At 39.5% G+C, this 72,089-nt stretch overlaps 1 protein-coding gene across 4 annotated transcripts; it reads left to right on the top strand.

Annotated features, from left to right (window-relative positions):
• Window positions 1-18,144: 18,144 nt before the first annotated feature.
• Window positions 18,145-71,491, top strand: KDM5D (lysine demethylase 5D). Of its 4 annotated transcripts, none has more exons than XM_030926297.1 (27): window positions 18,148-19,096; window positions 19,214-19,382; window positions 20,524-20,601; window positions 21,872-21,994; window positions 22,243-22,413; window positions 24,045-24,176; window positions 28,000-28,129; window positions 28,253-28,398; window positions 37,231-37,389; window positions 37,809-37,928; window positions 38,042-38,200; window positions 54,732-54,913; window positions 55,009-55,171; window positions 61,301-61,420; window positions 61,540-61,734; window positions 62,010-62,191; window positions 62,275-62,399; window positions 62,515-62,662; window positions 66,382-66,478; window positions 67,045-67,403; window positions 67,829-67,967; window positions 68,420-68,599; window positions 68,835-68,972; window positions 69,157-69,756; window positions 70,041-70,110; window positions 70,264-70,463; window positions 70,559-70,909. In XM_030926297.1, exons 2-27 carry the CDS (start codon window positions 19,233-19,235, stop codon window positions 70,907-70,909), a joined length of 4,617 nt encoding a protein of 1,538 aa, XP_030782157.1. In that variant the 5' UTR covers window positions 18,148-19,096; window positions 19,214-19,232. The 4 variants fall into 4 exon arrangements, with proteins under 4 accessions (XP_030782158.1, XP_030782157.1, XP_030782155.1 ...); XM_030926295.1 differs by having other exon boundaries at window positions 18,149-19,096; window positions 22,243-22,431; window positions 24,042-24,176; window positions 70,559-71,491; XM_030926296.1 differs by having other exon boundaries at window positions 18,842-19,096; window positions 24,042-24,176; window positions 70,559-71,491.
• The last annotated feature ends 598 nt before the right edge of the window (window positions 71,492-72,089 follow it).

Below are 72,089 nucleotides of genomic sequence, written 5' to 3'. Positions count from 1 at the left end.
GCTACCAAGCTACTAATATTTTCACAGATTTAGAAACTAGTATTTTAAAGTTTGTAACAATAACAACAACAAAAACTTGACCTGCCAAAGCAATCCTAAGCAAAAGTGTGAGGCCAATGGTATCATACTATCTGACTTCAAACTCTACTACAAGGCTACAGCCACCAAAATAGCATAGTCTGTACAAAAAGATATACTTAAATAAACTGCACAGAGAACCCCAAAATAGAGCCACACACCTATTATCAGGGGAACACACCCCCAATATTTCAACATAGGTTCTTTCTATTTTCCGTAAGTGTCAGCCAGCTGAGAAATAGAGATAGTACAAAGAGAGGAATTTTACAGCTGGGCCGCTAGGGGTGACATCACATATAGGTAGGACCCTCATGCCCATCTTAGCCTCAAGCAAATTTTTATTAAGGGTTTCAAAAGGGGAGGGGGTGTAAGAACAGGGAGTAGATAAAAAGATCACAGGCTTCAAAGGGCAACAAGCAGAATACTGATAAGGATCTAACAAAGATCACAAGGCAAAGGGAAAAGGAGAACTACTGATAAGGGTCTATGTTCAGCAGTGTATGTATTGTTTTGATAAACATCTTAAACAACAGAAAACAGGGTTTGAGAGCAGAGAACTGGTCTGTCCACAAATTTACCAGGGCAGAGATTTTTCCCTACCCTACTAAGTCTGAGGGTACTGCAGGAGACCAGGGCATATCTCAGTCCTCATCTCAGAAACAGGACAGACATTCCCAGGGCAGCTGTCTATAGAACTTCCCCCAAGAATGCATTCCTTTCCCAGGGTATTAATATTCCTTGCTAGGAAAAGAATTTAGCAATATCTCTCCTATTTGCATGTCCATTTATAGGTTCTCTGCAAGAAGAAAAATTTGGCTGTTTTTGCATGATCCCACAGGCAGTCAGACCTTATTGTGGTCTTCCCTTGTTCCCTAAAAACTGCTGTTTTTCTGATCTTTTTCAAGGTGCACTGATTTCATATTGTTCAAACACAAGTTTTACAAACAATTTGTATAGTTAACACAATTATCACAGTGGTTCTGAGGTGACGTACAGCCTCAACTTATGAAGATAACAGGATTAAGAGATTAAAGACAGACATGAGAAATTATAAAAGCATTATTTGGGAACTGATAAATGTCCATGAAATCTTCACAATTTATGTTCCTCTGCTGCAGCTCCAGCTTGTCCCTCTGCTCAGGGTCCCTGATTTCCTGCAACACCTATAACCATCTGATCTTTGACAAAGTCAACACGAACAAGCAATAAGCAAAAATCTCCATACTCAAAAGATAGTGTTAGGATAACTGGCTACTTATAAGCAGAAGATTTAATTGAACCCTTTGTTTTTATCATATAAAAAAATCTAAATGTAGATTAAAATTTTCACTATAAGCCTAAAAATGTTAAAACCCTAGTAGAAAACCTAGGAAGTATCATTCTGTACATAGGCCCTGGCAAATATTTTATGACAACGTTTCAAAAAAAAAAAAAATTACAACAAACACATAAATTGATAAGTCAGACCTAATTTAACTGAAAAGCTTCTGCATAGAAAAAGAAACTGTAAACTGAGTAAAGAGACAACCTGCTCAAGGTGAGAACATATTTGCAAACAATGCATGTGACCAAGGTTTAATACCCAGTGTCTATATATAATATAGACAATATATATAACACCCAGGGGCAGTGGCTCATGCCTGTAATTCCAGCACTTTGGGAGGCTGAGGCAAGCAGATCACCTGAGGTCGGAAGTTCAAGACCAGCCTGACCAACATGAAGAAACCCCATCTCTACTACAAGTACAGAGAAGAAGAAGAGAAAAAAAAAATTAGACAGGTGTGGTGATACATCCCTGTAATCCCAGCTACTCGGGAGGCTGAGGCAGGAGCTACTCGGGAGGCTGAGCCAGGAAGTAGAGGTTGTGGTAAGCTGAGATTGCACCACTGCACTCCAATCTGGGCAACAAGAGTGAAATCCCATCTCAAAAAAAAAAAAAAAAGAAGAAGAGGAAGAAGAAGAAGAAGGAGTAGGGGGAGGAAGAGGAAGAAGAAGGAGAAGGAGAAGGAGAAGGAGAAGGAGAAGGAGGAGAAGAAGAAGAAGAAGAAGAAGAAGAAGAAGAGGAAGAAAGAGAGAGAGAAAGAAAGAAAGAAAGAAAGAAAGAAAGAAAGAAAGAAAGAAAGAAAGAAAGAAAGAAAGAGAAAGAAAGAAAGAAAGGAAGGAAGGAAGGAAGGAAGGAAGGAAGGAAGGAAGGAAGGAAGGAAGGAGAAATTAACTCACAGAAAACAATCTCATCAAAAATGGGCTAATGACATACACAGACACTTCTAAAAAGAATACATACATGCAGCCAACCAGCATATAAAAATGCTCAACATCATTAATTAGAGAATTACAAATCAAAACACAATGAGAGGCAATTTCACACAAGTCAGAATGGCTATTACTAACATGTCAAGAAATAACAGATGCTGGTGAGGTCTTGGATAAAAAGGAACACTTATACACTGCTACTGATTATGTAAATTATATCAGGCATTCTGGAAATTAGTTTGACGATTTCCCGAGTAACTTAAAACACAACTACCTTTGACTCAGCAAACCCATTGCTCAGGATATACTCAAAGAAATTGAAATTATTCTATCATAAAAACACACACATATGTTTATTACAGCACTATTTATACTAACAAAGACATCAAATTAGCTGAGGTGCCCATTAGCAGTAAATTGAATTTAAAAAGTACATATGTAAAAATAAATATATACACAATGCAATACCAGACAGCATAAAAAAAGAATAAAATTATATCCTTTCCAGCAACATGGATGCAGCTGGAAGGCATTATCCTGAGCAAATTAATGCAGGAAGTGAGAAACAAATACTGCATGTTCTCACTTATAAGTTTAAAACTGAGTACACTTGGAAACAAGACAATAATGTATACCAGGATCTACTTCAGGGTGGAGGGTCAGAAGAGGCTGAGCAAAAGGAAAGAAAACTACTTACAGCATACTGTGCTCATTATTTGGGTAACAAAATAACCTGTTCACCAAATCTACACAACTTGCAGTTTATCCATGTAACAAACCTGCATCTGCATCCCCTGAACCTAAACTAAATGCTTGAAATCTAAAAAGTCAAAAACAGAAATGAACAACAAGTCATCTGAAGTTATAAAACTCAATGTTAGTAGTAAACACACAAGTATAAAATAATGTTACAATTGTGTTGTCCAAACCACTCATATCTTTACTAGAAAGACTAAAGAAGCAGTATGTTAAAACTGATGATTACATTTAAGAGACAGGTAACATACAAACACAAGACAACAAAAAGATATAAAGCAGGGGAGAATATAAAGTGTAGAGATTTTTAGTTTTCTGTGTTTTAAAATTTTGATTACACTTTTTTTTTATTTAAAATAATTGGTTATAACATGTTATATGTAAGCAAACCAGTAAGCATATACCAAAAACCTATACTTGATAAACAATACATAAAAATAAAAAAATTAAACCCTAGAAGCAGAAAAAAAAATCACATATATAAAATGACAGGAAGACAAGAAAAAAAATGACTAATAAAAAACACAAATAAATGTCAGTAGTAAGTCCCTGCTCATCTACAATAATGAATGTAAATAAACTTAAAAGTTTTAACCAGGCCGGGCGCGGTGGCTCAAGCCTGTAATCCCAGCACTTTGGGAGGCCGAGGCAGGCGGATCAAAAGGTCAGGAGGTCGAGACCATCCTGGCTAACACAGTGAAACCCCGTCTCCACTTAAAAAATACAAAAAATTAGCCGGGCGAGATGGCGGCGCCTGTAGTCCCAGCTACTCGGGAGGCTGAGGCAGGAGAATGGCTTGGACCCGGGAGGCGGAGCTTGCAGTGAGCTGAGATCCGGCCACTGCACTCCAACCTGGGCGACAGAGCGAGACTCCGTCTCAAAAAAAAAAAGGTTTTAACCAAAAGATGTAGAGTAGGTGAATAAATGAAAAGGGAGGACAACTACATTCTGTCTACAAGATAATTTATGTCACCTTGTAAGGACACAAATATGTGGCAACGGAAACCAGAATAGTGGGGCAGTAGCTATACTTATATCAGATAAAATAGATTTTGAGACAAAAAATGATGATTTAATTAATGTTTTAAATCATCATTAAATGATAAGGGGATCAATTCAGCAAAAAGATATAACATTTTAAAATTTACATGCACTCAATGCTGGAGAATCAAGATTTAGAAAGCCAAGATTATTAAGCTAATGAGAGAGATAGACCCCAATACAATAATAATTGTTGACTTCAAAACCCCACTTTAGGCATTTAATGGATCATCTAAATAAATACTTAAACAACAATAACAGCATGAGTAACAAGCGGCTAAGTGAACCTCCCCTAACTAACATAGAGAAGTGTTGAGTGAATGTACATCCTGGGAAATAATGCTTGATGCCTCCCCTAAGGATCTCTGTAACACTCCAGTTAAGAGATCCTCTCCCGATTCCACTTCACCGAGGCCTTGAGTTTCACCTAAAAAGCTGTGTGAAGTCTTGGCAGAATAGCTGCTTAGGCACACACAAAGTATCAGGAGAGGTTTGCACGCTTTCAGTTCAGGATCACCAGCAAAGGTAGATGCAACTCACCTGAAGGTAAGAGGTGAAATTTTTGTACATAACCTTAAGAAGACAGCTGAATCAAGAAGTTAAGCAGCACCCTTCTATGCGCCCCACTTTCATGGCACCTCACAGGATGACTCACCAGCTTGGAATTCCAGCCAGCCCCTGGCAACAGTGTTGTGCCAAGCTTGAATGGGGTAGAGTTCTTAGGGGAAAGGGCAGGTTGTCATCCTTGCCGTTTGGATGGCTCAGCTGTTCCAGTCTGCAGGTATAGGAGAGTCCAAACAAAACTCACCAGGGGATGAAAGGGACTCCCTGGCACACCACAGCTGCTCTACCAAAATGTGGCTAGACTGCTTCTTTAAGTGGGGCATTGATCTGCTTCTTATCTCTGGGGAGGGGCCTCCCAACTGGGGCCTCTAGTCACCCCCACCTATATGCTCCAACAGAGTTTTGATTTCTCCCTAGGATGGAGGGCCCGGGGGGGGGTAGAAAATGATCTTTGTTGTTGGGAAAACTCAGCCCTTCCAGCCTGCTGTCTTAGCAGAGTACAAACCATGCAGGGGCAGACAGTCCCCCAGTACAGCACAGTATCTGTATAAAAGCATGGCCAAAATTCTTCTTCAAGCAAGTTCTTGGTATGTTCCTCCTTACTTGGCGGGACTTCCCATCCAGGGCCTCCAATCACTCCCACTGATGTTATCTGGCCAAAAGAGGTTTGAAAACTTCCTGGGACAGACTTCCCAGAGAAAGGAGAAATCGGCTCTCTTTGCTTTTTTGTCAACTTAGCAGTTCTGACCTGCAGGCTTCACAGAGCCCAGCCTGATGGATTCTGCAGAACTCTGCATCAAAGCAGAACATACATTCTTCTCATTGTCACATAGCACTTCATCTAAAATTGATAAGATAATTGGAAATAAAATACTCCTTAGCAAATTCAAAACAACTGAAAACATAAAAACAGTCTGTTAGATTACAGCACAAATTAGAACTCAAGACTAAAATACTCACTCAAAACCATACAATTGCATAGACATTGAATGGCCTGCTTCTGCATGACTTTTAGGTAAATAAAGAAATTAAGGCAGAAATAAAAACATTATTTTAAATTAATGACAACAAAGATACAATGCGACAGAATCTTTGGGATGCAGCAAAGGCAGTGTTAAGAGGGAAATTTATAGCACTAAATGCCCACTTCGAAAAAAAAAAAAAAAAAAGAAAAGGCCCTCAAGTTAACAACCTAACTTCATAATAAATGAACTAGATAACCAAGAGCCAACAAACCCCAAAATTCACAGAAGACAAGAACTAACCAAAATCAGAGCTGAACTAAAGCAGACACACACACACACACACACACACGCACGCACAACATGCAAAAGGTCAACAAATACAGAAATTGCTTTTTTGAAAAAAAATTAATAAAACAGACTGCTAGCTAGAATAATAAAGAAAAAAAGAGAAGAATCAAATAAACACAGTCAGAAATAATAATGAGGATATTATCATTGTTCCCACAGAAATACAAACAACCATGAAAGAATACTTTAAACACCTCTATGCACATGCATTACAAAACTTAAAAAAACTAGATACATTCCTGGTCACATAAACCCTCCCAAGACTGAATCAGAAGGAAGCTGAATCCTGGAACAGACCAAATAATGAGCTCTCAAACTGCAGCAGTAATAAATGGGTTACCAAGAAAAAAATTCTCAGGACCAGATGGATTAATAGCTAAATTCTATCAGAGGTACAAAGAAGAGCTGGTGCCATTTCTACTGAAGCTATTTTTAAAAATTGGAAAAAAGAATCCCCTCCCTACCCATTCCATGAGACCAGCATCATCACGATACCAAAATCAGGCAGAGACACAACCACCACCACCACCACCTCAGGCCAATATCTTTGTTGAACATCTACACAAAAATCCCAAACAAAATACTGACAAACCAAATCCAGCAATATGCCAAAAAACTTACCTACCACGATCAAGTAGGGTTCAGGGCCAGGATGCAAGGTTGGTTTAACATATAGAAATCAATAAATGTGTTTCATTGCATAAACAGAACTAAAGACTCAAACTACATCAATAGATGCTGAAAAGACTAAAGCAGATAGAGACACAAAAAAATTCAGTATCACTTCATGCTAAAAACTCTCAATAAACTAGTTATGGAAGGAATGTTGTAGGAGTTATTAAAAAATTACTTTAAGCAGATAGAGAGGGAAAGAAAGGGTCCTTGAGAAGTTTTGTTTCTATTAAGGCAGCTCCAGAAATGTTTCTTGTCTACCTGGATAGCCCCTGCTCAGAGAGGATGGCAGCAAGTTATGATATGCAAATGCTGGCCATCAGAAACTGGGTCCACCCAAACATAACGATTCCCACTCTTTTCTTCCTTGCCCCTATATGTGCCTGGCAAAATGGCCTCCCCTACATACCCCACATGGGTAGAACATCATGGCCCCCTACATTTGCATATTAAAAGGCTAGGGCAGAAGGACCAGGATTTTTCTGGGCTATATGAATGGCATGCCTGGTCAAACCAATCCCCTGAGTCCTATGCAAATCAGACACCACCTCCTCCAGCCTTCCCATATAAGCAGCCACTTTTCTCCACACACAGGATTTTCTTTGTTGGAATCCCCCCTCCCCAACCCCATCTCTGTAAGGGGACCTGTTTGATTCTTCCTTGCTTCTTTCTTGACTATTAAAGTATCCACTCCTTAAAACCACTCACATGTGTCCATGTCATTTTATCCAATTCAGTGCAAGACTAAGGATCCTTGTGCTACTCAACTCATTGGGGTCATATCAGGAACATATCTCAAAATAATGTAATAAAACTCATGCACAACAAACCCACTTCAAACATCATACTGACTAGGCAAAAGCTGGAATCCTTTTCCTTGAAAACTGGTACAAGACAAAGATATCCTCTGTCACCACTTGTATCCAATACAGTATTGAAACTTCTGGGCAATCAGGCCAGAGAAAGGAACAAAGGACATTGAAATAGGAAGAGGGGAAGTCAAATTATCCCTGTTTGCAAACAATATGATCCTATATGTACACAAATCCATCATTTCAGCCCCAAACCTTTTTAAGCTGATAAACAACTCGAGCAAAATCTCAAGATACAAAATCAATGTGCAAAAATCATTAGCATTCTTATACACCATCAACAGTAAAGCCAAGAGCCAAGTCATGAACAAAGTCTCATTCACAATAGCCACAAAAAGAATAAAATACCTACAAGTACAGCTAACTAGGGAAGTGAAAGACCTGTATAGGAAGAAGTATTAATACAAATCACTGCTCAAATAATTAAGAGATGACATAAACAAATGGAAAACATTCCATGCTCACAGATAGGTGGAATCAATATCACTAAATGGCCACTCTGCCCAAAGCAACTTATAGATCCAATGCTATACCCATTAAATTACCATTAACATTCTTCACAGAACAGAAAAATCTATTTTAAAATTCATGTGAAACCAAAAAAGAGCCTGTATATCCAAGGCAATTTTGAGCAACATAATCAATACTAAATGCATCGTGCTACCCAATTTCAAACTATACTACAGAAGTACAATAACCCAAACAGCATGGTACTGATAAAGGTACGGACATATAGACCAAAGGAATAGAATAGAAAACCCAGAAATAAGACTACACACTTACAACTATCTGATTTTGAAGAAAATTGGCAAAAGCAAGCAATGGCAAAAAGACACCATATTTAATAAATGGTGCTGATAACTAGCTAGCTATATACAGAAAATTGAAACTGGAAATTTTTATTATACCATATGCAAAAATTAACTCAAGATGGATTAAAGATTTAAATATAAAATCCAAAACTGTAAGAATCCTAGAAAGAAATCTGGGCAAAACCATTCAGAACATAGGCACAAGTAAAGATTTCTTGAAGAAGATGTCAAAAATAATTGTGACAAAAGAAAAAATTGACAAATGACATCTAATTAAACTAAAGAGCCTCTGCACTAGCAAATAAACCATCAACAAATTAAACAGAGAACATACACAATGGGAAAAAACTATAAACTATGCATCTGACAAAGGTCTAACATCTAGCAGCCACAAGGAACTTAAACAAATTTACAAGGAAAAAACAAAAGAACCTCATTAAAAAGTGGGCAAAGGATATGAACAGACAATTCTCAAAAGGAGACATACACATGTAGGCAACAAACATTCTAAAAACCTCAACATCAGTGATCCTTACAGAAATGTGCATCAAAACCAAAAATGAGATACTATCCCAAAGCTGTCAGAATACCTATTATTAAAAAGTCAAAAAGTAACAGATTCAGGTGAGGTTTTGGAAAAATAGGAATTCTTTTACACTGTTGGTGGGAGTGTAAATTAGTTCACTATTATGGAAGACAGTATGGCAATTCCTCAAAGACCTAAAGATAGAATTATCATTCAACCCCACCAATCCCATTACTGGGTATATAATTCCTTCTATTATAAAGAAATATACATATGTATGTTCACTGCAGGTATTCATAATAGCATATGTATGTTCACTGCAGCTATTCACAAAAGTAAAGACATGGAATCACCCCAAATGCTCATCAGTGATAGACTGGATAAAGAAAATGTAGTAAATATACACCATAGAATACTATGCAGCCATAAAAAAAGAACAGATCACGTCTCTGCAAGAACACAGCTGGGGACCATTACCCTTAGCAAACAAATGCCAGAACAGAAAACCAAATACTGCATGCTTTCATTTATAAGTGGGTGGGTGGTGTCATGTGCGTCCGTGTGAAGAGACCACCAAACAGGCTTTGTGTGAGCAACAAGGCTGTTTATTTCACCTGGGTGCAGGCGGGCTGAGTCCAAAAAGAGAGTCAGTGAAGGGAGATGGGGTGGGGCCATTTTAAAGGATTTGGGTAGGTAAAGGAAAATTACAGTCAAAGGCCATTGTTCTCTGGAGGGCAGGGGTTGGGGTCATGAGGGGCTCAGCGGGGAAGCTTTTGAATCAGGATGAGCCAGGAAAAGGAATTTCACAAGGTAATGTCATCACTTAAGGCAGGAACAGGCCACTTTCACTTCTTTTGTGGTGGAATGTCATCATTTAAGGCAGGAACCAGCTATCTGGAAGGTCACGGGATATGATGGCTTAGCTTTGGCTCAGAGGCCTGACATTTCTGTTTTCTTATATTAATAAGAAAAATAAAACAATATAGTGTTGAAGTGTTGGGCGGCAAAAATGGGGGGGGTGGTGTAGTATGGAGAAATAATAGGCGATGTTTCTCAGGGCTGCTTCGAGCAGGATTAGGGGTCGTATGGGAACCTAGAGTTGGAAAGATTAAGCTGAAGGAAGATTTAGTGGTAAGGGGTGATACTGTCGGGTTGTTAGATGAAATATTTATCATACAGAATTATTGGTGATGACCTGGATACAGTTTTGTATCAATTGAAAAACTAAATGGAATAAGAGGAGAAAAACAGGTATTAAAGGACTACGAATTGGGAGGACCCAGGACATCTAATTAGTGTCTAAGGAGGTACACCACAGCCCTGCCAGCAAAGATTATTTATTTACTTTAAGAGGGAGTTAAGAGTGGCAGTTTGGGATAGCACCAGGATATATTAGCTGTGATGTCTTGGAGAAACAGTGTAAACCGGCAATGTAAATAAGAGCAGGGCATTTATGAGTAGTTGAGAACAGTAAATAGGAGTATGACTAGAACAGAAGACAGTAGGGCTAAGTTTTTTGAGGCACAGTCCAAGTTGGTCTGGTGTCAGAATGAGACTGGGGCCTAATAAAAAGGAGTGTCTATACAGGAGCTTAAATGGGCTCTACCCTGTAGCATTCTGAGGACAGGTCTGAATTCTGAGAAGGCAAGTGGTAAAAGTCTTGTCTAGTTCTTTTTAAGTTGGTAGCTGGGCTTGGTGAGGTGTGTTTTTAAAAGACTATTAGTCTATTCTACTTTTCTTGAAGATTAAGAACTGTAAGGGGTATGAAAGTTTTACTGAATACTAAGAGCCTGAGAAACTTCTTGGGTGATTTAACTAGTAAAGGCTGGTCTGTTACCAGACTGTAGGGAGGTGGGAAGGCCAAACCAAGGAGTTATGTCCTATAAAGGAAGAAATGACCGCAGTGATCTTCTCAGACCCTGTGGAAAAGGCCTCTACCCATCCAGTGAAAGTGTCTACCTAGACTAAGAGGTATTTTAGTTTTCTGACTCAATTTGTCAGTCCTGGGCTTGAAATGTAGGAAAGGGAGGAGGCCTGAACAATCCCTGAGGGGAGGTAGAATAGCAGATGGAACACTGAAAAGTGATTTCCTTGAGGATAGATTTCCAGGATGTAAAGAAAATGAGATGGGCTAGTGGCTTGTAACCCACATGGAAGAGATGGGCTAGTGGCTTGTAACCCACATGGAAGAGGTTATGAAATGATGACAGAATAGAATGGGCCTGTGAGGCTGGAAGGAGATATTTTCTTTGGTCTAAGAACCATTTGCATTGTGTAGGAAGAGATTGATAGGTGGAAGTTTCAGTGGGGTAGTAGGTGGGAGTGACCAATGAGAAGGAGAAAAACTGGCCATGAAGGCACAGAAATTGGAATGCTAGCTCCTTGTCTAGACACTTTATCAGCATAAGCATTGCCTAGAGCAATGGGATCTCATGCCTTTTGATGACCCTTGCAGTGAATGACTCCAGCTTCCTTTGGAAGTAAAGCAGCCTTGAGAAGAGTTTTTATTAAAGAGGCATTAATGATGGAGGATCCTTGCATAGTGAGGAAATCTCTTTCAGCCTATGTAACAGCATGGTGGTGCAGAACATGGAAGGCATATTTAGAATCAAGGTAAACATTGATGTGTAGTCCTTTTGCAAGAGTGATGGCCTGAGTTAAGGCGATTAGTTCGGCTTGCTGAGAGGTAATGGAGGGTGGCAGAAGGGCAGCCTCAATAATAGGTGTGGAAGATACTATAGCATAGTCTGCCTTTGCTGGTGAGTGGGGATTAGGCCTGGTGGAACTGCCATCAATGAACTAAGTGTTCAGGGTGAGGAACACGAAAAAATATGGAGTGAATGTCAGGTGGATCATAGAGATATAGTCATGGGGGTCAGGTGTGGTATCAGGAATAATGTGGGAGGCTGGATTGAAGTCCGGGCCAGGAACAATGGTAATTGTATGAGACTTAACCAGTGAAGGAGCTGGTGAGCAGAAAGCATATGTGTCAGGTGGGAAGAAAATAGATTTTGGAAGTTATGAGAACTGTAGAGAGTGAGTTTAGCACTGCTTGTGATTTTTAGGGCTTCTAAAAGTATTAAGGCAGCAGCAGCTGCTGCACACAGACATGAGGGCTAGGCTAAAATAGTAAAGTCAAGCTGTTTGGACAGAAAGGCTACAGGACATGCTCTTTGCTCTTGTGTAAGATTTCTGACCTTACTAACCATGCCTAGGAAGGAAAGGAGTTGTTATTTTGTAGAAGGTATTGGGGTTTGGAAGATTCGCCAGACAAAATCAGCAGGCAGAGCACGTGTTTTCATAGAATTATACCAAGATAGGTAACAGATGAGGAAGAAATTTGGACTTGACTGAAGTAATGGGGGCTGTGAAGCCTTGTAGCACTACAGACCAGGTAATTTGCTGAGCCTGATGGGTGTCAGAGTCAGTCCAAGTGAAAATGAAAAGAGGCTGGGATGAAGCATGTAAAGGAATAGTAAAGAAAGTATGTTGAGATCCAGAACAGAATAATGGGTTGTGGAGGGAGGTACAGAGGATAGGAGAGTATATGGGTTTGGCATCACAGGGTAGATTGGCAAAACAATTTGGTTGACAAGGCACACATCCTGAACTAACCTGTAAGCCTTGTCTGGTTTTTGGACAGGTAAAATGGGGGAATTGTAAGGGGAATTTATAGGCTTTAAAAGGCCATGCTGTAGCAGGCTAGTGATAACAGGCTTTAATCATTTCAAAGTGTGCTGTGAGATGGGATATTGGCATTGAGTGGGGTAAGGGTGACTAGGTTTTAAGGGGATGGTAAGGGGTGCATGATTTGTCACTAAGGAGGGAGTAGAGGTATTCTACAGTTGTGGGTTAAGGTGGGGAGATACAAGGGAAGGATGTGAAGGAGGCTTTGACCTGGGGGAAGAGACAGCAATGAGGTGTGGCTGTAGCCCGGGAATAGTCAGGGAAGCATATAATTTAGTTAAAATGTCTCAGCCTAATAAGGGAACTGGGCAGCTGGGCATAACTAAAAAGGAGTGCTTAAAAGAGTATTGTGTAAGTTGGCACCAGAGTTGGGAAGTTTTAAGAGGTTTAGAAGCCTGGCTATCAATACTTACAACAGTTATGGAGGCAAGGGAAACAGGCCCTTGAAAAGAAGGTAATGTGGAATGGGTAGCCTCTGTATTAAGAAGGGGACGGACTTACCTTCCACTGTGAGAGTTACCCAAAGCGTCTGTGATGGTCCTGTAGGCTTCCAAGACGATTGGGCAGTGTCAGTCTTCAGCTGCTAAGCTGAGAAGATCTGGGAAGGAGTCAGTCAGACTTGGGTCAGAGTTCCAGGGGCTCTGGGAGTGGCTGCAGGGGCAGTTGAACAGTTTGCCTCTTCGTCAGGTCCCGCAGAGATGGGACAAGGCTTAGGAGGAATCCAGGGCTGCAGGCATTCCTTGGCCTAGTGGCCAGATTTCCAACACTTGAAGCAAGTTCCTGGAACACCTTGCTGCTGGGGTTCAGGCATTTGGAAGTTCTTGTGCACTGGAGATGTGACTGGGGTTTGTCTTTGAAATATGTTGCTACGGCCGGGCGCGGTGGCTCAAGCCTGTAATCCCAGCACTTTGGGAGGCCGAGACGGGCGGATCACGAGGTCAGGAGATCCAGACCATCCTGGCTAACACAGTGAAACCCCGTCTCTACTAAAAAATACAAAAAACTAGCCGGGTGTGGTGGCAGGCGCCTGTAGTCCCAGCTACTCCGGAGGATGAGGCAGGAGAATGGCGAGAATGGCGTAAACCCAGGAGGCGGAGCTTGCAGTGAGCTGAGATCCGGCCACTGCACTCCAGCCTGGGCGACAGAGTGAGACTCCCTCTCAAAAAAAAAAAAAAAAAAAAAAAAAAAAAAAAAAAAAAAAAAAAGAAATATGTTGCTACTTGGCTGCCTTTACTCTAGTATTACACACCTTGAAGACAAGGTTAATTAAGTCCTGTTATGGGGTTTGAGGGCCAGAATCTAATTTTTGGAGTTTTATTTAATGTTGAGAGTGGATTGGGTAATAAAATGTATATTGAGAATAAGACGACCTTTTGACCTTTTCCGGCCGAGAGCTGTAAAGCATTTCAGGGTTGCTGCCAAATGAGCCAGGAACTTAGCTTGGTTTTTCATATTTGATGAAAAAGAGCCTAAACTAAATGCTAACTAATTTGTGACAGGTCAGATAAAGAAAAAGGAGCATAAACCTTGACTATGTCTTTAGCTCTAGTCACCTTTTTAAGAGGAAATTGCTGGGCAGGTGGGGGAGGGCTCGTCACAGAAGGAAACTGCAAGCCAGACCAGGTGTGAGGAGGGGAGGTGATAAAAGGATTATAGGGTGAGGGAGCAGAGGCTGAGAAAAATTGGGACCTAGCTCGGCCTGGCAAGGAGCAGCCTGGAAGGAGGACAGAGGTAAGGTGGTTCTGTAGAAAAGGAAGATTAGAAAGACTCAGCAATGCTTGGGGTTGGGACTGAAGGGACAGGTGGGAGGGAAAGAAGGAATATTTGGGACAAGTCGCATTGAGAACAGAGACTAGAGAGAGACCCATGTGTTAAAGAATGCCTGGACATCAGGCACCTCAGACTAAGTTTGCCCATTTTACGACAAGAATTATTTAGATCTTACAGCATGGAAAAATTGAAAGTGATGTTTTCTGGCTATTTGGAACCTCTGTCGAGTTTGTACTGGGGTCAAGCAGCACTGTAGAAGAAAATAAGGCATTTAGGTTTTAGGTCAGGTGTGAGTTAAAGAGGTTTTAAGTTCTTGAGAACACAGGCTAAGGGAGAAGAGGGAGTAATGGAGGATGGAAGGTTGCCCATAGTGAAGGAGGCAAGCCTAAAGAAAAGACAGGGTAGCAACACGGAGAGAAAGGGTCAGTGAGTTCTTGCCCTTCAGAAAAGTGGAGAAGGGGTAGAGACATAGAGAGAAGGGGTCAGGTGTTCTTGCACCCCAGAGAAGCAGAGAAAGGGTAGAGACACAGAGAGAAGGGGTAGAGGGTTCCAGCACCCTAGAGAAGCAAAGAAGGGGTAGAGACACGGAGAGAACGGGTCGGGGGGTTCTTGCCCCCCAGAAAAGGGGAGAAGGGGTAGAGTCATGGAGAGAAGGGGTTGGGGGGTTCTTGCCCCCTAGAAAAGAGGAGAAAGGGTAGAGACACAGAGAGAAGGGAGTGGGGCGTTCGATGTATATGTGCAGGACACGGGGTAAGATGGCTTAGCTTTGGCTCAGAAGCCTGACAGGTGCAGCATAGGAAGAGGGAGAGAAGCAAGACATATAACTAATAGATATTAGGCTTAATACTTCGGTGATGAAATAATCTGTACAACCAACCCTATGACATAGGCTAACTTATAAAATAAACCATCATACCCTGTACATGTACCTCTGAACTGAAAAAGGTGGCAGAACACAAGATAAACATACAAAAATCAATCATATTTCTGTATATCACTAACAAACACTTAACAGGGGAAATATTTAAAACCTTTGATTCATAGTAGCAGAAATAGAATAAAATAATCTGAAGTACTCAAACAAATATACAAGAAAAAAACAAACAACCCCATCAAAAAGTGGGGAAAGGATATGAACAGACATTTCTCAAAAGAAGATATTCATACAGCCAACAGACACATGAAAAAATGCTCATCGTCACTCGCCATCAGAGAAATGCAAATCAAAACCACAATGAGATACCATCTCACACCAGTTAGAATGGCAATCATTAAGAAGTCAGGAAACAACAGGTGTTGAGAGGATGTGGAGAAATAGGAACACTTTTACACTGTTGGTGGGATTGTAAACTAGTTCAACCATTATGGAAAACAGTATGGCAATTCCTCAAGGATCTAGAACTAGATGTACCATATGACCCAGCCATCCCACTACTGGGTATATACCCAAAGGATTATAAATTATTCTACTACAAAGACACATGCACACGTATGTTTATTGTGGCACTATTCACAATAGCAAAGACTTGGAATCAACCCAAATGTCCATCTGTGACAGACTGGATTAAGAAAATGTGGCACATATACACCATGGAATACTATGCAGCCATAAAAAAGGATGAGTTTGCGTCCTTTGTAGGGACATGGATGCAGCTGGAAACCATCATTCTTAGCAAACTATCACAAGAACAGAAAACCAAACACCGCGTGTTCTCACTCATAGGTGGGAACTGAACAATGAGATCACTTGGACTCGGGAAGGGGAACATCACACACTGGGGCCTATCATGGGGAGGGGGGAGGGGGGAGGAGGGAGGGATTGCATTGGGGAGTTATACATGATATAAATGATGAATTGATGGGTGCTGACGAGTTGATGGGTGCAGCACACCAACATGGCATAAGTATACATATGTAACAAACCTGCACGTTATGCACATGTACCCTAGAACTTAAAGTATAATAAAAAAAAAAAAATAAAAAAAAAAATAAAAAAAAAAATAAAATAATCTGAAGTAAATTAATCTCAAATATATATATAATATATACATACTAAATACTAATATATATAATATACTAAAAACTATAAAACTTCATTGCAGGAAACCAAAGACCTAAATAAATTGAAATACATGCTTTGTCCATGTATAGGAAACTAGATGGAAATATTTCCTAAATTTGTCATGGATTCAACACTTCTGTCTCAATCCCAGCTTGCTACTCTGTAGAAACCCCAGCTTATTTCTCTGTAGAAATAGGCAAGCTAATAAAAACACAGGAAACAAATAATAGCCAGTCTCAAAAAAAAAAAAAAAAAAAGCAAGAACAAAGTTGGATTACTCACTTCTTCCAATTCAAATATTCTACAAACTACAGCCATAAAAACAATATGGCATTAGAATTTACACATACATAAAAATACAGAATGGAATTGAAAGCCCAAGAATAAACCCATACATTTATGGCCAATGGAAAGTTATCAGAAGTGCCAAGAATAATTAATGAAGCAATAATAATGTTTCCAACAAATTCTGGGACAACTAGACGGCAACAGGCAAAAATACTGAGTTGGCTCATTACTTCACAGTGTTTACAAAAGTTAACCCAAAATGTATCAAAGACGTTAATGTAAAAGCTAATACTATAAAGGTCCCAGAATAGAGTATAAGAGTACATCTTTGTGATTTTGGATTAGACAAAAATCCCCTCAGAGGCAACACTGAAAGTACAAGTGACAATACAAAAAAGTAAACTGGATAAACATCAAACTAAAAACCTTTCTGTTTAAAGTTTACTACTAGGAAAGAGAGAAGCCAGCTGACAGAATTAATTATTTTCAAATCAAACATCTGATAAGAGAATCAGGTAAGAATAATTATAACCAAACACAAAAAGACAAACCAATGTGAAAAGAGCCAAAAATCTTGAATAGACATTTCTCTAAAGAAGGTATATAAAGCACATGAACAAGCCAACAAGCTTACAAAAAGATGCTCAACACTATTGTGTCATTAGTAATTCAGGAAGTACAACTCAAACTTCAATGAGACCTCATACACATTGTGATGGTCAAATCAGTAAGTCATGTAACTACAGTATTAGTGAGGACATGGAGAAATTAGAACGGTCTTCCACTTTTGATGGAAATTAAATGATACAGATGCTTCGGAGAAAAAAGTTTAAACCCAAAGTTCCCATATAACCCAATTCTACTTGTAGGTGTATATACACAAGAAATGAAACTAAGCATGCACACAAAAATCAGTACGCAAATGTTAATACCAACATTATTTATAACAGCTAAAAGTAGAAATTGAAATATCTACTTACTGATGAATAAAATATAAATGTTTCATAATGAATTATTTTGAATTGTGAAAAAATAGATATAATCATTTGAAATAATAATACAGGACAAATTATAACTAATTTTATTAAATAGAAAAAAGTATATAGATAAAACTGGTAAAATGAGAGCAGAAAATTAAGTAATGTAACTTTCGAAACAGGAATATACATGTAATGTAGCATAATAAAGTAATGAAGCCGATAATCTACATGAAATGGATAGACTGTTAAAAAAGAAAAAAAAAGGAAATGCTAAGAATTATACAATACGAAACAATGATCAAACTGTCAAACGTTAAAGCATTTCCGGCAGTGCCCTTCAAAATGAGATCCACCAGATAATTTTTAAAAGTTACCTTTTGCATATTTTTAAAAAATACACAGAGAACAACAAGATACTACAATAGTGAATTGATTCTTAAAAAAATAGAATGGCAAATGTAGGGTGATTTTTGCTCAACAGGGGTGTAAAATATTGTAAATAAAATTAGAGGCAACGAAGTATAACATCTTGTTTTGAAATAAAACCTCGCAATAAATTGTAACTTCCCTAAAAACAGCATAGATAATTCCACATCAAAAAACAGACCATTAGCAGTGTATTTCTTTTAATTTACGGTACGCGTGTTTAGTGATGTTGAAGGTTTACTGTCATCTGTCCAGGTCTTTGCGATCATTTTAAAATTTAGGGAGCTCCTAGGTAATTTTTAAGGGATGTTTATCATATGCGGTAAAGGTTTTATTTAAAAACATTTAGCACTTCTTTACCCCGTCCTAAAATCCAAGCTCGAGTTCGTAAAAAAAATCCAACGACAAATGTGTCCACTTGAAGTGACTGTTAACGCCAAGTTTACAAGAACACAAATATATCGTACCGGGGTCCTGCCTCCTAAACGTCTTGCGATAGGAAAGTTCTCCAGCCGAGAACCCAGTGAGCCTTCAGAAAGTGTCAGTAAATTCTTTCACATTAACAGAGATCGCCGGCGGTTTGTATCGGCAGAGAAAAAAAGATGCGTTTCCACGGACATTTCCGCAAAGGAGGAATTTTCTCTGAGAAATCCTTCGTCGAACTTCACCAGACCCTTTTACAGTCCTTCCCTGTAATACGCAGGCGTAACTTGCGCAATGGTCCCATTTTAAAAAAAGATCCGGCTATACTATTTTTATCTTGCTCTTTCGTTCCGTCGGAGTAATGTTTAATATCAGTCCAGCTACTGGGCTGTGGCTGTTTTCCACTGGTAAAATCGCTGTTGCGTCCTCAGCTTTTATCTAAGGAACAGAAAGTATCACAGGTTTGGAAATAGCGCCGGAAAAATCGATCCGCGGAGTGAGACGGTTCGTACCACACACAGCAGGGCTCGGAGGTCAAGATGGTGGTTGTAAAACTAGGGGCCGTGGAGATTGGTAAGCGGCTACGGGATTAAAGTAACCCTGAAATTCTAAAGAAAATGAAATTTCCGTAGGCCTTTTAGGAGGAGGAACCAGTTCGTCATTACAGACAATGTGATTCTTATTTTACAGCTTAGCATTAAGGCCCGACATGGAACCGGGGTGTGACGAATTCCTGCCGCCGCCGGAGTGCCCGGTTTTTGAGCCTAGCTGGACTGAATTCCAAGACCCGCTAGGCTACATTGCGAAAATAAGGCCTATAGCTGAAAAGGCTGGTATCTGCAAAATCCGCCCACCCGCGGTAAGTCTTTGAAACAAACCTAGGAGTAGGCAGACTTCGGTTTGAAGGTGGGGGCAGTTTACCCCTTGGCGAGGCTTTATTTACGTTTATGACCAGAAACCCTTGGCACCAAATTTCTCATTTAACTTTTCTGACCAGAACAAGTTGGCGTCAGAAAATTGGTGTCAGATCGCCACGTTCCACGGGATTCTAAAGATCTGACTGCTGTAGGGACAAAAATGTACCATTCATGTATTTTTACGTTGTGCTGTTACTAAATATAGTTTAGGCATACACAAGCTTTTATTATACTTAACCGCAAAAAAAATTAGCTTAATCAGAAGTGCTTGATCTGTGACAGGAGCAAATTATATAAACTTGTGGTGTTAACCACTTGGACTGGTGTTTTAGTTCTTTGATATGACCTTGCATGTATGTAACAAATACAGCAAAGAATGGGAGTGATGTGGTATCCTTTGCCATCAATTAAATTTATGTTAGTAAACGTAGACCATCTTGGTTTGCTATACTGAAAACTACTGAATGAACCTGGTAGAAGTTTGACTGAATTAAGAACGTATACTGAAATGAGCCTGTGCTGTCGTCGTAAACAACTAGCAAAATACTCAGAGAAGTCAAAAAGTTTTCTTAGAGCGTACAGCTTTTTTCTCATATATTGAGCCAGGTTGCAACGTTGTTTTTAGTTAGATGTTTGCACTTCTCAGCATTCGCAGTGAAACTTTTTCATACTGCTGTGAGTGGGAGGAGATAATGGCTTAGGTTCGAAAAGACGAAACAATTTTTTATCTGCTTTACATTTATCTTCATTTTAGTAAGGACTCCTAACCCAAATAGCATAGTGTTTGTTCAGATGTGCGTCATTCCTTGGAAGTCGTTTTCTAGGCTTGAGATTATAGAGGTTTCTTTTTTTTTTGTCTGTTGCGAAGGACAGATATCAAGGAGAGTTGTGGATTTCCAGTTTTTCCTTTTTTTTTTTTTTTTTCAGTTACTCTTGATGATGAGAAAGGAATCATTTGAGGCTCTTGTGTACAAAAAATGGTTACCAGAAGACTTTAAAAGAGTGGGAACAAATGATTGTGGTTTTTACTGTCTTCATCCTTAACTGTGCCATAGTTAACGAGGTTCTTACACTTTCTTCTAGGACTGGCAGCCTCCCTTTGCAGTAGAAGTTGACAATTTCAGATTTACTCCTCGCATCCAAAGACTAAATGAACTGGAGGTAAGATTGGGAGGCACACTTTTGTTAAAGGAGTCTGATTGCTAATCTTACCATTGTAGTTTCATAACAATGTATAGCTTAGGTTTTGAAATCTAATGTGTTAAATTTGAATCTGAGCTCCACCGTTTTCCGGAATATTGATCTTGGAGAAGGTTTTCTATAAAGTACATAATTTATGTCTACTAAAATGCTGGAACACAAAAAAGGCTTTAAATTTCTGAGGATGAATGATGCATTATTTTGTTGTACAATAGTTTCGGGTTAGAACTATCAAAATGGCAGTACCTTTCCCATTTTGTCTTCTCATATTCACATACTTAATGACTGAATTTTTTTTTTTTTTGAGGCTGAATTTCACCGTCTCCCAGGCTGCAGTGCAGTGGCGTGATCTCGACTCACTGCAGCCTCCACCTTCTGGGCTCAGCCTCCCAAGTGCCTGAGATTACAGGTGCACACCAGCATGCCCTGCTAATTTTTGTATTTTTAGTAGAGATAGAGTTTCACCGTTTTGGCCATTCTGGTCTCCAACTCCTGACATTAGCTGATCTGCCCACCTTGGCCTCCCAAAGTGCTGGATTTACAAGCATGAGCCACTGCATCCAGTGTGACTAAACTTTTTTTAGTTCTTTAAGCAGAGTTCAGAGAAGAAGTAGGATCTTTTAAATATCCAGCAACAGGCTGATGGTATTACATATGTTCTGCTTTAATAAAATGTCAGAGGCAGAGCTTGCTTTTTAAAGCAGTCAACTCAGTCTTCACAGTTTAGTATTCAATATAGAAAGTATATGAATGATTTGTCATTTTCTTTTACTATTAGAATTTTGACTATGATCAGTAGCTAGAAGCTGCATGTGAGTTAGGGTAATAAAGCAATAATTCAGAAACTGGTTTCATGTCCAAATTTTTGACATGAACTAGAAAAATATTTTACTTCTTTCTGTTATGTATCAGTACATTCTAAGTTTACATTAAGACTAATGGTGACTTGGAGCCTACATATTTTTGGTCAAGCCACCTTTAAGTCCAAGAATAATTCCTTAAATTTAGATATGATTTTGATTCTAAGACAGCACATTCTTAGCTCCTTGTAGATTCAAGAATCAGCGAACTTTTTGTGGACACCATTGGTGAGATAAGACAGAAAAGCTGGGGCTCCGGCACATTAGTAGAGAAGTATGGATAGCATAGAATAATACTTGTTCATTGACTTCATACTTAGCGAAGTCTGATTAAGGAGTATGCCAGTCTTATAAGGCCTTCTCTTTCCCAGGCCCAGACTAGAGTGAAATTGAACTATTTGGATCAGATTGCAAAATTCTGGGAAATTCAAGGCTCCTCATTGAAGATTCCCAATGTGGAGCGGAGGATCTTGGACCTTTACAGCCTTAGCAAGGTAAGAGTAGTCTACTTTCTAAAGGAGAAACAAATAAAAAGCCTTGCGTCAAAGATCTTCTGTGGTAGAAACACTAGGCAGGAAAGGAAAGAACACAGAGCCTGGCAGCATTTCTTGACATAATCTTTGAGTCTTAGAATGATTGGTGTTGGGGGAAGGGCACAGTCCCCCGTAGTCAAGTTTCATTGCTGTGTTTAGCCCTTTCCAGCCTGTTCACAGTTCATCCATGTTGTTTCTTATACTTTCAGATTGTGATGGAGGAAGGTGGGTATGAAGCCATTTGCAAGGATCGTCGGTGGGCTCGAGTTGCCCAGCGTCTCCACTATCCACCAGGCAGAAACATTGGTTCCCTGCTACGATCACATTATGAACGCATTATTTACCCCTATGAAATGTTTCAGTCTGGAGCCAACCATGTGGTGAGGGCCCTTAAACTGGTTCGTGGCCTGATATCATTTTGTTTTCTTTTGTTATTTTCTCTTTGGATTGGACTTTTCTCCTGAGTAGTCAGGGTCTATAGATTATCAATCTCTAGAGTGAAGATGTTCCAGGAATTGGCCCTGGAACATATTTTACAGCCTCTTTATGTGGCATAGTTTTATTCGTGCTATACATAAGTAAGAACTAGAGTGACCTTTCTATCTTATGGGTTCCCAAGATCTTTTTATGGAGATCTTAAACTAGAAGTTAGAGAAAACTATTTCCTATCTTTAAGTATCTTACTTAAAAAAAGATCTTTTTTTTTTTGAAACGGAGTCTTGCTCTGTTGCCCAGGCACAATCTCGGCTCACTGCAAGCTCCTCCCGGGTTCACGCCATTCTCCTTCTTCAACCTCCCCAGTAGCTGGAACTGCAGGTGCCTGCCACCACGCCTGGCTCTTTTTTTTGTATTTTTAGTAAAGACAGGGTTTCACTGTGTTAGCCAGGATGGTCTTGATCTCCTGACCTCATGATCTGCCTGCCTTGGCCTCCAAAAGTGCTGAGATTACAGACATGAGCCACCATGCCTGGCCGAAAAAGATAATCTTAATGAAGTTCCTAAGCTTTCATGAGGCTGGGTAGCTTAAAGACAGTTTAGGTTAAAAGCTTGGTACGACTTGGATTTAACTCAGGTTAGGGGAACTGATTTAACAGGGTATTTTTACGTAATAAGTTTTTAGTTTTTTTTTTGAGGCAGCGTCTCACTCGCCAGGCGGTAGTGCGATCTCAGCTCATTTCAACCTCCACCTCCTGGGTTCAAGTGATTCTCCTGCCTCAGCCTCCCAAGTAGCTGGGAGTAAGACGGGTGACCATGCCCAGCTAATTTTTGTGTTTTTCGTAGAGATGGTGTTTGTCCATGTTAGCCAGGATGGTCTCTATCCTTTGACTTCGTGATCCGCCAGCCTCAGCCTCCCACAATGTTGGGATTACAGGCGTGTGCCACCACGACTAGCCAGTTTTTAGGTTTTATTATCCATAAAACTTTAAAATATTTTATAAAAACTGTGTATTTATGTTTATAAACATGTTTCACTTAGTGTACATAATTCTGTTAAAGATTCAGTATTTTGGTTTTGTATTTTGAGACAGTGTCTCGCTCTGTCACCCAGGCTCTACTAACTTTTGTGTTTTACTGAGATAGGGATTCACCATTTGACCAGAATGGTCTTGGTCTCTTGACCCCATGATCCACTTGCCTCAACTTCCCAGAGTTCTGGGATTACAGGTTTGAGCTACCACACCCAGCCAGATTGAGTATTTTTTTTACTCATTTTTCATCCAGGAGATTGAAGCACAAAGAGAAGTTCAGTATGTTTGCTGAAAGCACACAAAGAATAAGTCTTAAAACCCAGACTGATATCAAGACAGTCCAAAAACCATGTTCTTTTGTGTTCTGTGCTGCTCATTCCTAAGCAAAGGCATGGGAATTTTCAGGGTATGTGTTCTATCCAAAGAACCAGAGTGGACCTGTGTAATTTAGAAAAAACTACAGCTTTATTTGCTGGAGTTGTAATTGAAGGAATGACTAATTACAGTCAATTTCTGATTCTACATTTTTTTCTCTCTAGCAGTGTAACACACACCCGTTTGAAAATGAGATAAAAGATAAGGAATACAAGCCCCACAGCATCCCCCTTAGACAGTCTGTGCAACCTTCAAAGTTCAGCAGCTATAGTCGACGGGCAAAAAGACTACAGACTGATGTGAGTGACTGTTATTCCTCTTTTTCTTTCTATAGCTGAGAAGGTTCATCTAGACCTTGATATTGGGGAAATTTCATTACTAAAAGCATTGTTTTATATATGCCTGGTTCAAGATAAACTTAATTGAAATGAATTATGGGTTATTTTGTTCAGAGGTACCGTTTATAATATATTGTCTTTGTAGTTTTACTTTTACACACTTTGAAAGACAACGTATTGCTATTGTTTTAAGCGATGGGGTCTTGCCATGTTGCCAGGCTAGTCTTGAACTTCCAGGTTTAAATGATTCTGCCTCCACAGCCTTTGGAGTAACTGGGGTTATAGAAGTTAGCCACTATGCCTGCTTATAAGGTATTATTAATTTCTATGAACCTTAGAATGATTTTTGCAAAGCACACCGTACAAGTTAGTTATTGTTAACTGTTTGTTTTATTCTGTGGTCTTCAATGTGGTCAGTAGCTATGACCACAGAGACTCAGGAAAGCAAAGTTTATTATCATCACAGGCCTTGGCGAGGTAGTCACTATATGCTACACAGTGGTAGAGGGGAAAACCCATCTTGGACATGCAGAAGGAGCAGAAACAAGGAAAGAACCTAGGCCATAGCCTATATTGGGTTTACCAAGGGAAAGGCAAGACAGAGCAGGATAAGCAGTTTAGGATTGGCTAGTTTAAATACTTTTGGCAGGCTTTAGGCTACAGCAGAATTCCCTAGTTGCCTGACTCTAGAATTAAGGCGGAGGAACTTTGCCTTCTGAATTGTATGGGCTGAATTGATGAGGATTACCTTTGGATTTGTCGGTGAATATGTTAAAGACACATTAAGGCATACTCCTGGGTGAGCCATTTGGTATTTGCAGGAGTAGCTAACCCTGGGAGGGCAGTCTCTCCTAGCCAGAAATATTTAAGATATTAAAACATCATAATATTCAGAAAATGAAAAATATAAACTATATTTTTAATAACTTCTATGTAAATCTGTTTTCACTGCTCCATATACAACATTTTCATAAGATTTGGATGTTTTTATTTCTGAAATACCTTAAAATAAATTAAGACAATGTTGTGTACCCTTAGGTGCTTTCTGGATAATTCTTAACAATATTTAAATTTTGAGATATTGTAATATTAGATATTAGACCGAAGTGAGAAATTTTATCCAGTTAAGATTATTGAAATGCAGATGGATTCTGTATTAGTACTTTAGTTCTTTATAGTAAGAACTATGTCTGGAAAAAACTGAAAAAGAAAAATGAACATGTAATAACTAGGAAACTGGTAAAATTTGTTTCAAGTTGAAAGTACCAGCAAAGGGTCTAAAAATTTTTCCAGATAAAATGGATCCTTAGACACTTTTTTGGCAGGGGGAGTTCATTGTCCACTTTGCAGGACAGGTTTTAAAAATTGTTGGGCCAGGCACAGCAGCTCATGCCTATAATCACAGAATTTTGGGAGGCTGGAGTGGATGGATTACCTGAGGTCTGCAGTTCGAGACCAGCCTGGCCAATGTGGTGAAACCCCATCTCTACTAAAAATACGAAAATTAGGTGGCTGTGGTGGCAAACAATTGTAATCTTAGCTTCTCGGGAGACTGAGACATGAGAATCACTTGAGCCTGGAAGACAGAGGTTGGAGTGAGCCAAAATCATGCCACTGCACTCCAGCCTGGGTGACTGAGCAAGACTCTCTCAAAAACAAAAGCAAAACAAACAAAAAATTGAAAACTGTATGGTTTACAAAAATTGATAGTATTTCCAAAATATAAAGAAAAAAAGTTACAAATTCTGCATAAAGCAAGGAAGGAGACATGAGGACTAACACATCTTTTCCATTTAATGCGCATTTGTAATTCAAGAACGGGTAGTAGACTGTCCGAAATGTACAGTAGTGTGGTATTACTTTATTCTAAAACAAGCAAATATTAATTCTTTTAAAAAGTATTTAATGGTTAGAAATAATTTATGTAGCATTAATGTAAAATATATAATGTATATTGGCTCTTTGAAAAAGTATTTGATGGTTAGAAATTATGTAACTTTAATGTGAAATATATAATGTACATAATGTTTTGTGTGTAAACTTATATATTGCGTCTAAAAGTTATAGAAGCACAAAACTGATAGAATCTTTATTTTTTATCAGAGCTTATTTTTAAGTTTCCTTTTCTAGCAGCCATGATGAATAATAAATCAAAAGTGTTTCACCTCTCTTACAAATTGAAAATATACGAAGTAACCACATATCCCTTTCACATAACTGGTTAGGAAAAGGTCAAAATGTGTCAAGGATATGAGGAACTAGGCATTGTGTGCACTGTTTGTAGTAGTGAAGGGTTGTATTAAAATTAAAATTTGAAGTTACTAAAATTTTAAATGTTTATGTCCTCCTGATTAATTTCTGTTAATAATCTTTTGAGAAGAATAATGCAGCAAGTACATGGGTACTAATGATTTATGTCTGAGTCTTAATTTGTAGATATGATTCAGTAATGATGAGATGGAGAGGTCAGTGCTAAAAGTTTAATGTTGCTGACTGTTTCTTTCCAAATGAGATGTATGGCATACCACACAGAGCCACAGTACTGAGTCAGGAGGTAAAAGGTAATTTGAAAGGCACAGATCACAGCCTTTATTTGTATTTCTCTGAGACAGGCAAGGCAGGGCAGTGTAAATGTCAGAACTGACTAGTTGACTGGAATAATTCCAGTGCTCTGTGGGGCACACTGGATGCCAGTAGGTTTCTGGTACATGGCTCTGAGTTGGTTTACAGCAGGGGCAGTACTGGCTGTATATGATACTTAAAGCAGTTAAAGGTTTGGACTTGGGGTAGTTTGGTGTGTATGGTAAAGTTACGGTTTAGTTTAGCCAGCTCTGAAAGAGCTGGTCTCCCTAGCCAACAATGTCCCCCAGAAATGTCAAAACAATGTAAGCTATACAAAATAAAAGTTAGATTAATACAGTTAGTTACTTAGCTCTTCAGGATGTCAAAAAGTTGGAGATGGCCTCAGTGTATAATTAAATGATTTCTGGAACAGTATTTTAGTAAGCTATGTGTACTCATAGACATAATACAATATACGTTTTTGCTTGCAGAAATTGCTGTGGGAATAAAAGAAAAGCATAAAATATGTTACTGTGTCTCTCTGTGTGTGTATGTGTGTGTGTTTATATAAAAAGAAAACTAATCTCCATAGAAAAGAAAATTTGTAAGAATAAAGCTTTAAAATAAATGGAAAATATAATTGAGCCCAATTTCAAAGTATAACAAATTATTTTAAACATTCATAAAACATATTTTACAGTGTCATTTAAAAAAATGCTGAAAATGGTATATAATATATATGGCATATGATTTGTATTTTGATACTTACTGGGTTTCCATTTTCCCAGGTTTGTGATTATATTGTGGTCTGAAAGCCGTTATGGTTCTAATGATACCAGCCTAAATGGAATAGAATTTTTCCCGTCTTACTGTTTCCATCTTCAGCTCAATTGGAGAGGGGGGCTTATTTATGATTACAAAAGTCTTTACTATAAGATATAAACTTCTAACATTTAAGCTTCACTAGCCTTGCAAGCCCAGGAGTAGTCATTTTTTTCCTAACATGAAAAAAGTTGAGAAACTTCATTACTTTCCAGATTTATCCATTTGCTCCTACCTGACCATACCATACTCACAATAAAAATGTGATTAATAACCATTCAAAATTGGGTGAAAGCTGTTAGTTGATTTTAGTCCATGTGACTTGTCTAGACCTTGCCTATAAAGTATTTATGCTTGTATAGGTAAAGCTGACTTCATTGTTTGAATCTTCTTTGAACAGCTAGAGCCTACAGAGGAGGACATTGAGAAGAATCCAGAGCTAAAGAAGTTACAGATCTATGGGCCAGGTCCCAAAATGATGGGCTTGGGCCTTATGGCTAAGGATAAGGATAAGACTGTGCGTAAGAAAGGTGAGGAGCTTTAATAGGCTGGGGAAGTGAGAGGGGTAAAATAGCAAAGTTTCATGTGAGAAGTAGTTTGGTAATCTTGATGCAGGAGAGGATTGTTTTCAGAGTTGTTTTTCACTTCTTTAGTCACATGCACCCCGGCTGTTACGGTGAAGGACCAGCGAAGTGGAGATGGGAATGTGTCATCAGCATTGCTTAAGCAGCACTATAGCCTAGAGCCCTGCACTAAGACGACCATGCAGCTACGAAAGAATCACAGCAGTGCCCAGTTTGTAAGGACTCATGATTTTGTAATACTCTACTTTGAACTGTCAAGATTAGATTGAACCTAAAACTATTTCATCATACTTTTCTTTTTTCTTTCCTTCTTTCTGCTTATGAGCCCTTTTATCTGAAAAGACAAGTGACTAGAAAAGGGAGGAAACTTATTCAAGACACTAAAGTCAAAAGCAAATTTTTTATGTCTTTTTTTTTTTTTTTTTTTGCAGTGGAATTTATTTATTTATTTATTTATTTTCTTTTCTTTTTTTTTTTTTTTTATTATACTTTAAGTTCTAGGGTACATGTGCATAACGTGCAGGTTTGTTACATATGTATACTTATGCCATGTTGGTGTGCTGCACCCATCAACTCGTCAGCACCCATCAATTCATCATTTATATCATGTATAACTCCCCAATGCAATCCCTGCCCCCTTCCCCCTCCCCATGATAGGCCCCAGTGTGTGATGTTCCCCTTCCCGAGTCCAAGTTATCTCATTGTTCAGTTCCCACCTATGAGTGAGAACATGCGGTGTTTGGTTTTCTGTTGTTGTGATAGTTTGCTAAGAATGATGGTTTCCAGCTGCATCCATGTCCCTACAAAGGACGCAAACTCATCCTTTTTTATGGCTGCATAGTATTCCATGGTGTATATGTGCCACATTTTCTTAATCCAGTCTGTCACAGATGAACATTTGGGTTGATTCCAAGTCTTTGCTATTGTGAATAGTGCCGCAATAAACATACGTGTGCATGTGTCTTTGTAGTAGAATAATTTATAATCCTTTGGGTATATACCCAGTAGTGGGATGGCTGGGTCATATGGTACATCTAGTTGTAGATCCTTGAGGAATTGCCATACTGTTTTCCATAATGGTTGAACTAGTTTACAGTCCCACCAACAGTGTAAAAGTGTTCCTATTTCTCCACATCCTCTCCAACACCTGTTGTTTCCTGACTTCTTAATGATTGCCATTCTAACTGGTGTGAGATGGTATCTCATTGTGGTTTTGATCTGCATTTCTCTGATGGCGAGTGACGATGAGCATTTTTTCATGTGTCTGTTGGCTGTATGAATATCTTCTTTTGAGAAATGTCTGTTCATATCCTTTCCCCACTTTTTGATGGGGTTGTTTGTTTTTTTCTCGTATATTTGTTTGAGTTCTTTGTAGATTCTGGATATTAGCCCTTTGTCAGATGAGTAGGTTGCAAAAATTTTCTCCCATTCTCTAGGTTGCCTGTTCACTCTAGTGGTAGTTTCTTTTGCTGTGAAGAAGCTCTTTAGTTTAATTAGATCCCATTTGTCAATTTTTGCTTTTGCTGCCATTGCTTTTGGTGTTTTAGACATGAAGTCCTTGCCCATGCCTATGTCCTGAATGGTACTACCTAGATTTTCTTCTAGGGTTTTTATGGTATTAGGTCTAACATTTAAGTCTCTAATCCATCTTGAATTAATCTTCGTATAAGGGGTAAGGAAAGGATCCAGTTTCAGCTTTCTACTTATGGCTAGCCAATTTTCCCAGCACCATTTATTAAATAGGGAATCCTTTCCCCATTTCTTGTTTCTCTCAGGTTTGTCAAAGATCAGATGGCTGTAGATGTGCGATATTATTTCTGAGGACTCTGTTCTGTTCCATTGATCTATATCTCTGTTTTGGTACCAGTACCATGCTGTTTTGGTTACTGTAGCCTTGTAGTATAGTTTGAAGTCAGGTAGCGTGACCCCTCCAGCTTTGTCCTTTTGACTTAGGATTGTCTTGGCAATGCGGGCCCTTTTTTGGTTCCATATGAACTTTAAAGCAGTTTTTTCCAATTCTGTGAAGAAACTCATTGGTAGCTTGATGGGGATGGCATTGAATCTATAAATAACCTTGGGGAGTATGGCCATTTTCACGATATTGATTCTTCCTATCCATGAGCATGGTATGTTCTTCCATTTGTTTGTGTCCTCTTTGATTTCACTGAGCAGTGGTTTGTAGTTCTCCTTGAAGAGGTCCTTTACATCCCTTGTAAGCTGGATTCCTAGGTATTTGATTCTCTTTGAAGCAATTGTGAATGGAAGTTCATTCCTGATTTGGCTCTCTGCTTGTCTGTTACTGGTGTATAAGAATGCTTGTGATTTTTGCACATTAATTTTGTATCCTGAAACTTTGCTGAAGTTGCTTATCAGCTTAAGGAGATTTTGGGCTGAGACGATGGGGTTTTCTAAATATACAATCATGTCATCTGCAAACAGGGACAATTTGACTTCTTCTTTTCCTAACTGGATACCCTTGATTTCTTTCTCTTGCCTGATTGCCCTAGCCAGAACTTCCAACACTATGTTGAATAGGAGTGGTGAGAGAGGGCATCCCTGTCTTGTGCCAGTTTTCAAGGGGAATTTTTCCAGTTTTTGCCCATTCAGTATGATATTAGCTGTGGGTTTGTCATAAATAGCTCTTATTATTTTGAGGTACGTTCCATCAATACCGAATTTCTTGAGCGTTTTTAGCATGAAGCGCTGTTGAATTTTGTCAAAAGCCTTTTCTGCATCTGTTGAGACAATCATGTGGTTCTTGTCTTTGGTTCTGTTTATATGCTGGATTACGTTTATTGATTTGCGAATGTTGAACCAGCCTTGCATCCCAGGGATGAAGCCCACTTGATCATGGTGGATAAGCTTTTTGATGTGCTGCTGAATCCGGTTTGCCAGTATTTTATTGAGAATTTTTGCATCAATGTTCATCAGGGATATTGGTCTAAAATTCTCTTTTTTTGTTGTGTCTCTGCCAGGCTTTGGTATCAGGATGATGTTGGCCTCATAAAATGAGTTAGGGAGGATTCCCTCTTTTTCTATTGATTGGAATAGTTTCAGAAGGAATGGTACCAGCTCCTCCTTGTACCTCTGGTAGAATTCAGCTGTGAATCCATCTGGTCCTGGACTTTTTTTGGTGGGTAGGCTATTAATTGTTGCCTCAATTTCAGAGCCTGCTATTGGTCTATTCAGGGATTCAACTTCTTCCTGGTTTAGCCTTGGGAGAGTGTAAGTGTCCAGGATATTATCCATTTCTTCTAGATTTTCTAGTTGATTTGCGTAGAGGCGTTTATAGTATTCTCTGATGGTAGTTTGTATTTCTGTGGGGTCAGTGGTGATATCCCCTTTATCATTTTTTATTGCATCTATTTGATTACTCTCTCTTTTCTTCTTTATTAGCCTTGCTAGCGGTCTGTCAGTTTTGTTGATCTTTTCAAAAAACCAACTCCTGGATTCATTGATTTTTTGGAGGGTTTTTTGTGTCTCTATCTCCTTCAGTTCAGCTCTGATCTTAGTTATTTCTTGTCTTCTGCTAGCTTTTGAATGTGTTTGCTCTTGCCTCTCTAGTTCTTTTAATTGTGATGTTAGAGTGTCAATTTTAGATCTTTCCTGCTTTCTCTTGTGGGCATTTAGTGCTATAAATTTCCCTCTACACACTGCTTTAAATGTGTCCCAGAGATTCTGGTATGTTGTATCTTTGTTCTCATTGGTTTCAAAGAACATGTTTATTTCCACTTTCATTTCGTTATGTACCCAGTAGTCATTCAGGAGCAGGTTGTTCAGTTTCCATGTAGTTGAGCGGTTTTGATTGAGTTTCTTAGTCCTGAGTTCTAGTTTGATTGCACTGTGGTCTGAGAGACAGTTTGTTATAATTTCTGTTCTTTTACATTTGCTGAGGAGTGCTTTACTTCCAATTATGTGGTCAATTTTGGAATAAGTGCGATGTGGTGCTGAGAAGAATGTATATTCTGTTGATTTGGGGTGGAGAGTTCTATAGATGTCTATTAGGTCCGCTTGGTGCAGAGATGAGTTCAATTCCTGGATATCCTTGTTAACTTTCTGTCTCGTTGATCTGTCTAATGTTGACAACGAAATGTTGAAGTCTCCCATTATTATTGTATGGGAGTCTAAGTCTCTTTGTAAGTCTCTAAGGACTTGCTTTATGAATCTGGGTGCTCCTGTATTGGGTGCATATATATTTAGGAGAGTTAGCTCTTCCTGTTGAATTGATCCCTTTACCATTATGTAATGGCCTTCTTTGTCTCTTTTGATCTTTGATGGTTTAAAGTCTGTTTTATCAGAGACAAGGATTGCAACCCCTGTTTTTTTTGTTCTCCATTTGCTTGGTAGATCTTCCTCCTCCCTTGATTTTGAGCCTATGTATGTCTCTGCATGTGAGATGGGTCTCCTGAATATAGCAGACTGATGGGTCTTGACTCTTTATCCAGTTTGCCAGTCTGTGTCTTTTAATTGGAGCATTTAGTCCATTAACATTTAAGGTTAATATTGTTATGTGTGAACTTGATCCTGCTATTATGATATTAACTGGTTATTTTGCTCGTTAGTTGATGCAGTTTCTTCCTAGCCTCGATGGTCTTTACATTTTGGCATGTTTTTGCGATGGCTGGTACTGGTTGTTCCTTTCCATGTTTAGGGCTTCCTTCAGGGTCTCTTGTAAGGCAGGCCTGGTGGTGACAAAATCTCTAAGCATTTGCTTATCTGTAAAGGATTTTATTTCTCCTTCACTTATGAAACTTAGTTTGGCTGGATATGAAATTCTGGGTTTAAAATTCTTTTCTTTAAGAATGTTGAACATTGGCCCCCACTCTCTTCTGGCTTGTAGAGTTTCTGCCGAGAGATCTGCTGTTAGTCTGATGGGCTTCCCTTTGTGGGTAACCCGACCTTTCTCTCTGGCTGCCCTTAAGATTTTTTCCTTCATTTCAACTTTGGTGAATCTGGCAATTATGTGTCTTGGAGTTGCTCTTCTCGAGGAGTATCTTTGTGGCGTTCTCTGTATTTCTTGAATTTGAATGTTGGCCTGCCCTACTAGGTCGGGGAAGTTCTCCTGGATGATTTCCTGAAGAGTGTTTTCCAACTTGGTTCCATTTTCCCCCTCACTTTCAGGCACCCCAATCAGACGTAGATTTGGTCTTTTTACGTAATCCCATACTTCTTGCAGGCTTTGCTCATTTCTTTTTCTCTTTTTTCTTTTGGTTTCTCTTCTCGCTTCATTTCATTCATTTGATCTTCAATCGCTGATACTCTTTCTTCCAGTTGATCGAGTCGGTTACTGAAGCTTGTGCATTTGTCACGTATTTCTCGTGTCATGGTTTTCATCTCTGTCATTTCGTTTATAATCTTTTCTGCATTAATTAGTCTAGCTGTCAATTCTTCCACTCTTTTTTCAAGATTTTTAGTTTCTTTGCGCTGGGTACGTAATTCCTGCTTTAGCTCTGAGAAGTTTGATGGACTGAAGCCTTCTTCTCTCCTCTCGTCCAAGTCATTCTCTGACCAGCTTTGATCCGTTGCTGGCGATGGGCTGCGCTCCTTTGCTGGGGGAGATGCGCTCTTATTTTTTGAATTTCCAGCTTTTCTGCCCTGCTTCTTCCCCATCTTTGTGGTTTTATCTGTCTCTGGTCTTTGATGGTGGTGACGTACTGATGGGGTTTTGGTATAGGTGTCCTTCCTGTTTGATAGTTTTCCTTCTGACAGTCAGAAGGACTGTCTGTTGGTGTGTTGGAGATTGCTTGAGGTCCACTCCAGACCCTGTTTGCCTGGGTATCAGCAGCAGAGGTTGCCGAAGATAGAATATTGCTGAACAGCAAGTGTACCTGTCTGATTCTTCCTTTGGAAGTTTCCTCTCAGGGGTGTACTCCACCCTGTGAGGTGTGGGGTGTCAGACTGCCCCTAGTGGGGGATTTCTCCCAGCTAGGCTACTCAGGGGTCAGGGACCCACCTGAGCAGGCAGTCTGTCCGTTCTCAGATCTCAACCTCCACGTTGGGAGATCCACGGCTCTCCTCAAAGCTGTCAGACAGAGAGGTTCGCGTCTGCACCGGCTCCCGCTACTTCCCCTGTTGGTCTTCAGCTGTGTGCTGTCCCCAGAGGTGGAGACTACAGAGACAGGCAGGCTTCCTTGAGCTGCTGTGAGCTCCACCCAGTTCTAGCTTCCCAGAGGCTTTGTTTACCTACTTAAGCCTCAGCAATGGCGAGCGCCCCTCCCCCAGCCTCGCTGCTGCCTTGCGGATAGATCAGGGCAGACTGCTGTGTTAGCAGTGAGGGAGGCTCCGTGGGCGTGGGACCCTCCTGGCCAGGTGTGGGATATATTCTCCTGGTGTGCCTGTATGCTTACAGCGCAGTATTGGGGTGGGAGTTACCCGATTTTCCAGGTATTGTGTGTCTCAGTTCCCCTGGCTAGGAAAACGGATCCCCTTCCCCCTTGCGCTTCCAGGTGAGGCGATGCCTCGCCCTGCTTCAGCTCTCACTGGTCAGGCTGCAGCAGCTGACCAGCACCGATTGTCCGGCACTCCCTAGTGAGATGACCCCAGTACCTCAGTTGAAAATGCAGAAATCACCGGTCTTCTGTGTCGCTCGCGCTGGGAGTTGGAGACTGGAGCTGTTTCTATTCGGCCATCTTGCTCCGCCCCCCTTTATGTCTTTTTAGATAAAACTTTTCACAAAACTATTCTGTTTTTCAACTCTATCAGCATTTTCTGAACTTCTACAGCTTAATATGGGAGATAAATGTGATCAGATATAAATTATGTCAAAGAGCTGTTTGTTTTTGGCAAATTCTTCCAGACTCTCAAAGCATCACATTTCATACGGTAGTGACAGTTTTCTATTATCTTGTTTTACTTTTGTCCCTTGTATGTTTACTTCTTCTTTTACTTTTTCTACATCTCACTTGGAAGATTTTTATAATGTCTTACATATTTAGGTCTGCACTACAAGAAAAAAAAAAAAAGACAAAATTTCCTACCTTCCTCCTTACTCTTTAACTAATTTCACCCTGTTTTGATAATTTTTGTTTGCTTTTCCTTTATGTAAATGCTGGTTTCAGAAATTTTGTTCTCAGACTTCTGTTTGGAGCTGCAAATTCTTATGTTTCTTAGTCTTTTCCACCTAATGCTTGGGAGATCATATTTACCACCCCTGTCCTGTTCCTTCTTGTCTCACTAGTTTTCATTTTATGGACACAAGGTAGACCTATCATCAAGATTGAAGTCTGGGAGTCATTGATCACTACTTTCTTATCCTTACAGCTAGTTGTTCACTTAGTTCTATTGCTTTTGTTTTTATTTTGGTATATCACGCATACACAAAAATATCTGGATTAGTTTTACTTGTTTGTGTACTTTTAATTAATCCCCCCTTTTATATTGACTTCTTCATTCAGTGGTTCAAAAAATCGTTTATGTGGTTCTATTAATACTCTTCTGTTCTATTAAGTGTAATTTTGTTAGGCATAGCTTTTTTTTCCATCTGTTTTACCATTCAACTTTTAGTAGTTACCAATTTTTGGCTATTTCAAATAATTCTATGAATATTAAAGTATATGTTTCTAGGTAGCGTATGACATTTCTGTTAACTAGATATACAGGATTGAATTGCTGTGATTGAGACTGTGTATTTTCAGCATCGGATTATTGTCAGACTATTTTTAAAAATAGTTGACTAGTTTATCAGCTAGTATTGGATACCAGTTCTGGTTACATGTCCTCACTGACACTTAGAATTGACAGTTTTGTTTTCATTTCAGCCATTCTGGAAGATGTATAGTATTTCATTGTAATTTTTATTTGCATTTCCTTGGTTTACAATTTTTTATATTGAGCATCTTTCATAAGTTTCAAAGTTTTTTATTTTATGAAATCTTTTCCTGATAATTCTGTTGAATTTTCCTCCTTTTTTTTTCCTTTTATTTTTTGAGACGAAGTCTCACCATCACCCAGGCTGAAGTGCACTGGCATGCTCAGCTCACTGCAATCTCCGCCTCCAGGTTCAAGCAATTCTCCTGCCTCAGCCTCCCAAGTAACTGGGACTATAGGTGCACACTGGCACACACTGCTAATTTTTTTTTTTTTATTTTAGTAGAGATGAGGTTTGACCTTGTTGCCCAGGGTGGTCGTGAACTCCTGAGCTCAGGCAATCCTCCTGCCTTGGCCTCCCAAAGTACTGGGATTACAAACCAGAGCCACCCCACCTGGCCTCTTATATTTATAAGTATTCTGATTTGTAATATGCATGTTTGTAGATGCATGCATATATATGTGTATATATGCATGTATATATACACATATATAATTTGTGTGTGTATGTTTATGTGTGTGTATGTATTTAAAAATATATACTTTCACACAGTTTCTTCTGCTCTTGAGTTATCTTTATTTTCTCTTTATTGATCAGTTTACTTCTAGATTCTTGTAGAAAAGCCCATCCTACTTGTTGAAGGTAATTTTTTCAAAATATGACTGTATCCTGCTAAAAACTTTATCACTGCATTTTCTTTTTGAACTGGTCATTATTACTAGATTTTTTTTCAATTGTATCTAAGAATCAAGTTATTTAGACTTTGCTTCATGTTTCTCTTCTGTGACATGCTACGTGAAAGACTATTTAATTCATCACCTAATCTAAGATACTGTTTAGAATGAAAGTAGACATCTCCCAAACTTTTCACAAGAGGAACAAGTGTAACTGGACACTCGGTCAGTTGGCCTTTTTATGTTCCACTTGCCCTCTGTGCCAGTTAAATTTTTAACTGTATGTAATTCTCTGAATAATCAATGCTGCTTTATACCTTTATGATTTTTGATTATGCCATTGAACCTCTATAAAAAGTCTACTTTGCACCCATGGTTTTCTTTGTTAACTTACTGTATTACACTATAATTGTTTCTTGTCATAGTTTGCACTAGGTAGTAAACTCAAAAATACAACATTGTATAGTTACTGACTAATGATAGGTGTTCATCAATGGTCTGGAAACCTGGGATAAGGTATCATGGAACAAGCAACTAATTTTTTTACTTTGCTATTTTTTTTGTAGATTGACTCGTATATTTGCCAGATATGCTCCCGTGGGGATGAAGATGATAAGCTGCTTTTCTGTGATGGCTGTGATGACAATTACCACATCTTCTGCTTGTTGCCACCCCTTCCTGAAATCCCCAGAGGCATCTGGAGGTGCCCAAAATGTATCTTGGCGGTAAGATCTGTCTGTCACAGATGCTTTATTTTTGGTTCTTGGTGATTTTCTGTAATCTAACCTTCTGGATTTTAGGGAGGTAGTTTCTGCCCTTTTAGAAGTTAATACTTTTGTTAGGTTTTGATTAAGCTATCAGTGAGCTACTATGCAAGAATGATTGGACACACTAACTGTAGAATAATAGAGACTTGAGTGAACCAGAGACAAGGGGACATAATCCAAATGGCATGAAATATATTAGGAAAGATTAGGAAATAATGTTTAATACCTACTGATGAAACAAACCTATCTGGAAACAGGAAAATGAAGAATTATCACGCGAGATACTGAATATAACATGAAAAATTTATCTGTTTTTAGCTTTCCTGTTTTTTTGGATCTTCATTCCCTTTGACTTGCTGAAATGTATTTTATTTCAGGAGTGTAAACAGCCTCCTGAAGCTTTTGGATTTGAACAGGCTACCCAGGAGTACACTTTGCAGAGTTTTGGTGAAATGGCTGATTCCTTCAAGTCCGACTATTTCAACATGCCTGTACATGTATGTGATCTGAGGGCTAGACTGTAGTGATTCTCTTGTGGTGGTCTTAGTTCTCTGGCTCTTGGAGACATGGGTCCAACATATAGGGGGCTATGATACACTTGTTTTCACAGATGGTGCCTACAGAACTTGTAGAGAAGGAATTCTGGAGGCTGGTGAGCAGCATTGATGAAGATGTGACAGTTGAATATGGAGCTGATATTCATTCCAAAGAATTTGGCAGTGGCTTTCCTGTCAGCAATAGCAAACGAAATTTATCTCCTGAGGAGAAGGTAATACTATTGGTAGTTCATGTTAACATTAACTAGGGAAATACATTTTGGCATGTAAAATTACTTTCAGAGGTTCTCCCACACAGTGTTGTCTTCACATATTTGGGATAATGATGAGGTTTGATGATACTGAATGATCTGTCAGTGAACCAGAATATGGACAGTCATCATTTTTTTTTTCCTTAAAACGCTGATGGGGATAAATAAAAGGAACAGTGGAAATCTTGATACTATCAATGAAGAGCTATAGTGTTCCTTTGCCTTTCCTTAAGTCTAAATATTGGAAGCTTACCACCTTTATACGAAAAACAAACACTATGACCAGCTTATTTTGAAATATTTGGAAGGGCAGAAAGAGGTGCCTTTGTTAAGTGTATCAGTTTGTGTTCATGTCGAACACATGGAGCAATGCAGAAACCACTGATTTCATTCTTTATTACACGGTAGTTTCTTGTATTAATCAAAGAAACCCATATAGCCATCCTAAATTCTGGCTCATCACATTTGCATTTCTCCCATAGTGGAGACCAAAACAAAATAATGCCTGAAGTAACGTAATTTGGGGAGATGTAACCATCTAAAAGCTAAAATATAACCATACTTATGCATTATTTGAACATTTGAGAAATTAATCCTATTATAACTTGCTGTTTTACCATGTTGGCCAGAAGCAAAAGAATTAGTATTTGGCATTGTATATAGATTAGTCTAACAACAAGGTTCATCTAGACAGAAAAAAAAAGTGGTTTGAGGGTAAACTTAGCTAATAACTGTGACTAACATTTTTAGGAAGCCTTACTTTGATTTTTATGTATGTATACTGTATTTATGGAGATGTCTGTATCCATATAACTGCTCTTACATAGTCGGTCGTATGCTGTATAACAGTTTCAGTTTAAAAAAGGAGCAATACTGTACTTTCACTATATCTTTTCTATGTTTAAAGGCATAGATACTTAAACCATTGTGTTACGTGGCCTACAATATTCAGTACAATAATGTTGCACTAATTTGTAACCTAGGAGCAATAGTTATATACCATATAGCATAGGTATGTAGTGGATTGTTTCTTCCTGGTTTGTGTGGGTATACTCTATGATGTTCACATAAGGACAAAATTGCCTAAGGACATATTTTTCAGAATATGTTCTTTTGTTAAGAGATGTGTAGCTGAGCATGATAGTACTTAAAAGTCTTTGTTACAGATACTTTGTTTATAGTTCTTAAAATAGAGGTAAGTTAAAATTACTGAGGATTGAAACTATAAATCAATTAATTAGAAAGGAATCACCTATAGCATCCATTGTTGACATTGGTCTTTTTCTAATTCTCTTTTTGAAACAACCCAAAAAAACCGGTATTTTGAAGCCACAGACAAGTCCTATTGTCAGTATAAAGCATGGTATTGAGTAATATCCATGAACTAACTTGAACAGAAGAACTGAAGTTTTGTGATATAATATCTCTCTACAGGCTTTTCCGCTAGTCATACCTCCTTCTTTCTCTCCACTAACACCCAAATGTTCCACTGTCATGGGTTTGTCATAATAAAAAAAAAGAGTGTAGTGTTTGATTACATATATATTTTTACAAAGGGTATTAATTTTCAAGCTTTAATGTTGTGTGCGCTCTGATTTTTTTCTGTCAGTATTGTGTTATGAAAATTCATGTATGTTGTTGCTCATAGCTTTAAATTACCTGTTTTTTCACTATTATGTAACATTGCATGCTAGGATTGCATCTCATTTATCTTTCTTTCTGTTGGATTGCTTCTGGTGTTTAGCTATTACTAATAGTGTATGAGCATTATTTTACAGGTAGTCTGAAGCAACAATTTCTAGGTTTTATGTTTAGAAGTGGAATTGAAAGATACTCTGAATTGTTTTACAAAAGGATTCTGACAGGTTACACTGAAACTAATGAGGGAACTAGTCATCCATATATATAGCAAAGCACTTCATACTGTTACCTAATTTTATGGATATGATATGTTTTCACGTAGCATTACTTTATATACCTTGGTCTCTCTATCCTGCCCATTGGTCTCATTCCTGCTAGTTTCCTTTGGCTCCTAGATTTAGTTTATCTTTCTGTATATATAGACTTTAAATGTTTAACTTGTAAATAATGCACAATTTTTTTAATCCAGTGAGTATTTTTTAATTTTCATTTATTATAACTGATGATTGCATCCATTTTTTTGCTATCTTGTTTTGAACTTAGTTTCTGCTGCCTTTTCTGTTTTCCTTTTTTTTTTTTGCCTCTTATTCCATTTTAGCCACTTCTAAGTTTAGCAACTTTTATATGCTAGTTTTTTTTTTTTTTTTTTTTTTTTTTTTTTTTTTTTTTTTTTTTTTTGAGACGGAGTCTTGCTCTGTCGCCCAGGCTGGAGTGCAGTGGCGCGATCTCGGCTCACTGCAAGCTCCGCCTCCGGGTTTACGCCATTCTCCTGCCTCAGCCTCCCAAGTAGCTGGGACTACAGGCGCCCGCCATCTCGCCCGGCTAGTTTTTTTGTATTTTTTTTTTTTTAGTAGAGACGGGGTTTCACCGTGTAGACCAGGATGGTCTCGATCTCCTGACCTCGTGATCCACCCGTCTCGGCCTCCCAAAGTGCTGGGATTACAGGCTTGAGCCACCGCGCCCGGCCTATATGCTAGTTTTAATATTTTGTTTTAAAGATAAGCTAACATTTACTTTTGTTTACTTCTCTCAAGTAATATTAGAGTATATAACTGTTACTTTTCTGTTCAGTTCTCTTGTGACCCATGAAATTTTTGTGCATGTTTTTAAAGATTTTTCATCAACAAAATGGATATTATTTTTGTTTTCATACTGACTACAGATTTATCCACACTTCATTTTTTCTTTTGATTGTTTGCCATTCTTGCAACCATTTTTCTTTGTTTCTGAAGTAAATTTTTTAGAAATTTCTTAAATAGGCCGGGCGCAGTGGCTCATGCCTGTAATCTCAGCACTTTAGGAAGTCAAGACAGGTGGCTCATGAGGTCAGGAGATTGAGCCCATCCTGGCTAACACGGTGAAACCCCGTCTCTATTAAAAATACACAAAATTAGCCGGGCATCGTGGCGGGCGCCTGTAGTCCCAGCTACTCGGGAGGCTGAGGTGGAAGAATGGCATGAACCTGGGAAGCGGAGCTTACGGTGAGCTGACATCGCACCGCTGCATTCCAGCCTGGGTGACACAGGGAGTCTCTGCCAAGAAAAAAAAAAAAAAATTTTTTTTAAACAGAGGCATTTGTAAATTTTTCTTTGACTTGTTAAATACGTGTTTTACCTTTATTCTTATGAAGGTATTTCTCTGTATATATACAAATGTGGTTTGAGAATTGCTTTTCTCAGTACGTTAAAAATCTGTTTTGGCTTTTCAGAAGTTAATTCTGAATCTTACATTAGTTTGTAGTAGTGTATTCTGTTTTTTTCTTTTTGACTGCTATAATATCTCTTCGTTTTAGTGTATTGCAGATTTTCTTGATGTATGAAATGTGACCTTTTTACTTAATATTTCTGGGAATACATAAGAATTCTCAAACTTGAGAATTCAGCTTTTACCAGTTCCGAAAAATTCTTGTTCATCAAATTTTACAGTCTATAATTTGTTTATCCTGTTAACTAGAACCTTATTAGTCTCTTCTATATGTTCTCTTCTATATTAGTCTCTTCTATATATTCTTTTGCTGCTATTGTTTTTTAAGTAATTTACTTAAAACAACTTAAAAATGCACCAGTTTTTAAAATACCTAATCTATTAAACCACTTAGTTTATAATTTTTAATGTTACATTTTTATCTTTAGAATTTCTGATTATTTTTCAGACTTTCCTAGTTAATGTTGAAAACCTTTTTCTTCACATTTCTTTTATCCTCTTATTAAATTAAACTGATTTTACCTTCAATACCTCGTTATTATAGCATATTCTGAGAACTAATTACAGCTTGTTTTCTCAGCAAATTTTTACTCATTTTACAACTTCCTTCCATATTTTATGGCTTTGATTTAATTAGTGTTTGTGTTGTTGTTTTTGTTTTTTGATGAGCTTGTGTTTCTTTGAACCATATATATGGGAATTTTTTCATAAACCTAGATTTTAATGTCAAGCTAAAGAATAGACTGTTTCTGTTAAATGTCAAGGATTCTCCCAAGACTATATAAAAAATTTTTAGCTTTGCATTTTCAAGTGAAAATGAATACTTGTGTTTTCAAGTAAATGAAATACTTGTGTTTTCTTGTGTGGATGGCTGACAGGTAAGAACTCTTAGGAGTATCTTTCCTTTTCTTCTTGTGGGAGCAGTACCAAGATAGGGAAAGTATTTAATACCTATTTCTTCAGGATGTTTTCCACCTCCTTCAGTTTTACAGCTCAACGGATAATAGAACTGTTTTATGTTAAAGACCCTAATATGACCTTCTTTGGAAGCTCCAAATTTTGTCTTTTATGGTTGACCCAGATGTCATCAGTTTCAGAACTGTTATTTGTACGTGTTATTTCTTAGTTTTATCCTCTGAGGATTTTCCTTATTTTCTAAGCAGCTGAACCAAAACATTTAAAAAATAGGTTTTCTTATCTAGCATGTTGAGGTACTTTGTGATTCCTCAACATCTAACCACAATGTAGTTGAAAAGTGAAGTTGTATGTATTAAACTTGTAATTCAGAAGTTTTTGAAACTGTATTGTTTTATAATACTGCAGATAAGTATAATTTTCTTAGCTTATATATTTAGCTTTTTTTTGGATTTTTTTCAAATATATTTCTGGGTCATGTTAATTATTTCAAATAATAAACATATTGAACTTACGATACTTTTATTAAGAGAAATATAATCTGGCCTTTTATTTGACTAGAAATTCTCCTATTATTCTGTAGTTTATTTACGTTTTAATTATACTTTTAACTTCTGGGTACATGTGCAGAACGTGCAGGTTTGTTACATAGGTATACACATGCCATGGTGGTTTCCTACACCCGTAAATCCATGATCTACCTACCTTAAGTATTTTCCCTGTTGCTGTCCTTCCCCTAGCCCCCCAGCTCTGACAGGCCTGAGTGTGTGATGTTCCCTGCCCTGTGTCCATGTGTTCTCATTGTTTAACTCCCACTTAGGAGTGAGAACATGTGGTGTTTGGCCTTCTGTTCTTGTGTTAGTTTGCAGAGAATGCTGTTCCCGGCTTCATCCATGTCCCTGCAGAGGTCATGGACTCATCCTTTTTTATGACTGCATAGTATTCCATGGTGTGTATGTGCCACATTTTTTTAATCCAGTCTATCATTGATGGGCATTTGGATTCATTCCAAGTCTTTGCTATAGTGAATAGTGCTGCATTAAACATGCGTTTGCATGTGTCTTTATAGTAGGATGATTTATAATCCTCTGGGTGTATACCCAGTAATGGGATTGCTCGATTAAATGGTATTTCTAGTTCTAGATCCTTGAGGAATCGTCATACTGTCTTCCACAATAGTTGAACTAATTTATACGCTCACCAACAGTGTAAAAGTGATCTGGCTTCTCCACATCCTGTCCTGCATCTGTTGTTTTTGATTGTAATGATTGCCATTCTAACTGGCATGAGATAGTATCTCATAATGGTTTTGATTTGCATTTCTCTAATGACCAGTGATGATGACTTTCTAAAAATATATTTGTTGGCTGCATAAATGTCTTCTTTTGAGAAGTGTCTGTTCATAACTTTTGGTCACTTTTTGGTGGGGTTTTGTCTTATAAATTTGTTTAAGTTCTTTGTAGATTCTGTATATTAGCCCTTAGTCACATGGACAGATTGCAAACATTTTCTCCCATTCTGTAGGTTGCCTTTTCACTCTGCTGTGCAGAGTGCACAGCAGTGCACTGTGCAGAAGCTCTTTAGTTTAATTAGATCCTATTTATCAATTTTGGCTTTTGTTGCCATTGCTTTGGTGTTTTAGTCCTGAAGTCTTTGTCCTTGCCTGTCTCCTGAATGGTATCGTCTAGGTTTTCTTCTAGGGTTTTTATAGTTTTAGGTCTCATGTTTAAGTCTTTAATCCATCTTGAGTTAATTTTTGTATAAGGTGTAAGGAAGGGATTCAGTTTTAGCTTTCTGCGTATGGCTAACCAGTTTTCCCAGCACCGTTTATTAAATAGGGACTCCTTTCCCCATTGCTTGTTTGTGTCAGGTGTATTAAAGATCAGATGGTTGTAGATGGGTGGTGTTATTTCTGAGGCCTCTGTTCAGTTGGTCTGTATATCTGTTTTGGTAACAGTACCATGCTGTTTATCTTACTGTAGCCTGGTTGTATAGTTTAAAGTCAGGTAGCGTGATGCCTCAAACTTCATTCCTTTTGCTTAGTATTGTCTCTGCTACACGGGCTCTTTTTTGGTTCTCTATGAAACTGAAAGTAGTTTTTTCCAGTTTTGTGAAGAAAGTCAGTAGTAGCTTGATGGGTATAGCATTGAATCTGTAAGTTACTTTGGGTGGTATGGCCATTTTCATGATATTGTTTCTTCCTGTTCATCAGCATGGAATATTTTTCCATTTGTTTGTGTCCTCTGATTTCCTTGAGCAGTGGCTTGTAGTCCTCCTTGAGTAGGTCCTTCACATCCCTTATAAGTTGAAATCCTAGGTATTTTATTCTCTTTGTAGCAATTGTGAATGGGAGTTCACTCATGATTTGGCTCTCTGTTTGTCTGTTATTGGTGTATAGGGATGCTTGTGATTTTTTTTACATTGATTTTGTATGCTGATAAAGTTGCTTATCAGCTTAAGGAAATTTTGGGCTGAGACGATGGGGTTTTCTAAATCTACAAGCATGGCATCTGCAAACACAGACAATTTGACTTCCTGTTTTCCTAATTGAATACCCTTTATTTCTTTCTCTTACCTGACTCCCCTGGCCAGACCTTTCAATACTATGTTGAATAAGAGTGGTGAGAGAGGGCATCCTTGTCTTGTGCTGGTTTTCAAAGGGAATGCTGCCAGTTTTTGCCCATTCAGTATGACATTGACTGTGGGTTTGTTATATTAGCTGTTATTATTTTGAGATACGTTCCATCACTACCTGGTTAATTGAGGGTTTTAGCATGAAGGGGTGTTGACTTTTGTTGAAGGCCTTTTCTGAATTTATTGAGATAATCTTGTGGTTTTTGTCATTAGTTCTGCTTCTGTGATGGATTGTGTTTATTGGTTTGGTTATGTTGAACCAGCTGTGTATCCCAGGGATGAAACTGACTTGACCATGGTAGATAAGCTTTTAAGTTCAGGGGTACAAGTGTAGTTTTATTACACAGGTAAACTTGTGTCATGGGGATTTGTTGTATAGATTATTTTAGTACTCAGGTATTAAGCCTAGAACCCATTAGTTATTTTTCTTGATCCTGTCCCTCTCCCCACCTCCCAACCTCCAAAAATCCCAGTGTCTGTTGTTCCCCTCTATGTCTACGTATTCTCTCATCATTTAGTGCCTACTTGTAAGAGAGAACATACAGAGGGGGCGGAGCAAGATGGCTGAATAGGAACAGCTCCAGTCTCCAACTCCCAGCGCGAGCGACACAGAAGATCGGTGATTTCTGCATTTTCAACTGAGGTACTGGGGTCATCTCACTAGGGAGTGCTGGACAATCGGTGCTGGTCAGCTGCTGCAGCCTGACCAGCGAGAGCTGAAGCAGGGCGAGGCATCGCCTCACCTGGGAAGCGTAAGGGGGAAGGGAATCCCTTTTCCTAGCCAAGGGAACTGAGACACACAACACCTGGAAAATCGGGTGACTCCCACCCCAATATTGCGATTTAAGCAAACGGGCACACCAGGAGAATATATCCGACACCTGGCCGGGAGGGTCCCATGCCCACGGAGCCTCCCTCATTGCTAACACAGCAGTCTGCGATCTAACCGCAAGGCAGCAGCAAGGCTGGGGGGGGGTGCCCGCCATTGCTGAGGCTTAAGTAGGTAAACAAAGCCTCTGGGAAGCTCGAACTGGGTGCAGCTCACAGCAGCTCAAGGAAACCAGCCTGTTTCTGTAGACTCCACCTCTGGGGACAGGGCGCAGCTAAAAAAAAAAAAAAAAAAAAAAAAAAACAACAAAAAGGCAGCAGAACCTCTGCAGACGCAAACGACTCTGTCTGACAGCTTTGAAGAGATCAGTGGATCTCCCAACATGGAGGTTGAGATCTGAGAAGGGACAGACTGCCTGCTCAAGTGGGTCCCTGACGCCTGAGTAGCCTAACTGGGAGACATCCCCCACTAGGGGCAGTCTGACACCCCACACCTCACAGGGTGGAGTACACCCCTGAGAGGAAGCTTCCAAATTAAGAATCAGACAGGTACACTCGCTGTTCAGCAATATTCTATCTTCTGCAATCTCTGCTGCTGATACCCAGGCAAACAGGGTCGGGAGTGGACCTCAAGCAATCTCTAACAGACCTACAGCTGAGGGTCCTGACTGTTAGAAGGAAAACTATCAAACAGGAAGGACACCTATACCAAAACCCCATCAGTACGTTGCCATCTTCAAAGACCAGAGACAGATAAAACCACAAAGATGGGGAAGAAGCAGGGCAGAAAAGCTGGAAATTCAAAACATAAGAGCGCATCTCCCCCTGCAAAGGAGCGCAGCCCATCGCCAGCAACGGATCAAAGCTGGTCAGAGAATGACTTTGACGAGATGAGAGAAGAAGTCTTCAGTCCATCAAACTTCTCAGAGCTAAAGGAGGAATTACGTACCCAGCGCAAAGAAACTAAAAATCTTGAAAAAAGAGTGGAAGAATTGACAGCTAGAATAATTAATGCAGAGAAGGTCATAAACGAAATGACAGAGATGAAAACCATGACATGAGAAATACGTGACAAATGCACAAGCTTCAGTAACTGACTCGATCAACTGGAAGAAAGAGTATCAGCGATTGAGGATCAAATGAATGAAATGAAGCGAGAAGAGAAACCAAAAGAAAAAAGAAGAAAAAGAAATGAACAAAGCCTGCAAGAAGTATGGGATTATGTAAAAAGACCAAATCTACGTCTGATTGGGGTGCCTGAAAGTGAGGGGGAAAATGGAACCAAGTTGGAAAACACTCTTCAGGATATCATCCAGGAGAACTTCCCCAACCTAGTAGGGCAGGCCAACATTCAGATTCAGGAAATACAGAGAACGCCACAAAGATACTCCTCCAGAAGAGCAACTCCAAGACACATAATTGCCAGATTCACCAAAGTTGAAATGAAGGAAAAAATCTTAAGGGCAGCCAGAGAGAAAGGTCGGGTACCCACAAAGGGAAGCCCATCAGACTAACAGCAGATCTCTCAGCAGAAACTCTACAAGCCAGAAGAGAGTGGGGGCCAATATTCAACGTTCTTAAAGAAAAGAATTTTAAACCCAGAATTTCATATCCAGCCAAACTAAGTTTCATAAGTGAAGGAGAAATAAAATCCTTTACAGATAAGCAAATCCTTAGAAATTTTGTCACCACCAGGCCTGCCTTACAAGAGACCCTGAAGGAAGCCCTAAACATGGAAAGGAACAACCGGTACCAGCCATTGCAAAAACATGCCAAAATGTAAAGACCATCGAGGCTAGGAAGAAACTGCATCAACTAACGAGCAAAATAACCAGTTAATATCATAATGGCAGGATCAAGTTCACACATAACAATATTAACCTTAAATATTAATGGACTAAATGCTCCAATTAAAAGACACAGACTGGCAAACTGGATAAAGAGTCAAGACCCATCAGTCTGCTGTATTCAGGAGACCCATCTCATGCAGAGACATACATAGGCTCAAAATGAAGGGATGGAGGAAGATCTACCAAGCAAATGGAGAACAAAAAAAAGCAGGGGTTGCAATCCTAGTCTCTGTTAAAACAGACTTTAAAGCATCAAAGATCAAAAGAGACAAGGCCATTACATAATGGTAAAGGGATCAATTCAACAGGAAGAGCTAACTCTCCTAAATATATATGCACCCAATACAGGAGCACCCAGATTCATAAAGCAAGTCCTTAGAGACTTACAAAGAGACTTAGACTCCCATACAATAATAATGGGAGACTTCAACACTCCACTGTCAACATTAGACAGATCAACGAGACAGAAAGTTAACAAGGATATCCAGGAATTGAACTCAATTCTGCACTAAGCGGACCTAATAGACATCTATAGAACTCTCCACCCCAAATCAACAGAATATACATTCTTCTCAGCACTATATCGCACTTATTCCAAAATTGACCACATAATTGGAAGTAAAGCACTCCTCAGCAAATGTAAAAGAACAGAAATTATAACAAACTGTCTCTCAGACCACAGTGCAATCAAACTAGAACTCAGGACTAAGAAACTCAATCAAAATCGCTCAACTACATGGAAACTGAACAGCCTGCTCCTGAATGAATACTGGGTACATAACGAAATGAAGGCAGAAATAAAGACGTTCTTTGAAACCAATGAGAACAAAGATACAACATACCAGAATCTCTGGGACACATTTAAAGCAGTGTGGAGAGGGAAATTTATAGCACTAAATGCCCACAAGAGAAAGCAGGAAAGATCTAAAATTGACACTCTAACATCACAATTAAAAGAACTAGAGAGGCAAGAGCAAACACATTCAAAAACTAGCAGAAGGCAAGAAATAACTAAGATGAGAGCAGAACTGAAGGAGATAGAGACACAAAAAACCCTTCAAAAAATCAATGAATCCAGGAATTGGTTTTTTGAAAAGATCAACAAAATTGACAGACCGCTAGCAAGACTAGTAAAGAAGAAAAGAGAGAGGAATCAAATAGATGCAATAAAAAATGGTAAAGGGGATATCACCACTGACCCCACAGAAATACAAACTACCATCAGAGAATACTATAAACACCTCTACGCAAATCAACTAGAAAATCTAGAAGAAATGGATAATATCCTGGACACTTACACTCTCCCAAGCCTAAACCAGGAAGAAGTTGAATCCCTGAATAGACCAATAGCAGGCTCTGAAATTGAGGCAATAATTAATAGCCTACCCACCAAAAAAAGTCCAGGACCAGATGAATTCACAGCTGAATTCTAACAGAAGTACAAGGAGGAGCTGGTACCATTCCTTCTGCAACTATTCCAATCAATAGAAAAAGAGGGAATCCTCCCTAACTCATTTTATGAGGCCAACGTCATCCTGATACCAAAGCCTGGCAGAGACACAACAAGAAAAGAGAATTTTAGACCGATATCCCTGATGAACATTGATGCAAATATCCTCAATAAATTACTGGCAAACCGCCTTCAGCAGCACATCAAAAAGCTTGTCCACCGTGATCAAGTGGGCTTCATCCCTGGGATGCAAGGCTGGTTCAACATTCACAAATCAATAAACGTCATCCAGCATATAAACAGAACCAAAGACAAGAACCACATGATTATCTCAATAGATGCAGAAAAGGCTTTTGACAAAATTCAACAGCCGTTCATGCTAAAAACGCTCAAGAAATTCGGTATTGATGGAACGTACCTCAAAATAATAAGAGCTATTTATGACAAACCAACAGCTAATATCATACTGAATGGGCAAAAACTGGAAACATTCCCTTTGAAAACTGGCACAAGACAGGGATGCCCTCTCTCACCACTCCTATTCAACATAGTGTTGGAAGTTCTGGCTAGGGCAATCAGGCAAGAGGAAGAAATCAAGGGTATTCAGTTAGGAAAAGAAGTCAAATTGTCCCTGTTTGCAGATGACATGGTTGTATATTTAGAAAACCCCATTGTCTCAGCCCAAAATCTCCTTAAGCTGATAAGCAACTTCAGCAAAGTCTCAGGATACAAAATTAATGTGCAAAAATCACAAGCATTCTTATACACCAGTAACAGACAAGCAGAGAGCCAAATCATGAATGAACTTCCATTCACAATTGCTTCAAAGAGAATCAAATACCTGGGAATCCAACTTAAAAGGGATGTAAAGGATCTCTTCAAGGAGAACTACAAACCACTGCTCAGTGAAATCAAAGAGGACACAAACAAATGGAAGAACATACCATGCTCATGGATAGGAAGAATCAATATCATGAAAATGTCCATACTGCCCAAGGTTATTTATAGATTCAATGCCATCCCCATCAAGCTACCAATGAGTTTCTTCACAGAATTGGAGAAAACTGCTTTAAAGTTCATATGGAACCAAAAAAGAGCCCGCATTGCCAAGACAATCCTAAGTCAAAAGGACAAAGCTGGAGGCGTCATGCTACCTTTCTTCGAACTATACTACAAGGCTACAGCAACCAAAACAGCATGGTACTGGTACCAAAACAGAGATATAGACCAATGGAACAGAACAGAGTCCTCAGAAATAATACCACACATCTACAGCCATCTGATCTTTTGCAAACCTGAGAGAAACAAGAAATGGGGAAAGGATTCCCTATTTAATAAATGGTACTGGGAAAATTGGCTAGCCATAAGTAGAAAGCTGAAACTGGATCCTTTCCTTACTCCTTATACGAAGATTAATTCAAGGTGGATTAGAGACGTAAATGTTAGACCTAATACCATAAAAACCCTCCAAGAAAATCTAGGTAGTACCATTCAGGACATAGGCATGGGCAAGGACTTCATGTCTAAAACACCAAAAGCAACAGCAGCAAAAGCCAGAATCGACAAATGGGATCTAATTAAACTAAGGAGCTTCTTCACAGCAAAAGAAACTACCACTAGAGTGAACAGGCAACCTACAGAATGGGAGAAAATTTTTGGAATCTACTCATCTGACCAAGGGCTAATATCCAGAATCTACAAAGAACTCAAACAAATATACAAGAAAAAAACAACCCCATCAAAAAGTGGGCAAAGGATATGAACAGACATTTCTCAAAAGAGGACATTCATACAGCCAACAGACACATGAAAAAATGCTCGTCATCACTCGTCATCAGAGAAATACAAATCAAAACCACAATGGGATACCATCTCACACCAGTTAGAATGGCAATCATCAAAAAATCAGGAAACAACAGGTGTTGGAGAGGATGTGGAGAAATAGGAACACTTTTACACTGTTGGTGGGATTGTAAACTAGTTCAACCATTATGGAAAACAGTATGGGGATTCCTCAGGGATCTAGAACTAGATGTACCGTATGACCTAGCCATCCCACTACTGGGTATATACCCAAAGGATTATAAATCATGCTGCTATAAAGACACATACACACGTATGTTTATTGCGACACTTTTCACAATAGCAAAGACTTGGAATCAACCCAAATGTCCATCTGTGACAGATTGGATTAAGAAAATGTGGCACATATACACATATACACCATGGAATACTATGCAGCCATAAAAAAGGATGAGTTTGCGTCCTTTGTGGGGACATGGATGCAGCTGGAAACCATCATTCTTAGCGAACTATCACAAGAAGAGAAAACCAAACACTGCGTGTTCTCACCATAGGTGGGAACTGAACAATGAGATCACTTGGACTCCGGAAGGGGAACATCACGCACTGGGGCCTATCATGGGGAGGGAGGAGGGAGGAGGGATTGCATTGGGGAGTTATACATGATATAAATGATGAATTGATGGATGCTGACGAGTTGATGCGTGCAGCACACCAACATGGCACAAGTATACATATGTAACAAACCTGCACGTTATGCACATGTACCCTAGAACTTAAAGTATAATAAAAAAAAAATTAAAAAGAACATACAGTATTTGGTTTTCTGTTCCTGTGTTAGCTTGCCAAGGATTATGGCCTCCAGCTCTGTCCATGTCTTAGCAAAGGACGTGATCTTTTTATATGCTTCTTGGCCACTTGTATATATTCTTAAGATAAGTGTCTGTTGATGTCCTTTCCCCATTTTTAATGGGGTGATTTTTTTGTTTGTTTGTTGATTGTATAAGTTTGCTATGGATTGTGAATAGGCTTTTATCAGATGTATAGCAAATATCTTCTTCATTCTGTAGGTTGTTTATTCTGTTGACAGTTTCTTTTGCTGTGGGAAGCTGTTTCACTTAATTAGTTCCCACTTACCTATTTTTGTTGCATTTGCTTTTGGGGGCTTAGCCAGAAGTTCTTTGTCAAGGACACTGTCGAGAAGACTGTTTCCCTAGGATTACTCTAGTTTGAAGTTTTACATTTAAATAAATCTTTGGTTCATTCTACATTAATTTCTTTTGAGACATGATTTCTCTGTCACACGAGCTGGTGTGCAGTACCACAGTCATAACTCACCTCACTGCAGCCTAGAACTTCTGGGCTTAAACAACCCTCACACTTAAGCCTTCCTAGTAGCTGGGAGCTGCCACAAAAAAAAAAAAAAAAAAATATATATATATATATATATATATATATATGAATAGAAATTTTTACAAAGTTATTATTTTTAAATTAATAGCAATTACACTTGGCTAATATTTTAAAATATTTTTTGTAGAGCCAAGAGTCTCACTATGTTGACCAGGCTGATCTCAAACTTCTGGGCTCTAGCTGTTCTCCTACCGTGGCCTCCCACAGTGTTGGGATTACAGGTGTAAGCCATCATACCTGGCCTTGAGTTAATTTTTGAACATGGTGAACTGCAGGTGTCCAGCTTCAGTCTTCAGCATATTGCTAGTCAGTTACTCCAGCACCATTTATTGAATAGGAAGCTATTTCCCATTGCTTATTTTTGTTGGCCTTGTCAAATAACAGATGGTAGTAGGTGTATGGCTTTATTTCTGAGTTTTCTATTCTGTTCCATTTGTCTTTTTGTTGGTCTTTGTTACAGTACCATGCTGTTTTAGTTACTGTCGCTTCAGATTGTAGTTCAAAATTTGGATAGTGTGATGTCTGTATCTTTGTCTTTTGGCTTAGGTTTGCTTTGGCTAGTTGGGGCTCTTTTATTAGTTCCAAATAAATTTTAGAATTTTTTTCAAGTTTTGTGAAGAATGATGTTGGTAGTTTGATAGAAATAGCATCGAATCTGTAAATTGCTTTGAGTGGTATCGCCATTTTAATGATACTGGTTCTTTCAATATATGGGTGTGGAATGGTTTTCTATTTATTTGTGTTATCTCTGATCTTTTTTAGCAGTGTTTTCTGGATTTCCTTGTAGAAATTTTTCACCTACTTGGTTAGCTGTATTTCAAGGTATTTCATTTTCTTTATCTTCTGCTCATTTTTAGGTTTTTTTTTGTTTGTTTGTTTGTTTGTTTGTTTTTTCTGTTGTATTTGTTCAGTTTCTTACTTTTTGGATATTGATCTTTTATCGGACCCATAGTTTGCAAATATATTCTTCCATTCTGTAGGTCGTTTCTTTATTCTGTTGATGTTTCCTCCATTGTGCAGAAGCTTTTTAGCTTAACGTAATACCATTTGTCTGTTTTTACTTTTATTGCTTATGCTTTTGAGGTCTTAATTCAGAAAATTCTTGCCAAGATTAATGTCATGGAGCTTTCCTCTTATGTCTTCTTTTAGTAGTTTCCTAATTTTGGATTTTACATTTAAGTTTTTACTTCCTTTGGGGGTTGATTTTTGTACATGGTGAAAGACGGGGGTAAAGTTTCATCCTTCTCTGCATGTGGATATCCAGGTTTTCCAACAATAGATGCTGAAGAGACTGTCCTTTCCTCTGCGTTCTTGGTGTCTTTGTGGAACTTCTTTCGACTAAAAACGCAGAGATTTATTTCTGGGCTTATTTTCCTTGTATCTGTGTGTTTTGTTTTTATTGGCAGTACTAAGCCCTTTTAGTTACCGTAGCTTTGTGATATAAAATTAATGTGAATACTCTCAGCTTTTTTGTTTATTGTTTTGTTTCACATATTGCTTTGGATATTTTGAGTCTTTGGGGTTCCATATCACTTGCTTTTTCTAAAATTTCTGTGAAGGATGCTGTTGTTGTTTTTTGACGGGGATTAAATTGAATTTCTAGATCAGTTTGGATATTATGGACATTTTGGCAATATTAATTCTTCTAGTCTGTGAGGACAAGGTATCTTAAAATTTATTTGTGTTTTCTTCGGTTTCCTTCATCATTATTTGTATAGTTTTCACTGTAGTGATTTTTTTACCTCCTCAAATTTATTGTTAGGAATTTTTTTTTCAGCTGTTACAAATGGAGCTTTTATTTTATTTTTCTTTCAGATAATTTTCTACCAATGTATAGAAACACAACTGATTTTTATATTGATTTTGTATCCTGCAAATTTACTGAATTTGTTAGTTCTAACAGCGTTTTCATTGAGGCCTTAGCATCCTCTTAAAAAAGAAGTGTTTTCTTTAAAACTTTCTTATAAATCTTCAAACAGGAATAACATAACTTTTTCTTTTCCAATTTGAATGCTTTTTAAATTTCTTTTCTTGCCTCATTGCTCTGGCTAGGACCTCTGGCACTTTGTTAGTTGACAGTGGCAAAACAGGGCATTATATCTGAATTTACAACATAGACCTCTTGAATGATCAGGCATACCAATAGGCAGCATGCTGTAAGATGCAGTTGTCTTCTTATGTATGTTTTGCTCAGTTTGCCTTTCCTCACCCTATCCTACTCCCTACTCACTCTGGCAAATCTCTGACCCAACAGGAATATGCGACCAGTGGTTGGAACCTGAATGTGATGCCGGTGCTAGATCAGTCTGTTCTCTGTCACATCAATGCAGACATCTCAGGCATGAAGGTGCCCTGGCTGTACGTGGGCATGGTTTTCTCAGCATTTTGTTGGCATATTGAGGATCACTGGAGTTACTCTATTAACTATCTGCACTGGTGAGCATAACCCCAAAGACTGGGTTGGATATCAAGACTGCCTTCATATGCAAGGATGTGTATAGACTTGATGTGTTTTCTCTCTGTCTGAGCAGGGGTGAACCGAAGACCTGGTATGGTGTACCCTCCCTGGCAGCAGAGCATTTGGAAGAGGTGATGAAGAGGCTGACACCTGAGCTGTTTGATAGCCAGCCTGACCTCCTACACCAGCTTGTCACTCTCATGAATCCCAACACTTTGATGTCCCATGGTGTGCCAGTGAGTACTGAGGATCAAAAGAATTTTAATTTTCTTCACTGAAGTGAGAAGGGAATGAGAGAGAACTTAGTTCTGGAAGAAGTAAAACCATATCCATTTTGCTGTGGAGATTAGGCCTAGCATCACACCTCTTTGCCTTCCCTTGCTTACATCAAGTTGCAGATCGGTACCGTTAGCTGGGACACCTAAGAGAACAAGTAAAAGAGAGATTAGGTAATTACTTAACAGAATAGAAATTAAAACTTGCATCCTGGCCTTTTTATCTGCCTCCTAATCGAGGATTGGTATTCTCTTAATGTTTCTGAATATAATTCTTATTTTGCAAGACCCACGTAAGGATGAAGGACTGGTTTCAGAGTTTTGAGTGTTTCTAGGATTGAATTATATCAGCTCCTTTTGCTAAAAAATAAGCAGGCAATATGTACATGGTACACGGACTGGGTCACTATTTTGTAACATGCTGTGCCTTTTCTCCTTTGAAATTCTGTAAGCTTTGAGTTAACTCTTTATAAGCTTTTATAACTTTTTTGGCCATCTTCCTCAGTTTTCTCATCTGAACAAAATGCACTTTGTGTCTCCAGAAGCCCTCTTCCTTTCCTGACATTTTTTTTTTTTTTTTATCTTCAATTCTTTTTAATTTTTTTTCTAATTTTGGGTGATTTCTGAGACTGTTCTCAATAGAATAAGAAATAGACTTTACACTAATTTGCAACTTATTTATTTATTTATTTTTTTAATTATACTTTTAAGTTCTAGGGTACATGTGCATAACGTGCAGGTTTGTTACATATGTATACTTATGCCGTGTTGGTGTGCTGCACCCATCAACTCGTCAGCACCCATCAATTCATCATTTATATCTTGTATAACTCCCCAATGCAAGCTCTCCCTCCTCCCCCCTCCCCCCTCCCCCCTCCCCATGATAGGCCCCAGTGCGTGATGTTCCCCTTCCCGAGTCCAAGTGATCTCATTGTTCAGTTCCCACCTATGAGTGAGAACATGCGGTGTTTGGTTTTCTGTTCTTGTGATAGTTTGCTAAGAATGATGGTTTCCAGTTGCATCCATGTCCCTACAAAGGACGCAAACTCATCCTTTTTTATGGTTGCATAGTATTCCATGGTGTATATGTGCCACATTTTCTTAATCCAGTCTGTCACAGATGGACATTTGGGTTGATTACAAGTCTTTGCTATTGTGAATAGTGCCGCAATAAACATACGTGTACATGTGTCTTTGTAGTAGAATAATTTATAGTCCTTTGGGTATATACCCAGTAGTGGGATGGCTGGGTCATATGGTACATCTAGTTCTAGATCCTTGAGGAATTGCCATACTGTTTTCCATAATGGTTGAACTAGTTTACAATCCCACCAACAGTGTAAAAGTGTTCCTATTTCTCCACATCCTCTCCGACACCTGTTGTTTCCTGACTTCTTAATGATTGTCATTCTAACTGGTGTGAGATGGTATCTCATTGTGGTTTTGATTTGCATTTCTCTGATGGCGAGTGATGATGAGCATTTTTTCATGTGTCTGTTGGCTGTATGAATATCTTCTTTTGAGAAATGTCTGTTCATATCCTTTCCCCACTTTTTGATGGGGTTGTTTGTTTTTTTCTCGTATATTTGTTTGAGTTCTTTGTAGATTCTGGATATTAGCCCTTTGTCAGATGAGTAGGTTGCAAAAATTTTCTCCCATTCTGTAGGTTGCCTGTTCACTCTGATGGTAGTTTCTTTTGCTGTGCAAAAGCTCTTTAGTTTAATTAGATCCCATTTGTCAATTTTTGCTTTTGCTGCCGTTGCTTTTGGTGTTTTAGACATGAAGTCCTTGCCCATGCCTATGTCCTGAATGGTACTACCTAGATTTTCTTCTAGGGTTTTTATGGTATTAGGTCTAACATTTAAGTCTCTAATCCATCTTGAATTAATCTTCGTATAAGGGGTAAGGAAAGGATCCAGTTTCAGCTTTCTACTTATGGCTAGCCAATTTTCCCAGCACCATTTATTAAATAGGGAATCCTTTCCCCATTTCTTGTTTCTCTCAGGTTTGTCAAAGATCAGATGGCTGTAGATGTGTGGTATTATTTCTGAGGACTCTGTTCTGTTCCATTGATCTATATCTCTGTTTTGGTACCAGTACCATGCTGTTTTGGTGACTGTAGCCTTGTAGTATAGTTTGAAGTCAGGTAGCGTGACGCCTCCAGCTTCGTCCTTTTGACTTAGGATTGTCTTGGCAATGCGGGCCCTTTTTTGGTTCCATATGAACTTTAAAGCAGTTTTTTCCAATTCTGTGAAGAAACTCATTGGTAGCTTGATGGGGATGGCATTGAATCTATAAATAACCTTGGGGAGTATGGCCATTTTCACGATATTGATTCTTCCTATCCATGAGCATGGTATGTTCTTCCATTTGTTTGTGTCCTCTTTGATTTCACTGAGCAGTGGTTTGTAGTTCTCCTTGAAGAGGTCCTTTACATCCCTTGTAAGCTGGATTCCTAGGTATTTGATTCTCTTTGAAGCAATTGTGAATGGAAGTTCATTCCTGATTTGGCTCTCTGCTTGTCTGTTACTGGTGTATAAGAATGCTTGTGATTTTTGCACATTAATTTTGTATCCTGAGACTTTGCTGAAGTTGCTTATCAGCTTAAGGAGATTTTGGGCTGAGACGATGGGGTTTTCTAAATATACAATCATGTCATCTGCAAACAGGGACAATTTGACTTCTTCTTTTCCTAACTGGATACCCTTGATTTCTTTCTCTTGCCTGATTGCCCTAGCCAGAACTTCCAACACTATGTTGAATAGGAGTGGTGAGAGAGGGCATCCCTGTCTTGTGCCAGTTTTCAAAGGGAATTTTTCCAGTTTTTGCCCATTGAGTACATTTTATGAATTCTAACTTGTACCTTTTTTTTTCTAGTATTCCTCTTGTCTCACAAGAAAAAGATATTGATAAGAGCTCATCATGCAATCTAATTACACGATTTGTCTTGCTTTCTGATTCTAGTTCTGAACTATATTTTTTGGTCTCTCATGTGCTATATATATAATACTGACTTTTATATTTTTTTATGGGTGCCTTTCCCAGGCGTATTGCTTTCTTTATAAAGCTCTGAATTACTCGGTAATATCCTTTCATGTCAGCCTGAAAGAGTCCTTCTGTATTCCCTGTAGGCATGTCTTTTGGAGACATACTTCCACAATTTTTATTCGCTTATCAATTTATTTATTTGTTTCTCCCATTACATGACTTTAAACATGTCATCCAGCTGGCCTCTGGCCTCTGTTACTACTTATGAGAAATCTGTTGATAATTCTGTTAAGCATCCATTATATGTGAAGAATCATGTCTGTCATGCTGCTTTCAAACTCCATCTTGGTGTCTTACCTTTTGTTGGTTCGACTATACTGTGTCTCCTAGAGTTTATCTAGTTGGACTTTATCTAGTTTATGAAGCCCTGAGCTTCTTGGTGGTAGACTTTCAGGGCTTTCCACAAATTTGGAAATTGTTTGACCGTTTTTGTTTCAACTGTTAGACCTTTTTCTTTTTCTCTTCTTATGAAACTCCCATTCTGCATGTATTGGGTGCACTTGATGGTGTTACACAGGTCTCTTAGGATCTGATTAATATTCTTCTCTTTTTGCCCACTGCTGATTTAATTATTTCAATTGATGTGTCTTAGAGTTTTCTGATTCTTTCTTTTGCCTGCTCAAAGCTCCTGTTGAAAACATCTTGTGAGTTTTTCACTTTTTCTATGGGACTGGGAGCTTCAGAATTTTGACTTGTTTCATTTTTGTAATTTTAACACCTTTCTTGGAACTCTTATTTGGAGGGACATTATTCTCCTGATACCCGTTAGTCCTTTGTGCATTGCTTCTTAAGCCATTTAAGCCTGTTTAAGAGAGTTGATAGACTTTAGTAAGTATGTAAGCCTGGGCTATCTCAGAGCTTTTTTCTTTTAACTGAAGGGGTATGCTTTCTGGTTTCTTTGTATGCCTCCTGTGTTTTAAACTGAACACTTTTGGTATTGCTTCAACTCTGAAAATCATGTTATCCCCTTGTCTTTTCAAAAAATTTTTTGTCATTGTTGCTTTTATGTACAATCGTTGTTTTATTACTGAATTTTCTGAACTATTATTTTTGGGGCATGTGTTTTAAAGGCGAAATTCACATAATACAAAACGAACCATCTTAAATTGAACAATTTGGTCTCATTTAGTACATTCACAGTGTTGTGCATCCACCATGTCTATTAAATTCTAAAATATTTTTATTACTCCAGAAAAGTCTCAAAACAATTACATTATTTCTTATTCATCCCTGTTTCTCTCCTTGGACCACAATTTTACTTTCTGTTTCTATGAATTTATTCTGCATATTTCCTATAAATGGATTCATACAGCATGTGATCTTTTCTATCAGATTTCTCAAAGTTCAGCTGTGCTATGTCATGTGTCAGAGTTTCATTCCTTTTCCATGGCTGAATAATACTGCATTGTATGAACAGACCACATTGTGCTTATGCATGCATCTGTTAAAGCACGTTTATGTTGTTTCCACCACTTAGCTATTGTGAATATTTCTGCTGTGAACATTTGTGTGCAAATATTTGTTCAGGTTCTTTCAGAGTTTGGGGTATATACCCACAAGTAATATTGGACAGTCATATGGTAGTTCTCTGTTTTAATTTTTTGAGGAAATTAGTTACTGTTTTCCATAGCAGTTTCATGGCCGTTTTGCATTCTTACCAGCCATGCACAAGGGTTCCAATATGTCTGCATTCTTGCCAACTGTGTTATTTTCCACCTCTTTTTGTATGGCAAGAAATAGTATCTTTTGTGGCAAGAAATAGTATCTTGTGGTTTTGATTTGCATTTTCCTAACAACTAAAGATGGTGAGCAACTCTTTGTATACTTGAGTAATCTTTTAATTTTATATTCTTTTTCTGCTTTCTATTAGCCTGGTGGTCATCTACCAACCTAACAAACCCTTTCTTAAGCCAAAATAATAATGCTAATAACTAATAATAATATTAACCACCCAGTCTTTGCAGATTGTGTCTGATTGGGGAAACTTCTTCAAGGCTGTTTTAAAATCTGTTTTAGACTCCACCTTCTGCTTAGGAAGCGCATGAATGTCAGACAGAGGTGAGCTTAGAGTCTTAGATCTTTTCTGAGCATGCATCTTGCCCTGGACATTAATGTGGCTTTGTCAGTTCTCAAATACTATGTGGAAGCTTTTTTTGAGTCCCTCTTTCCCCAAATATCTCTTTCTCTAGGATTTTCCTCCCAGGCAGTTAAAATTATCTGTTTTTCTAGTCTCTCTCTCTCTGTCTCTCTGTCTCTGTATCTCCTCCCTATCACCACCACCCCATTTTAAAGCCAGAGGTGGATGTGGCTAATACCTTTGCTTTTTTATACTTGCAAAAAACACAGCCTAGGAAGTCTTCTCTCTTCTGAGCAAACTGTCAGGCAGGTGAAAGAAATCCAGGCCCTTGAGGTAGTCCTCCACCAGACAGGTCAAAACACACCACCTTAGTTTTCTGGGAAAAAGGTTCACATCATGGTTCCTGGCACCAGCCAGCTGCACCAGCATCTCAGGTTGCTTTCCCAAGGTAGTTGCCGAGATAGGAGTTGGGTCAAGTGTGTATGAAGGGAAGTTACTACATTATGACACTCTTGTACCGAATTTTAGAAGCTTTTAAAAATTGATTAAGTGTTCTCCTGATTTGGGTTTTTTTACATTTTATTACACTGCTCTGAAAATTTCAGCACTAGATCATTGTTTGGGTAGAGGGAGAAAATTGTGGAGTTTCTAATTCCATCGTTTTTGGTGACTGAACTCCATGACTTTAAAAATTTACATTTCTTTGATTATAGAAGCAAAGAATCTTTTTACTTCTTTGTGGAACCCTCTGTATTTGTTTTTTGTATTACACATTTCTTTGAGTACTTTTCTCTGAATACCACTTTTAAACATCACAATGTTATTTTTCTTTTAGGGCACGTACTTGATGATAGAGCCTTTCCACTCTTCCTACATCCATTACAGCATCTAGAGACATTTTTGAGTTCACATCTTACCCATTAGTTCTGACCCACACCTCTTTCTGTTTTTCTTGTCCTTTTTAGGTTGTCCGCACAAACCAATGTGCAGGGGAATTTGTCATCACTTTTCCTCGTGCTTACCACAGTGGTTTCAACCAAGGATACAATTTTGCTGAAGCTGTCAACTTTTGCACTGCTGACTGGGTGAGTGGGCATGCAGTGGGCCTGCAGTAGAAAGTATAAAGAATATGGGTAAGGATTATTGTGGATAAGCCAAGCATTGTGGTCTCCAGATAGCCACACAGTCTTGAATGCACTTGCAGCTACCTGCTGGACGCCAGTGCATTGAACACTACCGCCGGCTCCGGCGCTATTGTGTCTTCTCCCATGAGGAGCTCATCTGCAAGATGGCTGCCTTCCCAGAGACGTTGGATCTCAATCTAGCAGTGGCTGTGCACAAGGAGATGTTCATTATGGTTCAGGAGGAGCGACGTCTACGAAAGGCCCTTTTGGAGAAGGTGGGTGGTCAAGACCAGGGCTTAGAGATTTAGTAACATATACCACATTACAGAGACACAGACCAACATTGAGTAACCACTGTGTGCCTAAACTTTTAAGTCATGCATTTTGAAATGGAAAGACAGAGCCTGTATGTGTTTATATTTTTTCTTCCAATTTCTCTGCAGCTATCCTTACAAGGTTGAGTCCACATCAGGGCTCAGTGTTGGCTGAGGTGGGGTGTCCACAGCCCTACTCCTAGTCTTTACAGTATATGTGGGTTGAACACCCCCAGGGCGTCACGGAGGCTGAACGAGAGGCTTTTGAGCTGCTCCCAGATGATGAACGCCAGTGCATCAAGTGCAAGACCACATGCTTCTTGTCAGCCCTGGCGTGCTACGACTGCCCAGATGGCCTTGTATGCCTTTCCCACATCAATGACCTCTGCAAGTGCTCTAGTAGTCGACAGTACCTACGGTGAGCATGGGAACACTGTGGGGACGTGGAGGAGGTTACAGAGCTGGGCCAGATGTGTACCCTTCCTGGCTTTCTTCCTCTAGGTATCGGTACACCTTGGATGAGCTCCCCACCATGCTGCATAAGCTGAAGATTCGGGCTGAGTCTTTTGACACCTGGGCCAACAAAGTGCGAGTAGCCTTGGAGGTGGAGGATGGCCGTAAGCGCAGTGAGTGACGGGAAACTGAAGGAACCCTTGTGTAAGCCTTATATCTTTTGGGTAGTCACAAAACCTTCCTTTTCTGCTAACACTGCCTACCTCTTGCAACTTATACTGTCTCTAGGCTTTGAAGAGTTAAGGGCACTGGAGTCTGAGGCTCGTGAGAGGAGGTTTCCTAATAGTGAGCTGCTTCAGCGACTGAAGAACTGCCTTAGTGAGGTGGAGGCGTGTATATCTCAAGTCCTGGGGCTGGTCAGTGGTCAGGTGGCCAGGTATGTGAGAGGAGAAGGCAAAGAACTGTGTGAGTATGTGAAAATGAATAACAAAAATAGATAGACTATAAACACACAATCCCATTTGAGACTGAGGCAGGAGAATTGTTTGAACCCAAGAGGTGGAGGTTGCAGTGAGCCGGGATGGTGTCATTGCACTCCAGCCTAGGCAGCAAGAGCATAACTCCATCTCAAAACAACAACAACAACAAAAGAAAAGCACAGACTCAGCACTTGTCAAGTTTTACCGAGAAAGGGTAGATAACACATGGACAAAAAACAGTATAATATGAACTAGAAGTTACTGAAGTAAACAGTTTCTAACAAAATAATGTGGCAATAAATAAATATATACTAGCAAAATTGCAAAACTAGCAAAATCTTTTCCTACTTCTTAGGAAATCTCATAACATTATGCAGACATCAGAATTTCCACAAAATTTACTTTTGGCTGTGTAATTACTTAAAACTTTAGAGGTTAAAATAATCCTAGGTATTTATTTAACTGTTAGTTTCCAAATGTATATGACAATAGGTACATATACTTTTTACATTGAAAAATCAAGTAAATGATTATGTACAGTCAGGCATCACTTAATGATGGAGATGTGTTTGGAGAAAAGTGTCATCAGGCAGTTTTGTCATTGTTGCACATGCACCGTCTACTTACATAAACCTGGATGATGTGACCTCCTACACACCTAGGCTGTGTGGTAGAGCGTGTTGTTCCTAGGCTGCAAACCGGCACAGCATGATACTGTACTGAATATTGTTGGCAGTTGTAACACAGTGGTGAGTATTTGTGTATCAAAATATCCAAACATATAATTAATACAATAAACTAACTGTGGAAGACATAAAATATGGGGCACTTACCATGAATGAAACTTGCAGGACAGGAAGTTTCTTGGGGTGAGGAACTGACTGATAAGAGAATGTGAAGATCTTGGATATGACTGTACACTACTGTAGACCTAATAAACACTTTACACTTTGACTATGTTAAATTTATGTAAAGGTATCTTTCTTTAGTGGCACATTAGCCGCAGCTACTGTATATTTTCTTTTAAACTTTTTTTCAGGGTACATGTGTGGGTTTGTTACGTAGGTACACTTGTGTCATGGGAGTTTGTTAACACAGTTTATCACCCAGGTATTAAGTCCAGTACCCCTTAGTTATTTCTCCTGGTCCTCTCCCTCCTCCCACCCTCCACCTTCTGATAGTCCCCCGTATGTGCTGTTCCTTCTGTGCATATATCCATATGTTCTCATCATTTAGCTTCCACATACCAGTGAGAACATGTGGTATTTGATTTTCTCTCCCCGTGTTAGTTTGCTAAGGATAATGGCCTCCAGCTTCATGCATGTTTCTTCAAAGGTCATGATCCTGTTTTTATAATATCTGCATGGAAATTCCATGGTGGATATGTACCACTTTTTCTTTATCCCGTCTATCATTAATGGCCATTTAGATTGATTTCTTGTCTTTGCTGTTGTGAATCATGCTGCAGTGAACATAACACCTGCATATGTCTTCATGATAGAACAATTTATATACCTTTGGGTATGTACCCAGTAATTGGATAGCTGAGTCAAATGGTATTTCTGCCTCTAGATCTTTGAGGAATTGCCACACTGTCTTCCACAGTGGTTGAACTAATTTTACACTCACAGCAACCCTGTGTAGGAGTTACTTTTTCTCCGCAATCTCGCCAACACCTACTAGTAATTTCCTGACTTTTTCATAATTGCCGTTCTGAATGGTCTTGTCAGGCGGTACCTCGCTATGGTTTTGTTTTGCATTTCTCTGATGATCACTGATGCTGAGTCTTTTTTCATATATCTGTTGGCTGCATGTATGTCTCCATTTGAAAAGTGTCTGTTTATGTCCTTTGCCCACTTTGTAATGGGGTTGTTTTCTTCTTGTAAATTTGGTTAGGTTCCTTTATAAATGCTGGATATTAGACCCTCGTCAGATGCATAGTTTGGAAAAACTGTCTCCCATTCTGTAGGTTGTCCGTTTACCCTGTGTGTAGACAGTTTCTTTGTGCAGGAGCTCTTTAATTCGGACTTGTCAATTTTTGCTATTGTTGCAGTTGCTTTTGGCATCTTCATAATGAAATCTTTCCCCATGGCTATCTCTGGAATGGCATTGCCCAGATTGTCTTCCAGGGCATTTATGGTTTCAGGTTTTAAATTTATGTCTTTAATCCATCTTGAACTGATATTTGTATAAGTCAGGGGTCCTATTGCAGTTTTCTGCATGTGACTCAGCCAGTTACCTCAACAGGATTTACTGAATAGGGAGTCCCCTCCCCATTACTTGTTTTTGTCAGCTTTGTCAAAGATCAGATGGTTGTAGGTGTGCAGCCTCATTTCTGGGCTTTCTATCTGTTTCATTGGTCTTTGAGTCTGTTTTGTAAATTATTTATTTCATAAACATTTAATTTCTATTTGAATGTTTTACTCTTTTCTAGTAACAGCTTAAAACACAAATGCATCGTAGAGTTGTACAAAAATACTGTCTTTCCTCACGTTGTTCTGTAACAATTTTTAGGTTTGTTTTCCATTTTTAAGCATTTTTGCTAAAATCTAAGATGTAAAGATACACATTGGGCTACGCCTGAACGGAGTCAGATTCTAAATATCACCGTCTTCTCCCATCTGTATCTTATTCTAGTGGAAGGTCTTCAGGGTACTGACACATGTAGAAGGTATCTGTTATGATAACCGTGCCTCCTCCTGGAATACTTCCTTAAGTATCTTTGGGGCTGCCTGACCTTTATTTCAGATATTCTTAAATAGTCCTACTTGTTCTTAACCTCTTTTCTCATTGCTGCCTTTCTTTAAACCATGGAAACTTAAAATTTTAGAGGAAATTTCACTTTTATGGATAACTCCTTTCCCTACTCAGGTTGAAGAGAGATAAGACTTTTCCAGATTGAATCCATGATACCCATATAATATGCCTTGGGTTTCCATTTTAATCTGTCTCAAGTTTTCCTCATGCATTTAAACTTCCTGACCTCTTCAGTTTTCTTTGTGTTGTAGACAGTTGGAACCAAAGAGTAAGTCTTAAAAGTTCTTATCATGTGGTACTGTTTCGCTTCTAATGTAATGAACTCTCATTTGTTGTCTAGAGTAGATTTATTACTCTGACCATTCTTATCATCACTTAGTCCTCCTTTCTTCCTAACCCTTCCATTGCATTTGTACTTCAGTTTCTGACTTAATAGATGTTTTATGTCACTGTGAAAGCTACTACTACTGAATCCTATTGGCTATTTCTTTTTACATCTTTTCTTCATTCTTTAACTCTTAACTGGATGACTAATGAAAATGTAACTTATGTGGGGACCATTCAAATGTCTGTTTTCTTTTACCACCTATTTGTATTTATTTATATTCTATCAAATAGTGCTAGCCATCTAGTAACATAGTGGCATGGTATTAAGTAGCCATAGTGTTAGCAGATTACTACTGTTACATTTTCTCAGGAAGCTGGACTCTCTCACTTTGATATCTGTAGTTAGTCTATATTAACTGCTGTCAAAAGCCTACAGGTGTTTTTTCAAATCTTAACTTTACTGGTCAATATCACTGAACTTAGAAAAAAACCTTTGTGGATATTAGTGAAATACAAAAGGGAAGGAAGTATGTTAAAATTCTGTAATTTTTTGAAATGTGGCCTTACGAGGTGTTCCTTCTGGTTCCTACAGGATGGACACTCCACCGCTGACCTTGACTGAACTCCGGGTCCTTCTTGAGCAGATGGGCAGCCTGCCCTGTGCCATGCATCAGATTGGAGATGTCAAGGTGAGGAGGGGCCTGACAAGATGGAATTTTTGTTAACAGCAAATACACAGGAAGTCTGACATGTCAGGAAAGCTTGAGAACCTAGGTATTCTAAGCAACCTTCTCATAATATAACAGGTTCTTTCCTGGAAGTGGTGGAGATGAATGTTTCCATACCATCTCTGTCTTTACAGCATGTAAGGAAATACCCTTCCAGACTGAAATAATTTAAAACTCTGAACAGGAGCCTACGTAAGACTCTGGCTCTTGGGAATGGGATGGAGAGGACTGATTGATTGCTTGATTTCCCTCCTCACAGTAGAGTCTTAGAAAGCTTACTAGAGGGATAAGATTGTATTAAAGTGGGCTTGGAAAAAGAAATTTTAGGTAATTAAAGGAGAAAAGTGTCATTCTAGGTAAACAGAGGGCCTTTGTTATTATCAAGTAGATCATGTTTTAGGATGTGATTGAGAATAAGTGTTAAGCAACAGGAAATGCCTATAAGAGGAGATGAGAAGTGGAGCAAATCTAGGTTGTCGAGTATTTGTGTGGCTAAAGAATCTGCATTTTATCCTATGTCTTTGCAGGATGTCTTGGAACAGGTGGAGGCCTACCAAGCTGAGGCTCGTGAGGCTCTGGCCACACTGCCGTCTAGTCCAGGGCTATTGCAGTCCCTGTTGGAGAGGGGGCAGCAGCTGGGTGTAGAGGTGCCTGAAGCCCATCAGCTTCAGCAACAGGTGGAGCAGGCGCAATGGCTCGATGAAGTGAAGCAGGCTCTGGACCCTTCAGCCCACAGGGGCTCTCTGGTCATCATGCAGGGGCTTTTGGTTATGGGTGCCAAGATAGCCTCCAGCCCTTCTGTGGACAAGGCCCGGGCTGAACTACAAGAACTGCTGACCATTGCAGAGCGCTGGGAAGAAAAGGCCCATTTCTGCCTGGAGGCCAGGTGGGGTGTAGTCTCTCCCTGTCTGTATTTTGACTGTAATCCTCTGAGTTTTGGGGTGACCCTAAGTGTTTCTATAGGTGCCCTTAGGCAGCAGACTCCCAGTTGGGCATCTACTAAACTCTAAAGGACTGGCATGACATATCATCTCGTCCCATCTATATGACATGTCATGTTGATGTTTCACTGTTGTAAAGGCAACAATTGGGGAAATATCCCTTGGGTGACTTAGGTGAATGGATACAGCCTGTGACTTACAAGAGACCTACATGCCCCCTGCACTGTTACAGAGTTCCTCAGTGTGGCTCCCTTACTCTGTCACACTTTTTGTTTCTTGGGTTTTTAACAAGGAAACATAGGACTTAAAAAAGGGGCATGTATACCTGTAACGTGTAGTGATAGATTGCTGTTTTTCAAAAAAATTTTAGGCAAAAGCATCCACCAGCCACACTGGAAGCCATAATTCGTGAGACAGAAAACATCCCTGTTCACCTGCCTAACATCCAGACTCTCAAAGAAGCTCTGACTAAGGCACAAGCTTGGATTGCTGATGTGGATGAGATCCAAGTGAGGATCACTATTTTTGCTTTGCTATGTCAGGCCAGCAATTAGAAGAGACACAGTATACCTTACAGTTTTTACTCGGTTGGGTTGTGCTGGAAAGTGAAGTTGGGAAGTTGGAGGATTCCTTGAGAGACCTGAGCATATCAGAATAGGAATGGAGGGAAGAGAAGTATGAATATGGGTGTAGAGCTAAGCAGAGACCATTGATATATAGAAGTGGACAGAAGAAGCAGGATACGACAGAGTTACTTGCCCATGTGTAATTTTTGGTCAGAGCCAATGAAAGTAGGAGTTCTGAGAGAAAAGAGTTTCTATCCCATTTTTCCCTTGCAGAAAACGTCCACAGATTTTCGGCCCTGTGATTATGCAGTACAATACCCAGTATTACTCGGGACAAATTTAGACACAATATTATTGACATAATTTAAATGAACTTTCTTTTTCTCCTATCCCAGAATGGTGACCACTACCCCTGTCTGGATGACTTGGAGGGCCTGGTGGCCGTGGGCCGGGACTTGCCTGTGGGGCTGGAAGAACTGAGACATTTAGAGCTGCAGGTATTGACAGCACATTCCTGGAGAGAGAAGGCCTCCAAGACCTTTCTCAAGAAGAATTCTTGCTACACACTGTTGGAGGTGAGGTCTGGGACCCTGACCCCACAGCCCACTTCTGCATCTGGCCTGGCTGCTGTGAGATGGCGCATATCATGAGAACATAAGTTTTTTAGGGGGCACCTGGGTAGGAAGGAGAGGGTGTGGGAGGTGAGGGAAGCCTGGGCATTTCCTCTCTGTCTGTCTGCCTACCTGCCTTACCTCTCTGTCTGTCTGCCTACCTGCCTTACCTCTCTGTCTGTCTGCCTACCTGCCTTAGGTGCTCTGCCCATGTGCAGACGCTGGCTCAGATAGCACCAAGCGTAGCCGGTGGATGGAGAAGGCGCTGGGGTTGTACCAGTGTGACACAGAGCTGCTGGGGCTGTCTGCTCAGGACCTCAGAGACCCAGGCTCTGTGGTAAGCAGCATGGCCCAAATGGGGAAAAGATGGGTTCTAGGTATCTCCTTGAAAAGAGGAGAGCCAATGATGATAGGGTGTCTGAGCCCTGTTACAGTTCTGGTTTGGGAGCCGGGCATTAGGATGCCAGACAAGGGCGAGGGTGGACTGCTGACCTACTTTCCCCCTCTTCTGGACGTGATAGATTGTGGCCTTCAAGGAAGGGGAAGAGAAGGAGAAGGAAGGTATCCTGCAGCTGCGTCGCACCAACTCAGCCAAGCCCAGTCCACGGACACCATCCCTCATGGCCTCCTCTGCGACTTCTCTGTGTGTGTGTGGGCAGGTGCCAGCTGGGGTGGGAGCTCTGCAGTGTGACCTCTGTCAGGACTGGTTCCATGGGCAATGTGTGTCAGTGCCCCGTCTCCTCACCTCTCCAAGGGCCAGTCTCACCTCATCTCCACTGCTGGCCTGGTGGGAATGGGACACAAAATTCCTTTGTCCACTGTGTATGCGCTCACGACGGCCACGCCTAGAGACAATCCTAGCCTTGCTGGTTGCCCTGCAGAGACTGCCTGTGCGGCTTCCTGAAGGTGAGGCTCTTCAGTGTCTCACAGAGAGGGCCATTGGCTGGCAAGACCGTGCCAGAAAGGCTCTGGCCTCTGAGGATGTGACTGCTCTGTTACGACAGCTGGCTGAGCTTCGCCAACAGCTACAGGCCAAACCTAGATCAGAGGAGGCCTCGGTCTACACTTTAGCCACTGCCTGTGACCCTATCAGAGGAGGCATTGGCAACACTGTTTCTAAGGTGAGCTTTCCAGGCTGGCCATTGTCCTCACATTTAGGTCTTCTAGCCCCTGTCCTCCTCTTGGCTCCAGTTTTGTCCCTGTTCCTTGATTTTCAGTCTCCTTTGGCCTAGCCTCTTTGCCCCATTCTAAACCTATCCAGATCCCTAGACTGTACTCCCTGTTGGAAGCATGGGTCTACAATCCTTCAGGAGGTAGAGGCTCCCAAGTTTTGGGGTTGTGGGAGGAAAGATAGGACCTGATCCATCAGCTCATTTATCATTACCCATTCTTTTTTCCCTGATAGGTCCAAGGGCTGCTGGAGAATGGAGACAGTGTGACCACTCCTGAGAACATAGCTCCAGCAAAGGGCTCTGGTAAGACTGGTGTGGTTTGGGTAGGCTCTTGGGTACACATAACCGAGTGACCCTTGTATTTGTCAGCTCTGTTGTGGCCGTGGAGGATAAGACCAAGAGTGACCTCTAACCCAGTCTGTCCCTGCACCCCTAACCCCATCGCCTTCCGCCCAGACCTGGAGCTACTGTCCTCACTGTTGCCGCAGTTGACTGGCCCTGTGTTGAAGCTGCCTGAGGCAATCCAGGTTTCCCTGGAGGAGCTCATGATGGAAGGGGACCTGCTTGAGGTGACTCTGGATGAAAACCACAGCATCTGGCAGCTGCTGCAAGCTGGACAGCCTCCAGACCTGGACAGAATTCGCACACTTCTGGAGGTAGGAAGGGGGTCATGGGCAGGGCAGGAGATTAGGTTCCAGCAGGCAGGGATCCCAGTACTGACCTTTTTCTGCTTCTGTGGGTATGATTGCAGCTGGAAAAGCTTGAACATCAAGGGAGTCAGACAAGGAGCCGGGCTCTGGAGAGGCGACGGCGGCGGCAGAAGGTGGATCAGGGTGGAAAGGTTGAGGATCTTGTTCAACAGGAGCTGCAGTCAAAAAGGGCTCGGAGCTCAGGGATTACGTCTCAGGAGGGCCAAAAAAAAGAACATTTTCAGGAGAAAGCAGACTGTGAAAATATATTCCTGACACCTTCCACAGACAACAGCTCTTTCTTGAAAAGAAACCGAAATAACTTACAACACAAGGATCCAGGCTCCTCAGCTGCTTGTCCTTCTTTAATGCCTTTGCTACAGCTCTCCTGCCATGATGAGCAAGAGTTGTGACAGTGGCACCAAAGGTCATTTGTGGTAGTTTTTGTTTGTTTCGTAACTCTTACTGTCTTCTGGCCTGGACCTCAAAAGGAGCTTCTTGTCTGTTGATTTTTCACTGCCAATATTTGATATCCTCACTCCTAGAGAGTTACTGTTTAAAGGTTGGTTATTAAAGTCCAGACCCTGATGCTCAGAAATGTCTTGCCAGCAACATTCCTGCTAGCATACAGGAGTGATTTTGTAAGCCAGTTTCATTCTAATCTGAATAGGGACAAACAAATCTTGAGGAAGCCCAGCTGCACCCCTTTATTTTTTTCCCCACCACGCTCTTTTTGTACTTCAATTTTTGTTTGTTTGTTTTTTGTTTTTTTGTCCCTGTTGTAAAATATTTTGGTGCTTCAAAACTTATACTTTCATCGTACCTCCTTTTCTTTTCTCTCCTTGGGTCTTATTGTAAAAGAAAACAGTGTATGGTATAATTACTTCTAAAGACCGACAAGAATAGAGAAAAAAGAATTTCATGACTCTACCTGTGGTCTATTTTTAATTTGATTTCTTAAAAATAAAACATTAAGTGTGTTCGGAGACTGTGAATATGATTTGAACTTCTCAAAGTGTAAGACTGAAGGACTGAGGTTAGGAAACAACAGTAGCATGGGTCAACATAATTTTTAATAGTGGGGAAGGGTAGATTTTACTTGGAAAACATACATGAGACTTGGGCCAAAATTAATGTTTTCTCAAAGGATGTCCAGTTGACCCAGCGCCAGCAATAGAAAACTTACCTGTTCTACACTTCATTGCTTTGTGCTTTTTATTGAAAATCTGTTTGCTGGACTTGGGTGTGCCAGTATCTGAGTTATTTGTTGTGTTACATCGTTGAACTGTGTGTCTGTTCCCTGTGGCCAGATCACAATGTCTTGGTTGCAGTCACTTTATAGTAAGTCTTGCGATAGAGTAGACAGATTTGTCTCACTTTATTCTTTTTCTGATAGTTTTAGCAAATTAAGTTCCCAGCTCTCTTTTTCAGTATGTAGTTGCTTTTGTGTCCTAAATCTGATAGACTTGCACTGACAAAAGTTATCTCCCTCAGTATTTTCTGTTCTTTCATATGGTGAATGTAATAGCTAATCTAAATCATTTGTTGTAAGAATTCAGTGGGATTGATGCGTAAATATTTCAGGTGAAACCA

This window comes from Rhinopithecus roxellana, chromosome 22, assembly GCF_007565055.1.
Source record: "Rhinopithecus roxellana isolate Shanxi Qingling chromosome 22, ASM756505v1, whole genome shotgun sequence".
In the NCBI taxonomy this organism is placed as follows: Eukaryota; Metazoa; Chordata; class Mammalia; order Primates; family Cercopithecidae; genus Rhinopithecus; species Rhinopithecus roxellana.
This window is presented reverse-complemented; position numbering and strand designations above follow the sequence as displayed.

Coding starts and splice junctions, on each gene's coding strand:
- KDM5D (XM_030926295.1), top strand. CDS start 19,233: ATGGAACCGGGGTGTGACGAATTCCTGCCGCCGCCGGAGTGCCCGGTT. Junction 21,995..22,242: donor ACCTTTACAGCCTTAGCAAG/GTAAGAGTAGTC, acceptor TTATACTTTCAG/ATTGTGATGGAGGAAGGTGG. Junction 67,404..67,828: donor CATTTCTGCCTGGAGGCCAG/GTGGGGTGTAGT, acceptor AAAAAATTTTAG/GCAAAAGCATCCACCAGCCA.